We start from the raw sequence: 72,089 nt of genomic DNA on the forward strand, positions 1-72,089 counted from the left end.
TGTCTCACTTGAATGATCATCCCTTAGAGATTCGTCCGAATTAGGTATAGATAACTTTGGTCTAGGTATAGAAGAGAAACAATTCTCGTCAAATATGGCATCTCTTGATTCTATAATTGTGTTAATAGAAATCGAGTCATTAGGTTCTATAACATAAAACCTATAAGCCTTGGAGTGTTCAGCATATCCAACAAAGATGCAAGCTACACCCTTTTCGCCCAAAGTTTTCCTTTTTGGATCCGGGAGTCTAACCACGGCCCTACAACCCCAAACACGTAGAAATGTTAAGTTGGGTCGTTTCTTATACCAAAGTTCATATGGGGTAGTCTTGTTCCTTTTATTAGGAACCCTATTTAACAAATAGCAAGCCGTTAACATAGCTTCTCCCCAAAACCCTTCACTCAAACCAGAGTAAGATAACAAGGCATTTACCATTTCTTTAAGAATTCTATTTTTCCTTTCAGCCACACCATTTTGTTGAGGTGTATAAGGTGCCGTAGTCTCATGAATGATTCCTACGGATTGGAAAAATACAGGATCATAATATTCACCACCTCTATCGGTGCGTAATGTTTTAATCATTACATTCCGTTGCACTTCAACTTCAGTTTTATAAATTTTGAATTTATCTAAGGCTTCGTCCTTAGCGTGCAACAAATAAACATAGCAGAATCTCGATGCATCATCAATGAAAGTGACAAAATATTTTTTATTCCCTAATGATGGAGTAGAATGCAAATCACATAAATCACTATGTATTAACTCAAGAATGACAGATTTCCTTGTTATACTTTTAAAAGGTTGCCTAGTGATCTTTGTTAACAAGCAAGTTTTACACTTTTCTTTATTTTCATTAAAAACAGGAATTAAATCGTCTTTAGACATTTCATGCATTCTTTTATAATGTACATGTCCTAAACGAGCATGCCATAACGAAAAATTGATAACATTCGAAGAAGACATAAATATAGAATCAGAATCTTTAGGAACTCCATTCAAATTCATCATAAACATTCCATTATTATAATAACCAAATCCTACAAACACACCAGACTTCGATAAAATATATTTATCGGATTCACACACTTGCTTGTATCCAAGCTTATTCAATACAGGACCAGAAATTAAATTCTTACGTAACTTAGGAACATACAATACATTAAACAAAGTAATAGTCTTTCCAGAACTGAATTCTAGCACCACGTTTCCTTTGCCTTCAACGGGAGCGAAATGATCATCTCCCATGTATAGAACAGAACCATCTTCCACTGGAACAAGATTCTTGAACCAGAAACGATCCTTGCAAACATGTGTTGTGGCGCCAGAATCAATCCACCACGCGATAGCATCATCCTGCACATAAAATGCCTCAGAAGTTAGTGAAACCGAATGTTTAATCAAACTATTCAAATCACAAATTGATTTCTGACCTTGGTTTTCGGATTGGTCCTTGGACCCCTTTCCTGAACCACTTGCGTTCGCGTTGTTGTGTTTTTTATCGAAACGGCAATCCTTCTTGAAGTGGCCTGTTCTGCCACACTTCCAGCATTCTAGTTTCGGTTTCTTGTTAACACCGAAATTGCCTTTTTTGTTATTGAAAGCACGTTTCTTTCCTTTGTTTTTGTTGTAATCGTTCTTACCACCCTCTTCGATCATATTAACCGAGGGCCCAGCAATTTCTTTGCCTTTTCCTTTGTTATCCTCATGCGCTCGTAGAGATTCCTCTATGCGCAAGTGACTTCCAAGTTGGATCAAAGACAGTTCGTCTTTTCCATGTTTCAGATTGTGTTTGAAATACTTCCATGAAGGAGGCAACTTGTCTATGATGCTTGAGACAGATATTGTTTCATCCATCTTCAATCCATGCAATGTGAACTGTCCAAGGATTCGGAGGAGTTCATTGAATTGTTCCATGACAGACCTCGATTCAACCATTTTGTAATTGTTGAAATCGGTCACCAGGAACTTTTTACTGGATGAGTCCTCTGCCATGTACTTGGCTTCGAGACAATCCCACAATTCCTTTGCAGATTCCACGTTTTGGTAAATATCAAATAAGGGATCAGACATACCGTTAAGAATGTGCCATCTGCATATGTAGTCGTCGTTCTCCCACTTTGATCGGCGTCTCAGATTTTCAACCGTGTCATCTTCCTCAAGTTCTGGAATTGGTGTAGACAAGACGTGCACCACCTTCAACGTTGGTAACATGAAATGCATCTTCTTCTGCCAACGCCTAAAGTCTTGTCCTTGAAACTTGTCCAATTTTCCGAAACTTTTAGTCATCTCCTTCACGGTGCTTCCTCCTCCAGCCATGATTATCAGAAAGAATACTTTGTTCGTTTGTTAGATATTTGGTATGATAATCCTGGATATCTTCAAGAATCGTGTTTGTTCACTTTCCGAACAAAGTATTTCGACCCTATTCTTTGTCTGGGTTCACGAAATCTTTGCGGGGATAATTCTTGAAGAACGATCTGTTTCTGACAATGGAGAACAGATCAGAATGTAGAGAGGAAGTGTGTAATTTCGTAAACCAAATTGAGACCAAAAGACTCCTTATATAGGAGACCAATAATAGAGACGAAAGGACACACCTTTTCGGAAACAGTTATGTCTGTTGGAACGGGTGCAACTATTCAAACCGAATTGTTATGTCCGTTGGGAAATGGTGCAACTATTCAAACGAAATTTTTGCTCGGGGCGCTGCCCCGCACCCCGCCAGGGGCTACGCCCCTTGGAACCCCGTTTCTATTACTCATATTCAATTACACGTTTGGCTCGACGAGCGTGCACTCCGCACTACCCTAACTCGTTTCAAACTTAACGCATAATTGCATTGGCCTATAGTAAATCACATTACTACCAAAATGCATTGATGATACTAAAATCACCAACAGATTGCCACATTGGTTTTATATTTTATATTTTTCATTTTTAAAATACTAAATTAATTTTTAATTATAATTTCATTTGTAAATAATTCTGAATTAATAATATCCAAAAAGTCAAATGTCTTAAGTCTTTATCACTAATCCAATGTACATTCATGACGAATAATTCCTATGATTTTTAGTAATATTAAATAGTTCTGAATTTAAAACAAAAAGTTAAAAATTGTACCAATGAGGTCTAAAATCCAAGTCCGTTCAAGTTGACTGATAGTCACTTTACAACCAGACAAATTAATTTCTATTGTTAATATTCTTAATAATGAATACTTAAGTTAATAATTTAGAACAAACATTTATTTATTTCAAATAACAAACAAATATTTACTAATTTTAATTTAATTACTATTAATCTAATTGATCACTATTAAACTAATGAATTGAATTACTATTAAATTAATTAATTATTATTTATCTTGAATTAGTTTGAAATAAGTAAATATTTATTTGTGTGTTATTTAATTTCAATTACATATAATTTAATTTATTTCTAATCGATTAAATATATTGAGGATTTACATTTATAAATTTTATTTTTAAATTGATGTATTATTTGAAATTAGTAAATATTCATTTGTGTGTTATTTAAAATAAGTAAATATTTGTTCTAAATTATTAAGTTAAGAATATTAACAATAGAAATTGATTTGTCTAATTGTAAAGTGATTATCATTTATCGGACTAAGATTCGAGACCTCATTTGTACAAATTTTGTAATTTTTGTTTTAAATTTAGAATTATTTAATATTATTAAAAGTCTTGGGAATTATTTGACATGAATACATATTGGCTTAGTGGTAAAGACTTAAGATATTGTTTAAAAGTTTTGGATTAAATTCCTTATAAGAAACAATTTTGAATTTTTTGATATTATTAAATTAGAATTGTTTAAAATGAAATTATAATGAAAAATCATTTTAGTATTTAAAAAATAAAAAATAAAAAATATAAAACCAATGTGGCAGTCCTGTCACGGCATAAAAGTATGAAAAAATTGGTTTGAAAAAAATATTAACAAAAGGACTAATATGACCCGGTTAAATTTTGTAAGGGATTAAATCGGGTCCTTTTATTTATGAGGGACTAATTTGAGTTCTGTAATTTTTGTGAGGGACTAAAATGGGTCTTCACTCTAAAAAATATTTAAGAATCCCTTATGCAAGAATGCATATACTATTCAATCCATTCTAAAATAATAATTACAAAATGATAACAATTTTAGAATTTTAAATTTAATCATACCTCTAATTAATACTATCACTATCTCTAAATATAGATCCTTTGAATATATAATGAGAAAAAAAATTGGACGTAACTAGAATTGGAAATAAGTCAGATCGGTCTATAGGAGCTTATAGTCTAATTTATTTAAGGTCATGACAAGTTAGACTTATTTAATAAAAATGTCAGACTTAGACTTTTTAAAAGCCTATTTAATTAAATAGGTCAGGCTTACGCTTTTAAAAAAAGCCTATAAAGTCTTATAGGTCGATCTAATATATATTAAAAATAGGCTAAATAGGTTGGCCTATATATGTATATATTAAAAAAGGCTAAATAGACCGACCTATAAATGCATATATATTAGAACAAAGGTTAAATAGGTCGGTCTATATATGTATATATAGGTCGGCCTATAAGGCTTCTTAAATAATATGGATTAATTGAAAACCTTAATGAAGACAGACTTTTAAATAGGTTTTCAGGTCATACCAGACTTTTAAAAAGGTCACGTCAGACAAAAAAAAGCCTTAAAAGGTCATAGGCCAGACTCATGCATTTTAAATTTATCGTAGGTCACACTCAAGCCTAGTCTATTTTCACCCCTAGAATTTAAAATTAACGATATTTTTTTAGATAACAAATTTCTTGTGAATCATGGCAAAATAAGAGAATAAATGATATATACTGACACCAATCACAATTATGTTAAATGTCAAATCATACTATTATTTTTAAATAAATTATATGACATGACTAAATGATACGTTTTTATTGAATAACAGTGTAAAATTATTTTACATTATAAATGCACTACCTTTTAACTCATCGTATATAAATCTATCGTGAAACTTTATGATAAAAATATAAGTTAAATTACTTTTAGATTTAATTATAGTTTTGGTCTCATTTTCATGTTTTTGCATTCAAAATTAACTTCTCTTTTTTTTTTTTTAAATAACAACATTCTTATGAATCATGACAAAATAAGAGAATAAATAATACTCCCTCCGTCCCAAAATATAAGAGAAAAAAATGCATTTTTCTTGTCCCAAAATATAAGAGAAAAAATCATCTTTCATTTCTTTCAAGATAAAATTAAATGCAAATTGCATTTAACTTACATTCTCTCTCATCATTTCCATAACTTACAACCAATTAAAATTTTTTTATAATTTTCCAAAGCACTTTATTTCAAGAAAATTATAAGTCAAATAAATGTGTTTTTACTTTTCTTAATAAGCGTGATTTTGTTTTTTTCTCTTATAATTTGGGACGGAGGGAGTATATACTAACATTAATTACAGATTCACAGACATCTTAAATATCAAATCATACTATTATTTTTAAATAAATTATATGAAATAGCTAAATGGTAAGTTTTTATTGGATGACAGTGTAAAATTATTTCCATTATTAATACACTATCTTTTAAGTCATTGTATATAAATTTATTTTAAAACTTTATTGATAAAAATATAAGTTAAAAAATGAATATCTCATCGATTTTTTATGAAAACGTGTGAAGAATGAATGAAAACAATTTAAATCTAAAATAGAATAATTAATTTGATGAATCAAATAAAATTGAAGGAATAAAATTATAATTTAACTAAATATCTATTATAAATTACAGAAAATATATATTAATTATGAAAATATTGGTAAATAAATAGTTGAGGAATTTAAAATGGAAAAAATTATAATAAAAAGTCTAAGAGACTATATTTTAAGGCAAAATAGTGTTATATTATTTTGATCAGTACTACTTGCATCATTCAATGGTTTTATTTTATAATTATAATAAACAAAAAGATAAATACAATAATAATATATTATCATGATAGAAATACTTTGTTAAAAGTATTATTCCATCTTTTTTAAGCATAAATACTTTTAAAAATAAATATGACAAATGAGAATTGTTTATATTTACTTATTTTTTTTTATTAAAGAATTGTCAATATTTATTTGTTGTTTTTAAAATTAAAAAAAAAATAGAGAATTTCTCAACAGACCCCTTGAAACTCTTAGCTATCTGGCGAAATTCTAATTATACCCCCTACTTCCGTAGATGCACATTCGAAAACACCTTTTTTTTTTCAAAAAATTTGTTTCTTTCCGTAGGTGCATCTATGGAACGTGTTAAAACAAAGTGTTCCGTAGATGCATCTACGAATCAGTCTGCTATTTTTTAAAATCACATACATTTCACTCCAAAACTTAATTTTTATAACAACAATGGAAACCCAATTACAGTCAATTAAAGTAATGCAATTTAAAGGCAATAAGTAAATAGTACACAAAAAACATAGTATAAATCGTCGGCCAATAATGTCGAATACATATATCAAATCTTTGTACAAAAATAAAATCAAAATACATTTATGAAATAAATCCGTCGACATCACTATTGTGTGTGTCGTACATCATCCCGCGCCTCTCCCCTGCCTCTGGCCTTTCCTCCGCCTCTGCGTCCACCGCACCGTCTACTAGCTACTCTGCCTCTACCGTCGAGTGCCCCACCTGTCTTGGAACAATTTCTATGGTACAAAAATGCCTCCTCTGCTACGCTAATGATACCCTCCACAAGAAGCATGCCAGCAGGCCCCTCAGAGAAGAAACCGTCGAAAATGCATGTCTGCGTCATGTTAGCTATCTCACGACACCGAGGAAGAACATCCTGAGTATGGTCCATCAGAGCCTGATGAGCCCGCAGAATCTCCTCGTGGGCTGGTCTGGACGGTGATCCAGGTGCGGTGAGAAGCATGTATGGGTACGACACTATGTAGTACCAGGTGATGTACTCGTCGACGCAACTCTAGTCCCTCTCTGATGTGGTTGCCCGAGCCTCTGCAGGAACCAAGTGGTGCTCCCAGTCTACAAAGACCTCATCTAGCTGCCGATGGGTCATGGCGATATGAGCAGAGTCAGAAGGCAGGTGAGGTATGGTCTGCTGGTAGCCGAACTGACGCATGACGCGCTCTGGAAGATAACGAACAATGATGGTCAAACTAGCAGCCAACCATCCAGAATATAGCACGATCTCATCAAATGGAACTATCTCACGATGATCAGCATAGCAGTCAAAGTGGATGTCCTCAACAGCCATGCGATTAAGATATCACCTGTAAGGATCCAACACTTGGTTCCTTCTGAAGGGGGGCGAAGGCTTTGGCACACGGCATGTCCTCAGTGTAACCTGACACCTCTCCCTAGCCAATAATATCAGAGAAGTAATGTAGTATCCAACCCTGGAAAAAAAACACGGTGATCAAACATACTATCACAAATATATAATAAACTTTGAGAAAATGTAGAAGGATAAAAGTTTGTTACCACTAAGAGGGTGCAGCTGCCAACCACAGTCCTCGCCTTCTAGAGGAATCCCTCTCCCAGTCAGTGGTAAGTGTAGGCCAATGTAGCCGCTCAACAGTTGTACTCACGGACACGTGCAATGTCCAATGAGTACGTCAGGTAAACAACGTTTGTGTAGGTCGAGCTTGTGTCTTCAAAGAGCTGAGTGCCTATCAAATATAGTAAGTCCTCAGCATCCACTCTTTATGTATACTAACCTCTGCCTCGTCACTAGCAACCTGATGTGCCGCAAGAAGCTCCTCATCATATATTTATTGCAAGGTGTGAAACCTTACGTGCGCCCCGCGAGTCCTTTCCACTTCCTCAAGCGCATCAGCATGATTAGCCTCAGCTCATCTATCAGCTTCTCCATCGCTTCCTCCTTCGTTAGCATACCGTGACTAAGGAGGGTACCCCTGATAGGTAGATGCAGGAGGCATGCAATGTCGTCCAGAGCAATGGTGATCTTGCCGTGAGGAAGATGAAAGGACGAGGTCTCTGGATGCTTCCTCTCCGCAAATGCCATCAGCATCCCGTTATGAATCGTCTGGAAGCCGACCGTGCAGAGGTCCCTCAGACCAGAAGCTACGAGTGCATCCCGAAACCACGGCTCATCAGGCTGCGAGAGAGCAGCAATTTTCCGGCTGTGGTTGTATAACCTCTGGGGATCCCTCTCCTGAAATTTTCCAAAAAAAAAAACACTGTTATCTTCAAGCAAAGTCATAAACTGAATAAAAATAATAATAAGTAATAAACAAAGAAAATTTACCTTCCTCTCCTAAATATGCCTAGCTGAATGATATGCATATTCTATTAGTAGGGACACATATATAGGACCCCGGGTATCAGACAGGCTCCGACACCGGATCATCCTCGCGTAGCTAAGCAGATGGCACCGAAGATCATGCATCATCTGCCATTGGCATAGACACAGATGTAGAAGAACTGCCCCATCGACGTCTGTTGGCGGAGGGCATCTGTGAGGAATCCTCTACATCATCCTGAGGCCTCCGTGATGCAGTAGTAGATGGAGTAGACCTCTTAAGTGGAACAAACAGAGAAGGCCCGTCAACTAGATTGAATGGAGACGACCCGACTGGAACGGGTGTAGCAGGTACATCAGTTGAAACGACAGCTTCATCCGTCACCTGTGATACTAAGCGCAACTGTTCACGCCGCACGGATGCATGATGTGCAGTCCTCTAATGTATAATGCTAGCTGGATGGTCTGCCATAATATCTGCATTGTGATTTAATAAAATCGAGTAAGTTACTAGGTAGTTATAACAAGAAAAAGAAAGAAAAAAAATACCAGAACCTTCCGTATATGCATCTACGAAAGTGTCTTACATTTGAAAAAAATGGGTTTCTTCCGTATGTGCATCTACGGAATGACCCAACGTTTCACTCTTCCGTAGATGCATCTACGGAAGGTTCTGAAACCTCCAAAACGCAACAATGGCATCTGGTCAGTCTTACAGAGGGTTCAAAACCCCTTTTTAATGGATTGATCGTCCATTTTATACTTGAAACGGGACCTATATTATATCTAAACCTTATTTCTTACACTACTTAATCATTTCTACACCTAAAAATCGAATTCATTCTCTATTTTCAAAAACTCTAAAATAACTCGAAACGTCGAAAACTTACCGATTAAATGTAGTTTGGAACTTGTTGGAATGTGTTGGTAGTTAATCTTGATGTTCTCGGCCGATCTCGAGAAGAAGAAATGAACTTGTTTGGAAGTTTGATTTTTGAGTTTGAGAGAAAGTGAGGTGTTAGCAATGAGAAAGTGAAGAATGAGGGAGAAGAAGAGTCTGACGCGAATATAACATCAAATGTTTTCGTAGATGTATCTACGGAAGCTTCTGTATGTACATCTACGGAACAAAACAATGTTAAACAATAAAATACTTTCTGGAGATACATCTACGAAAATTGAGGGGCAATTTTGACAATCAATGGTGAGTGAGTGATCCAAATGGTGGAGTAAAAAATTCTCAAAATTTATTATACACTGAATATAGAGAAAAAATAAAATATTAAATGAGTAAATTTATATTAAGAAAAACAATATTAAAAACAATAAAATCTATTTAATAAGTATAAAAAATTAAAATAAGAACCCGTAACTAGAAATAGAATAGTAATTTAATAATCACACAGTTGCAATTGTCATTTTTTACGCTAAATTCATTGCATACAAAGAGAAATAAGTATTCTAGACAATTAAAGAAAAGTAGATTAATTTTTTTATTACCTAAAAAAACCAAAGCATCTTTTTTCCAAATTAGAATGACAAAGTGAAATAGTAAGCCAAAGCTTATGCATATTTTAGAATTCTCAGACATTCAATACTACTATCTCCAATTAAACCAATATTTAAATGCAAATATCCTTATTCTATGCATTTTAAGTTTTAACAGTTTTAAATTTCCATTTATTCTCAAACTCATGGAATTTTTTGTTTAAATTAGCAAAAATCTTAAATCTCGATCTCACCCACTTCCTTGACCTTGCACCCTCTAGCAGCCATTCACTTTTGGAAGTCATTCGAGGGTATTTCCGTCATTCCACTTAAACCCCCTTTCTCCTTTCCGTTTTTCACTTTAAATACCGAAAAACTCATCTCGGAGTTTCACTTAACAACACTTGAACCACTTCTAAATTCATCACCACCGTGCCGGAAACTGAGTTCCGGCGAGTTCTCAACTCGGAACTAACTCCATTTCTGTTAGTTCCCAAACAAATTCACTCATTTTCTTCTTCCTTGCTCAGATTGGAAGAAGAAAAACCGAAAATGAGTTCAGAATTGACTTTCAGAGGACACGAAGCACAGCAAGTGAACGACGAGTACTCACCGAAGCCAAACAAGCCATGGCTCTCCGAAATTCGTCCGATTCGTTACATGCTTCGTGAACAGCGACTCGTTTTCGTGCTGATTGGAATCGCCATAGCCACCATATTCTTCACACTCGCCCCATCCTCTTCCACCACCTCCTCCTCCGCCACCTCATTTCCAACCGTCCGGTACGAGCCGCATCCGATCTCGTACTTCGACCACGAATCCGAATCCAAAGCCACGCCGTACCATCAACGCGCTGCAGCGGTTCATTCGTTCGGGAAAGTTCCCTTAGGGCTTAAGAGAAAGGGGCTTCGAATCGTGGTGACCGGAGGAGCCGGTTTCGTTGGGTCCCACCTAGTGGATCGGTTGATTGAAAGAGGTGATAGCGTGATTGTTGTTGATAATTTCTTCACCGGAAGAAAAGAGAATGTTATGCATCATTTTCGTAACCCTCGATTTGAGCTTATACGACACGACGTCGTTGAGCCTCTTTTGCTTGAAGTTGATCAGATCTATCATCTTGCTTGTCCCGCTTCACCGGTTCATTACAAGTTCAACCCCGTTAAGACTATTATATCCTTTTTAATCATTTTCATTTTAATTATTTTTTTATTTATCTATGTTTTTTGCTTCTGCATTCGAATTCATTGTTTATAGTTTGGAGTCCTTAATTCATTGTTTACAAGACGAATGTGGTGGGAACATTGAACATGCTTGGATTGGCTAAAAGAATTGGAGCTAGATTCTTGCTAACAAGTACCAGTGAGGTTTATGGTGATCCTCTGCAGCATCCTCAGAAGGAGACTTACTGGGGAAACGTTAATCCCATCGGTGAGTAGAATTATTTTTTCAAATTAATTCAATTAAAAAGGGGATTAGGGTTTTTGTTTGGATGTGGATTTGAATTCGGAACATTGCATGTTGTGAGTGATTTCCTTTTCAAACGCCAAAAACTAGTTTTTTTTTTATGACTTTTTGGGTAACCAATAAGACACGTGGAAGGTGGCAAGAATACCGTGTTTATTTGTATGAATTTCAGGGTGTCATTGAGATAACCGTGATTTGCGGGTCCTCTAAATCAACGGCCCAGATTGTTGTTGGGGCACGTTGCTTATGGGGTAATAATGGGTTTTTTGGTTTAAGAAAGATCTGAGGAGAGTGAGGGCAATTTGGTCCGAAAGAGGGTTTTTTTTTGTCCTTTTTGTTTGTATGTTTTGTGGGGGATAGTGTTAGGTAATTTTGATCTGGTAATAAAGAAATTGTTGTGATGTGAGACAGGTGTCCGAAGTTGCTATGATGAGGGAAAGCGTACGGCTGAAACATTGACTATGGATTATCACAGAGGGGCTGAAGTGGAGGTCATTTTCACTTTCCTTTTATATTATTTCAAAGTGGTTGTTGGATTGAATTCAATTGTTGTTGCTTACTTATTGTAATGAAATATGTTTTTCAGGTTAGAATTGCTAGGATCTTTAACACATACGGACCCAGAATGTGCTTAGATGATGGACGTGTCGTTAGTAACTTTGTTGCTCAGGTAGCCCCTTCAATTTCAATTATAATGTTCTTTGTTGTTGTTGGGTTTATTCAATACTATAATGGTTATGATATTTTATTTGAAATTATTGTTTCTAATCGGTGTCCTTGCTTGGTGCAGGCATTGAGGAAGGAGCCTTTGACAGTTTATGGGGATGGGAAGCAAACAAGGAGTTTCCAGTATGTCTCTGACTTGGTAAGCATTTTCACTTTTCTAATCACTATGCTTATCTGGCTTAGTCTTTGTTTCTTATGAAATTCAATTAAAAAATGCTTTTTTCTTAGTTGAAAATGATTTTCTCTTTTTATAATTATGCTGCACTCTTTCCGCTCCACCATATAAACCTTTTTGACAAGTCATTAACAAATACTAGTATATGTTAAGGTGTCACAAGTCACAATTTATTAACCATTCACTAAACACAATTATTCTTTAAACACATTTTTTAAGTGTTTATTCCAACACAAATTATAGTAATTAATATTATGATTATTTTTTTATAGTAATATTATGATTATTTAAACATTTGAAAATGATATTTATGGATATTTATTTGTATATTTGAACACAACTTGAATGTTAATGGATATTTATTTGTATATTTGAACACTTGAAAATTATGGTAAATGGTAACATTCAAATCGTTCAGTAAATGGTTAATGAGTTATGATATTTTGTTATCTTCATTAACCAACAATTGAACATACACATTAACTAGTACATATTTAAAATCTGTCGATAATCCAATTTGATGTCAAATTTTTTTATCAAAGTGTCACTTTTCGTTTTTTATGTTTGCTTTAAAACAACTTCTCCCCATGTGCACACTGCACATTAACTGAAACAATTCCCGGGTTTTTATTAATGGTCTTTTTCTCTCATAATTAAATCTGATAGTAACTAAGAAGATCCTGCTGATATTTACTATGTTATGCTATGTGTCCATTGCACATTTCACTCAGAAGCATTTGCACGTGACTGGAACCTTGATTAAAGGCCCGGGTGGGCCAGCTCCTATTATGGCAGATTGTACAATTAAAAAGTTGTATAAGTTCATCTCTGACAACAATTGAAAATGTGGCATAGCAAAAATAATTCAAAGTGTCTGCATCGTGTATAAGATGGATGCATGAAGTTAATACATAACACGTGTCCTGTAAAAGTTAATTAGATTATAGGCTAATTATTGTGATATTTATGCTGGCACAGGTGGAGGGTTTAATGCGCCTCATGGAAGGAGAACATGTGGGACCTTTCAACCTTGGAAATCCTGGTGAATTTACCATGCTTGAACTTGCCAAGGTAAAGATTACTCATTTTCATCACACTAATAAACCCAAATGCCATGATCATCCAACTAAGCTAATTTAAGCTTTATTCATTTACTCATATTCATCATCATACTTGGCCTGGAATAATAGTTTCTTCATATCTATATCTATTCTCAATTTCCTTAAAACCAGAATTACTTAGTCCTATTCTTTGGTTGACTAGTTTTTTCCTACATTCATTATTCCTTCTACTCATTTTCTAAGAACGTGGATGAGAATGAAGAATGTTAGTTTTGGACTGGTTATTTTCTGTCGGTGAATGCAGTAACTTCAGTCTTACTTCTGATAAACCTCATTATTGAATGCATCAATATTTGTACTTATGGTGTAGGTGGTCCAAGAAACAATTGACCCAGAAGCCAAGATAGAATACAGGCCCAATACAGAGGATGACCCACACAAGAGAAAGCCTGATATAACTAAGGCCAAGGAGCAACTTGGCTGGGAACCCAAGGTGGACCTGCACACGGGCCTCCCACTCATGGTTTCTGACTTCCGGCAACGAATTTTTGGGGACCATAAGGAAGGTGGAACAGTGGCCTAATTCTTGATGGTGGTATGTTTATGTCATATGTACTTTAGAGAGTGAGAAAGGGAAAATCTGTAGTCTGAGGATAACAGCACTTGGGTGTTTCCTATTAGTTACAGCGGCATAAGCTCTTCTTGAGTGTCCCTTTTGCTGTGTTCCCTCTCCAGTATTTTCTCTCTTTCAAGAGTTTATTATAGCTATAGCCAGTCATGATTTCATTTATCAGTTTCCAGCCTTCTTTCTATATGGTTCTATTTCTATTTTTTTTTTTTGGATGTTATTGGTATGTACAAGTGACTACAGTTATAGTTATTACAACATTTTACCTTATTATATTTTGCTCCAACTTCACTAATCACTAATCGTTATCTCCTGTTTACAATTTGATTTCTGGTTTTTTAGTGTTTGTTGCCTTCCTTGAAACCATAGCCCAAGGATTAGGCTCTCATAATTTTTATGCATATGATTAAATTATGATTACTACTATACATGATTTTCTTCACGTACTAAACTAACATTATCATTTCCCTCCATTAGCTGTCAATCCTAAAGAAAATAAAAAAACAGATTTGGTTCAGGGGACTGGCCTGAGGTCTTATGTTCCTGTTTGAGCTTAGTATCCCATTGTTTTGCATGAAGCATTTGATTTTGAAACAATCTGGATCCCATTATATTATGTACCAAGAGAATAATGAAGTTGGCCACAATATAGCACAACAACCCTATCTATGTGTAACATGACCATAGTTCAAAATGCCCAATTAGGTGTGTTTATAATTTCTACAGTGATGCACGAGTGCGGCCTTCCTGAAACTCATTAATATTACTGCCCTTGTAAGTTGGAACAGGTAAATAAAACTCCAAACTTGCCTTGCTCTTAGCTCTTTTGTCCAGCCAACTGATGATGTCTTCCAAAACAAGTTCAATATTTTCATCAGTCTCACCAGATGTTAACCCATGCCACATTCCAGGGTACAGTTTCATGGTCTTGTCTACACTACTAGCTCTATCATATAATACCTTGCTTATTTCTGGATCTGTCACTTTATCTTCCTCTCCATGTAAAACTAAAAAAGGCAATGTTACCTGCTCAAAATCACTGAATTAGACTCAAAAGAGTAATTCTTTTAACTAAAGTCTAAAACTATGATTCAAAAACCAAGTTTTTGTGCAGTTCACCTCATGTAAGATGGTTTCAACACTTAAACTAGCTCTAAGCAACTCCAATGCTGTTCTTAACCTTGGCTTGTCCTGATATATTAACTTGTTTTTCCTTATCTGCGAAAGAGTACATAATTAACTCTGGTAGAACAAAAACATGAAGTCTCAACTTCAGAAAAAGAACGGCATTAAGTGTCACCATTTCACGTTTGGCCTGAACTTTGAATGCCGAATTGATGACATCCTTTGCGGGAACTATTTTCCACTTGGGAATTACTCCTACCAATCCTGTCAATATACTAACAACAACAGGATGTGGTTTCAACTTCTCTGATATCTTACACATTGGTGCCACAAAAACGGCACCGTCCCAAAACGAAGGATCCTTTTTATGTAATAGTAGGGACACTGCTCCCCCCATTGATTCTCCATATAAGAATTTGGCCTTTCCCTTGTACTCTTGGAGCTCTGAAAAACTCAAATGAATCAGCAACTCAGTATAAACAAGTTTCTAAATGTTAGAATTTTGAACAATGATATTATTACCACAAATTGATTTGAAAAAGCTGGAACAGTCGTTGACAATGTTGTCAAATTTGGTTATGTAACAACGAACACCTGCAGAGTATCCATGTCCTTCATAGTCCATACCGAACACACCATATCCTGCAGAGGCTAATTTCTCTCCGATTTCTAGAGGCATGATACAAACAAATAATTAACATAAATACAGTTTGATGCTACTAATATGCATATATCAAAATCGATTAGAATATGTAAAGTAAATTATCGTTCTATTATTACCCCTTCTAAAATAGCTATTGCAAAACTATAAAACGGTGTAAATATCTTGAGATGAAGTTCTTAATTGAAATCTATGAGGTCGAATACTCCAAAAATGGTGCGGTGTTCATCCATAGAGACATATTGGATCCTGATATTTTATGAATATTTATTCAAAAAGTGTCGGAATTATTTATTTTAACTTAAAAATAATATATTTCCATGAATACCTATGAGTTAAATGATTATGCTACAGACGGTGTAAAATAGTTTTATACTGTCAACAAATAGAAATATATCATTTAGCCAGTAATTTAAAAATTACAGTCTGACTTAACATGATACATGGTCGTAATTGGTTGACAGAGTAAAATTATTTTACACGGTCAGTGCGTCTCCTTTTTCTCCTCTGACTTGACATGATACATGGTCGTGATTGCTTGCAGTGTAAAATTATTTTACACGGTCAGTGCATCTCCTTTTTCTCCTCGATACCTATTCTAAAGTAGATGAACAGATTTATAAAGCTGAGACAAAGTTGTGAAAATTTAATGGTGATGTAGATGATTCAATTTATGTAGCATTGTCTATTGATGAAGTTAAACTTAAAAATCATGTTTTTTAAAGAATGTTAATAAGAAAGATAAGATTTAATCAATTAGACAAAATTGGTTTTGAGTTTTTTTATAATGATGGTTTTGTTGCTTCCTGCCATAGAAAAAATATTATTTTGAAAAATCTCTTTTATGAAAAAAGGTTTAGGTTCGTCTCTAGTTTATAAAAATTCTTTTTAGTATCCTAATAAAGAGGGTTATTATTAAATTCAGTCATCAGAATAAATAATGTATTTTCAGGTATTTTTGTTAATTTTATTTTTTTTAATTGATGTGGACATGTTTTATAATTTTCTTCAAATGCCACATCAATTTTTTAAATATTTTTTAGCTTTTGAATTTTAAAAGGTAAGTTTTTTTTAAATAACACATGCTTTTTCAAAAATGCAATGGTTCAAACCAATTCAATCAGTAGTTTGTTGTGATAAACTCTTCCATCATATTTACCATGTGCTCTAAAATAACCACCACTAATTTTTATGGATTTTTTCTTTCATTTTTTTACTTTTAAATACGTTACATTTTTTTTTTATAAATTCCATGAAAAATGTGTCAGTTTTCTTTTTTTATTGGTAATTAAAATGTGTCCGTTTTGATTTGATGGAAATAGCATAAAGTCGTGGACCATAATTTTGAATTGACATTCAATTATATAAATGTGTTTGAATTGACATTCTAACATGTTAAGAGCTAAATGTAGAAATTTTTACTTAGAAATTGTGCATTGTTTTCGTAAAAAGTTTATAATTAATGTGTTTATTACGTTTTCCAATATAAATTTACTATATTTAGTTTTCTTAACATGTGCCCTTGGGCACATGTTAGCTTTATCCTATAAATATATGGAATACACATCATTTTTTAATGATTTTTATCTCACTTTGAAATTTGTGAAGCACTAAATTAATTGTATACATACTAGCTCTTTTAAATTTGTCGGATTGATAGGGGTTATTTTTCCTCCATTTTTAATTTTCATTAAGCCAATACATTTTTCTATTTTGGCATAATTTTTAACTATACCTTATCATTTGAACATTTTAACTATACCTTATACTTATAATTAGAACATATTTCTTTCATCAAAATATATAATTATAACATTAGGAGGGATATTCTTACTTTATGAGTAAGTTATCAAGACTTATTCTTCATCATTACCATTGATTTTTTTCAATCTAATAGTTAAAATTAATAAATTTTTAACTATACCTTATCATTTGAACATTTTAACTATACCTTATACTTATAATTAGAACATATTTCTTTCATCAAAATATATAATTATAACATTAGGAGGGATATTCTTACTTTATGAGTAAGTTATCAAGACTTATTCTTCATCATTACCATTGATTTTTTTCAATCTAATAGTTAAAATTAATAAATAATTAAATATGGAGAGAGAAAAATCATACTCATTAATTTTAATCATTAGATTGAGAAGAATTAATAGTCATGATGAAGAGTAAGTCTTGATAACTTACTCTTGGAGTAAGAATATCCCTCCTCTTATAACATATATATGAATTTGGGTTCTCTTTTATATCTCTCTTCTAATATTATTTTTTATTTTTACAAGCACCTACTTTTCTAAAGACAGTCAGTCGGACAATAAGACGTTTTCCTTCCAGTGGCACCAAAGGGGAGAGAAACTTAAGCTCGACGTATTTGATACGACATTTCTATAAGTTCTTTTAATGAATACTCTTAGTTTTGCTTAAAAAAAAGTCTATTTTAAATAAATAAAAAAAAGAAAGATTAAAATTCTCTAGCTGTTAGGAGGATTAGGGCAAGCTAGAAGTAACGACGACCATGCACTCGGGGTAGAGGTTAAACAGTCTTTGGAACCAAATCCTCTTAAATACGGCACGGTCGTCGCAGGTCTTTTGTCATTCTGCTTTTTAGCATAAGAAGCATAAGGGAAAGCCCACTAGAGGAATCATCACATGTTGCGCACGACAACGAGTGTGAGGCACCTCTCGTCGCAATTTTAAGAACTCGGTACCTCCGTCTTAGCCGGGGTAGAAAGATTTAAAGAGGTGGGATCAACAATGGGCCCCACATTTGGATTTTTTTTCGCCTAGCCGACACAAACGATTTTTAAAAGAAAACTAGTGACCATAAACGTCCTTTTCATTTGAAGCATCGTCTTGTGACACTTCATATTATCTACAAGCAAGAAATCATGGGAGTCAGGGAAACCATCACCATGAAATTATTAAAGAAAGTCATAAAGTTTATACACTACTTACCAAAGATGACACACCTCTCCTCTTTAGTGGCGTCCTCCACTACCAAGTATGTCTTTATGTACCACTTCTTCTTCTTTTTTGACCTCGCCCTAGGAAGGCGCGACGTCGTCAAGAAAGCTTAAATTTTCCTAGAAGGCTACAAATTTCCTCTTTAGATAGGCCTTCTCCTAAGATAAGTCATCCTGAAGATAAGTTATCCTCACATTTGGAGAGCACCCAGGTTGCATATCGCACACACTTGCATGGGCATTCTCAGTAAGGGGAGTAGCCAGGTAGCACCAGTCTTTGAAATTCTCCATGCTATCAGAGTAGACCTTGAACATCTTCTGACTCTGCCTGTGGGAGAGCAAGCTTTTATCTCATACGGAGATAGTCGAACGACGTTGGACACTGAAAAGATGGGAAATGAGCATTAAGGTTGACATGTTTTTCTTATACTCGAACCATTATTGGAAGACTTTGTCATAAGCCCAACTTGCCAAATGCATATGCGAGGGGCAAAATCACTAGATCATTCAGAATGCCCACCTCAAAGTTATTCAAAGAAAGGCAAAAATCTATCAAGGAAACAAACATTCACGTAGAGGAATGATGCACCCTCCTATTCTCTACACACCCTTTTATCTCCTTCAGTGGAAAGCACCCTCCAATCCGGAGAAGGATCCACCTCAATTAAAGTGTGGTCCAGACCACCCTTACAAACAAAGACGAATGCAACATCCAACGTTTCTTGGTCCATCTACACAACTGAATTGTCTCATTTCATATTATGTGTTCGTATAACAGAGTTGTCGATTTCAAAATTATTACCAACTTACCAAAAAAGAACGACCATGAGTATAAGCACAAGATTGAGATTCCAACTACCATTTCACCTTGTAGTATGTGGGGTTGAAACCAAAAGCACAACGATGCGTCTTGATATAGGTCTGAGCCTTACACTCCTGCTTTAAATCATCTACAACGATAGGGTTCATCAAGGGCATGGCAAGAAAAGCAAAACCTCCAACAACCTCCCTAGGAGTGAGGCTACCAATTAATCTTGCACCATCGTTCGCAGCCACTTCCCTCAAAGGCAAGATAAGTACATAAGAGATAGAGACTTTGAATTTTTACCTCGAAAGAGATGAATTTGATGAGTGAGCAAGGTTAGCTTGAGAAGATGATGTGAAGACGTCAAACTAATGTCTAATGGGAGATTCTTGACGAATACATAGGGCAATTGTAGAGAATAGAGAAAGAACTCTTGGAGTTTTGCAAATGGTGAAAATAGGAAATACTACCTAGAAACCCATATATATATATATATATATATATATATATATATATATATATATATATATATATTTATATATATATATATATATATATATATATATATATATATATATATATATATATATATATATATATATATATATCGTTCAATCCTCGACAACATGCATTGGACAATGTGACCACACGACCAATGATTGTGAGCTCGCGTTGAATTCTCCTGAACACTTGAGTAACCTAAGATAAAAGAGCATCATTACAGACAATCGTAGAACCACGCGTGACAACCCTCTAGTTAGGTGTTACGAGTTGAAAGGAAGACATTCATTGTGCACGTTCCCAATGCTACCAGTCTCACAACTATCTCATATCCTTCGAACAAGGGCCAAACTAGAAACTCATGCGACAAAATCCTCATTCCAGCAAACATGAACGAGGGCTTGAGGACAATTGTTTTTGGCCTCCACAAGACCCACATGTCAAGGCCCAAAAAACAAGCGCTACGAAGGAAAACACAGAGGAATAGGTACAACATCACCCAAGCTCGGAGCAGATAACTCTAACTTTCTGGAAATTTCCTACTGTCATATCCAATCCAATAGTGATTCGCACGAAACATCGAATCAAGCAGGAGCGGTTCTAACTGCTCATCTATATGAAGCCCTTCATGCACCAAGACTCGGGTATTCTACCCATTTTCATACTCATACTATTTCTCTTTCAACCACTGACTTGGACGTTGAAATGCTAAATTTATAGATTCCTCCCACTATGTCGTACCGAATGTAGTGGAGAGCTCATTTTTCATCCATCATCAATTATTTCCGGTTTCGGCACGAAACAAACATAATTTGTAACTTTTATATAAGTTTTGAAAGATGTCAGATTTGCAAATTTTTGTTTTTAATATTTAGATGTTTATAATTTTAAATAAGATAAATATTTTTTTATAAATTTAATATTAAACAATTTTAATTATATCAAATAATATAATATTTTATTATTTATCAATTTGTTTTAACTAAAATGTAACTAATACAGATGCGTAAGCTACCTATTCCTACTCATTGACATCTCTTGCCATCCTTAATGATGAAGAAGAAGAGTATCTAACTATCCGGAGCTTCTACCCCTAGAGAACAAACAAAGACATCAATGGTTACTTACCCAAATATGTTATCAAATAGTAGGTTTTTTATATTGAGGTGTCTTTTGACTGAAAAAAAGTGGCAGTATAAGAGATAGGCAACGCATAGCATAACACACTCACCGACCAAGCCTAAACTTTATCTTTTCATGTTGTTGTCAATCCAAATCACAAAAAACAAACAAGTTTTGTCTTTGAATCTTCATAATTTGTTTCTGCACTTGACTGTGTAATCATTTTTTCAGGCATATCTAGTACTTATTTTAGAGTTGATTTTATCTATCATTCATCAAGTCAACTTATTATTGGAACCACGAACCAATTTGTGATAAGAAAAATTAATAACAGACCGAGAGAATGTTACCTTTCATAAATCTACTGCATTCCATTCCATACCCTACAATAAACAATCAACAGCATTAATTTAATTACATTACACAACACCAAATAATGAAGAGATTGAAAAGAGTGAAGAGATGGAATTGAACCATGACAAAGGAAAACAAGAGCCTTGGGAGAAGAAGAAATAGGCAACCATTTGCATGTGAATAGTTGCATTTCCCTTGAGTTCTTCCAGTAACCCTGATAAAGTTGATAACAACTACAACACGTTAATCTCCATATAACAAACTATATATTATATCACCCAAAATATATGAAAGAAAAAACTTACTTCTTTGTATTCAAATCTCAAATCCATCAAGTTAGTGGATGTTGATGAGAAGAGTAGTTTATGATGGTGATGATGGAGGTTTGATATGGTGAAAATCTTCGTAAATATGCAAAGGCTTTTGTAGTTTCTAGTTACGTGATGAATGAATGAATCAATAACAATAACATAAGGAGATGGTGGTGGGACAGAGGAAGAAGGGTGGGCCCTAGTTCTGTGCCACAGAGAAAGACGTGTCATGGTGTGTTTACTTATCTCACACTTTTTTTTGCATCACTTCCTGTTTTTTCTATTTCTTTATACTAAAAATAGAATATGAACTAAGTTAGCATTTTTCTTCTTTGAACAAAACAAACCCATTCCTTATCTCCATCTTTTTCGTCTTCTACCAGCCTATTATTGTAATTCCTTTTCTCTTTTCTAGGAAGGAAAAAACAAAGAAATAGGTAATATGTCATTTTTATTATTATTATTACTATTACTACTTACTTACATCTTCAAGCAAATGCAACATATTTAAATGGAATTAATATAATGTTGACTATGTTTGATCTAAATATCAAACTCAACATTCTGTAAAAAAAAATTCCAACTGTGAGAAACATGTATTACTTCGAGTACAAGGAAGAACATTTTGTGATGTACGAGATTGTTTTTGAGTGTAGGCTACAAAGAGAAAAAAAGGTTGAAATTACTCTAGTCTAAACACATAGATATGTACATATACATGTTGTAAACAACAAAATATACTGTAACTGCAAACAGTTATGTTTGTTGAGTATACTGAGATACTTATGACCCTGAGATATTCTTCTGTCATATTCATAACAAATGCACTTTATGTTCTAGAATAGTCAGCTGCAGCACAGAAAACAGAAACCAAACCGGCCATCCCAATCACTTGCGGCCAACTTCGTGTCCTAGCAGCAACAACTGCACCTGCTGCAGCTCCCCCAATCAAACCATTGACCTGTTGGGGACAAATTCTTCAGTGAAAAAGAAAACAGGAAATATAAAAAGTAAATTTTAGCAGCTCAATGAGCCATAATCATGTTGTATTTTTTGGCCAGGTTCTCAAAATCCTACTTTTGAAACCATGTAAATACATTAATTTAACCTGCACAATTTCTACGATAAACATGCTAGATTCCATTAAAAAAAAAATTGTGCTTTCTGAATCAGAGCCAAAATCGGTCCCCCAAACTATGATAGTGTTCCAGCATAATCACACAAATGTGCAATATTATCTTCCAGTAAGCAAATCATTTGACCCAAACCACTTATCACATGCAGTGCATTGCCGGCAAAATGAATCTAGTCAGGAAACAGGAATCTAAATTTCCTCGGAGAAATATACAACTAAGTCCCATGATTGTTTCCCAGGGGAAAGAACAATGATGCTGCATAGTGTTCATTGAGCAGTAGTGGCCATTGCCCATTATCACTATACTGATGGTGCTTTCAAAACAATACGATTGGAAGCATTTATATTCTACCTACAGAAGACTTACAAGATTACAAGCTTTAATGGTAAGTTGAACAGACAAATGAAAATTGAAATTTTCACACAAAATGGGTAAGTACTAAGTAATGAGTTAGTGTTTCCAACGTTAGTGCCGAAGATAATGCCCCAGAGAGCCCGCATGTTTATTCAAGCAGGCATTTACAGCATTTGAAAATGTGTCTTCTTTTTTGTAGGATAAATTTACTGCACTATACTTATCCCATTAAGCTTATGTAACCAAAGGTTCCAAATGCCCAATGCTAGCATATAACAATGACATCCTATCCTATGTTGAAATAATAGGTATGTATGCTTACACCAAGAAGTGTCATAAGTAAGTTAATCTTTGCCGATACTTCCCCGTTTTCAGATCCGCGACTGACTCAAGGGTTGAACCATATTTAACAATTCTTAACTAGTGAGGCGATACTTTAACAATTTTGGACTAGTAAGTTTACTTCATCCTGTCCATGAATATGGCTCATTTGTTGACAAATAAGAAGCTATATAGCATGACCAAAATTTCCAAAATCCAATTAAATGTTTTTGTTATACATGACATTGTGGTGCCTATAATCTATAGGGCTTTGTCAATCCAAGCCAGAGAGTAGCATAAAATCTTTAAAAGCTAATTCCATTTTAGAATTAAGGAAGAAAGTCTAAGCTTCATTACTAATCCAAAATAGTTAGAAGAACAACTACTCATTATCGTTCCGACTTGAAGGATAGATTCAACTGCAGTGCTATCAAATATCGACCATGGCGGCGCCATGGTAGAGATACCAGTGGCTGTTTTTGGACTTGACACAATGGTAAATATCAGCCGATATTGCAGGTTTTTCTGCCATAATCCACTATGACGGCGCCACAAAGCCGGAATGGTGGGATTCTGGCTCTCCACCATGGCACCATGGACCTCCATCTCCCATCGACAACACTACTCGACGGTGAGGAAGTTATATGCATATACTTTCCCCTTTTCAAATCCGGGACTGACTATCGTGTTAAATCATCTGTAACATTTCTGGACAAGTAAGGTAATGGAGTTTAGACTTTGTTCTTTAACATACCTGGACTAGTAAGTATAGTAATTTACTGCATCCTGTCTGTTGACATACCTCATCAGTTGACAAATAAGAAGCTATGTAATATGACCAAGATGTCTAAATTTCAATTAACAGCTTGCTATAAATGACTGCCTAGTGCCTGTACCCTATAGAGCTTTGTCAATCCAAGCAAGAGTAACACAAAATCTTTAAAACAAAATTCCATATTAGGGTTAAAGAACAAAGTCTAAGCTTCATCACTAATCCATAATTGTTAAAAGAACAACTACTCGCACTTGCATACAGCACATCATTGTTCTGAAACTTATAAACCTAACAATTCTCCAATCTAATGGACAAATAAATTAGAAGCAACTAACAAACTAACCCAATCGTTGCGCCTCCTGTATTTCTTAACGCCACAGTGAGTAATGCTGAAAACTCCAGCTACAAGTCCTACAATACAAAATCAAAACACATTAATTCTACAAAACATGATGAATGCATGCTTCATCAGATATCATCTCATCAAACATCCACAGTTGAATTACCACATTGAGTCCCAAATACGCGAACCGAGTTTGCCTGTACTTGACAACCCAAATCAAAATCAAACCATCAGATACCAGAACAGTAAACCCCAGCATCAAATTTTGAAGTAAAAAACTACCAAAAAAAAAAAATCATATCTTTACCACAAAATAAGCTCGAGCTATGCCTTTAAGACCTGTAAACAGAAATCAATGATTACGAGCTAGAAATTCATAAGAACGAGTCTCATTGTATTTGAGAAGTTTAATTTAGTTTACCCTGTGTACGAGCATCGTAGGGACCAGTACACAAACCCCAAATTGCACCGGCCTGAGGAAGAATTTAGGGTTTAAAATGGTGTTTGATTTGGTGAATGAGGAAGTTAAGAAGGATAAACGATGTTACCGTTCCGACTCGAAGGATAGACTCAACGGCGAGGGATGTACATGGAACGACATCGTCCAAGTCTTCTTCCATATTCTCCTTCTCCCGGCACGGTAGCTCAAAGTGCTAGGACCAGCCGTAGAGGCATTTACAATAACATATTGAGATTTTCTTATTCCACTTCGTGCGAAATTTTAAAAATATTTTTGAAAATTAAAAATATATTTTTGGTAATTCATAAATTTTTGAGATTTGCTCAATTTTACAATAAAATTTATTTGAAAATGGACTTCTGATATAAAACCGAAAAATATATTTTTAGTTTCTAATTAAAATTTATTTTAAGATATTGCTTTACTTTATCCAAGTTTAAAATATTGATATTGGTTTACCAACCCTTTTAACTGCTTAAGTGAAGGATGTTACCTTTGATTTTTAATTAATAAAATAACTTTGAAAAGCACGATATAGATCTTTGGTTGCGTCCTCAATTAGAATCTGGATTTTAAAAGGATTTTTTTCAAGAACTTCTAAAAATAATCAATGAAGATAATTTGTCATTCTAAAATGCATTAAAAATTGTCACTAGAAGATACACATTTTAGAGTTGTTAGCATGGACATTGGACATCCAATTGAATTCGGAAGCAACACGAAATAGACACAACAATATTTTATATATTAGACAGAACAAATTTAAATTGAAGAATATAGTCCAATAAATATAACGACTACATCTAACCCCAACAATATAAATGTTAGCTACGCTTACTTATGACTAACGTAACACCTGCTTTTTCTAGAGGAGTTGGCTTCACAAACATTATTTGCCCTGTCACCTAAGCAATGCTTATGTCTTCAAGCTTCCTTTTTTATTCTCCTGTTGTAGATATGAGTGAACCCACTCTAATTATGTATTTCTCCAATCCACCAAAACTCCATTTGCACTGAATGGAAAACTTATATTTATAGGAAAAATTATGAGGCTATCGTTGGGCGTATCGTCCTTGCGCCCAGCGCACCTGCTCTGCCACTCTGACCAGACAACTTTTAGCAAGCAACGCTTGCATGCCTTCCACATGACATTGGCCTCTTTTGCTCGTCTGACGCACCACTCATTCAACTAGCGCGCTAAGTCTTGCTTCACCATGAAGTACTTGCATATGGTGATGCCACCTATCCCTAATTTATACTTAGCGCACCTGTAGCTTGGGCTTGAAAGTCTTCCTTCCTTTGGGTTTTGCTTTTTCCTATTTTCTTCATGTTGAATCGTAGTTTTCCAGTTCTTTTTACATGCTCTTGATAAATGCATGCAAGAAAAGCCCAAACAGGTGCTTCTTTACTTTTCATAGATAAATTCGGGGGGAGGTGTAACAATTTCTTGTGAAATAAGCCAATAAGTGTTGACGTATTAAACGTAAATTTGGAACTTATCAATGGCCTGTCAAATTTTTAATGGTTCGCCATTGAAGACTGGACATGATGCAAGCGCGAATGACGAACTTAAACAGTATAAATAATGGTGTATAATTTTCTCTATCCATCTCTTTTAAATTTCAGTATAGTTTGCTTGTTCATAGGTTTTTATAGTTTTCTACTATTGTATGATTTTGGAGATTTATTGCTTTTTAGAATTGTATGTTGTTAGGTTTATCCTTTATAACATTTTAATGTATAAGCTTAGATTTATGCTAGATCTTGTTTGTTAAACATTCTTCATTTTGATTATATCTGTATAAACATGTAAATCAAGGTAAACACAAAAATTCCTTAAACTTTGTACCTCTCATATCTAAAGGTCACTCACATTAGTGTTAGAGTGTTTGCATGTATCACCCTTTCATTCTAGTCAACAAAACCATATGTGAAAGATCTTCAAGCCCGAGACCGTTCATATCTAACATATCCATATTCAAGACAAGCTTCATCCCCGAAAGTAACTTTTATGTCATTTGCTGAAATGAAAGATAACGTTCCAACCACTTTCTCAATAATCATTATGGAAAATGGGGATAGAAGAGCAACTCACAACTCCAACCGTCCATGATATGTGGCTAGAAAAGTCGTGAGGAGGATTACCTACCAGGAATAGGGACTCACTGCTTCGCCATATGACTCAGGAAATCAAATACATTCTCATGTGGGGGTTGTTATGCTTGTCTCCCATATATTGGATGAATAACTTCAAACTCTGCTGGAGGAAAATGTAGATTCTCTTCAAGAAATGGGCAACAGATTGATAACAAATGATGAAACAAACACTTTGTTGAGAAACTTACTCGTGGTTGTCAATAGACAATTTGCATCCTTTGAGTTTTAGAATGAATATACTTGAGAAGACAACATTATATATCTTAAATGTTTTCAACCTCCTAGAGGAGAATATTTTTGGGAGTGTGGTCACTGAATGCACATAACTTGATCACCACTACTTGGAAGGTATTATCGGCTTCGAAAAATAAGGAGATCGGTCAAGAATTTGGGGTCACTGAAGAACTTCCCATTCTTCATCCTTTGATGATTTTGAAGAAGATAAAGAAATATCTTTATGAAAATCCTTCACCATAAGAATCAATGAGTACCCTCATCACGATGGAACTCCAAAAACAACTAGGAATCAAAACTTACAATAGAAGAGCTGATCCCGACAGACACGTGGAATAGATAAAAGTTCTTATAAATTTCTGAGAAGCGAGAGACCATGAAAAATGCAAGTTGTTCATCCTCACTATGAAGGCGGGGAACACATATTGGTTTAGAGGGCCGAGGAATGAGTCAATTAGTTCACGGGGACCGTTGTTCCATTACAAGACATTAGTCACTCAGACAGACATGATCAGACGAGTTTTCACATTTCATCTATTTCACAACTCTGAAGCTTCGAGTCTTTGCATCATTATTTTTTACTTAATCATACAAGAACCTTAAGTCTTTTGGATTGATTAGGATTTGTATATCTTAAAGTTGATTAACATCGTCAGAGAATTGAAAAGATAAACCAACGATGAACATTGAAATAAAAGTTTTCACTTGAATTTTGTTTGACCACAATGTTGACTTCAAAGAGATGGCTTAATATTCAAGAATATTGTTCGATCTCTTAAGCTATCTTCAACAAATAAGGATTTCACTAGATATATTTTGATATGAAGTGTCGTCATTATCAAAACTAAACAGCTAATTAGTTGATTGCAACTTTGCTATCTATAAACTTCATCACCTTGGATCACCTTGAAAATACTTGCAAGCACATAGATCCATAGAGGTCTCCCAAAACCCTAACATAGAAGAAACAAGTGTAAGATAAACAAATAAACTCAGGTCAATAAAGTCCAATATAAGTCAAAACACAGAGGTTCGTAAGGTACATGCAAAGATGAACCATGTTCACATTCCACACCCTGGAAATATTAGAGTAGGCTTGATGAACAACTATTCCCGCATTGGATAGGATAGAATGCAAGGCCCAATAACATATGCAACCTTATAACATATGACACAGTAGCAAACCCATAAATCCGCAAGGTTATTCGGATAGACACATTAATATGATGCCCAATTAGTTACAATGACATACCCTTAACTACAAACCCAAATAAGTTTCTAAAACCTCAAGAACAAGCCTAGACATGCCCTGGGAAAACACATGATTTAGGAAAATGATTAAAGGAAGACCATCAAATGATAGAACAAATTTTACTCAGAATCTTCTATTTGGGCAATGATCCTACGCTGGAAAATTCTTGGACCTTAAAAATCCTAGAAACTTCCTATAAAAGTATACATAATTTTCACATATATGGCCTCTTGCATCCGATAAAAGTTTACTTTGGCGTCAAATAAGTTGTGAGTATCACCCCACACCAAGACAATGAACCATAAGCAACATCATTTCCCAAAACTGTTTATGATTCCTTACCAAAAAAAAATCAAATTTATTGCAAGTAAATAAGTTGGTGAACAAATAAAAAATAAAAAATATTGAAATAACATATATACTATAAAATATTGAGGTGTTACAAAATTATATTTGATAGATAACTTAGATCCCACCTTATACTCAATCACACTAATGCACCATATTATAAACAAAATCCACTTTTTAGATTCATTGAATAATTAATGTATTAGCTCTATATAGATTCATTGAATAATTAATATATATGGTCTATATATATTCATTAAATAATTAATGTATCTGGTCTACATATAGACCAAATACATTAATTATTCCATAAACCTAAACAATAGAATTTGATTATAATAGGAAAAGAACGGAATAATTAAGTTATTTACAAAAGTATACTCAATTACAACTAATGCATAAATGTATTGTATAGAAATATAATACATCTTTCTTGATTTTACATTTTCTATCATAAAAGGTTATAGAATCATGAAAATTTAGTATTTAAAAGAAAGCTGATGTTATGATTGTTAAGTATTTTACACGACCTCTTTATTAAGTGCGATAAATGTATAAAACAACACATTGGTATTACTTAAAAGACATCCGATAATAATAATAATAATAATTATTATTATTGTTATTATTATTGGTATTATTATTATTTTAGAAATAAAACTTTACAACTTCCTAAGGATTAAAACCTACTACAACTCAACAAGCACTAAGAGTTGTTTAATTGATGTTAATAGAAGATTATTATAAATTCTAAAGTGATAAAACTATTTGTTACATGAAAATAGGGGAAATATGACTAAACTTGTTAAGTTTTTGTACGTTATGGCTATCTTTCTCTCCGTTATTTTTATTGCAATGAATGATAATCGTAAGTCAACTTCTTATCCTTTTCAAATTTTCTTCTTTACTTCGTACTCAATAATTTATTTAATTCTAATTACAATTTTTTTTTATTTCAGCTGTTATTAGATGTATCACTGATTTAAATTGTCCACCAGACATGTGCCCGTCTAATAAGATTGCAAAGTGCAAGGACGCTCATTGTAAATGTATGCAACTACAATCTCATGGACGTGGTATTTTTTTCCCACATGACTATGTATTTACTGCCAGTTCCAAGAGAATATACAAACAACATACTAAAATGTTATATGAGTTGTCATTTAGTAATTATGCTGGCACCTAGTAATTTGAATTTGATTTTTTTTTTCTAATTTCAATAAATTTGTGATTATGGCATTGTAATCTAAAATGATGATAATGAAATAAAAAAATACCATAAATAATAATATTATTTGAGTAAACTATTAAATTGGTCATTATTTACGTAAGGTGCTGTTGATTTATAGCTTTGTAAATTTCTCCTAAATATGTCCCTAATTTTGTCAATTGTTTCATAGTTAGGCCTCTTTGTTAGGCTATGTAATTTGTGAGAGTTAATAGTATTGAGTCGACAATTTAAATGCCACATGACTCACAATTAACTATTTAACAAAGTAATAATCCCTTATTCTTATAACCATCACCTTTCCATCAATCTTATTCATTATTGTCTAATATTTTTCTTCATTCTTCTTCTCCATTATTCTTAATTTTAATATCTAATTCTTTATGTTTGTTAAGTGAATCCTAAATGCATTTACCTTTAAAAAAATAATTTTAAATCCATAAATCTATGTTTTTATGTTGTTCATACAAGTAAAGACTTATTTGATATACATAGAGTAGAACAAGGACCTATTTGACAATTAGCAGTCAAATTCATAAATTACATTGCCAAATGTATTTCTAATGTTAATGATTTATGTAAGGATTGTTAGGGGATAATATGGATGAGAAGAGTATAGAAGGGAGATTGAATAGACCTTATCCTTCAATTAATTTCAAAAATATTTTTATTAAAATCAAAGTTTTCACAAAATTGGGTAATTTGATAGAATGTGCATTGGATTGATATCACGACGAGTTACACTATATTTAAACAAAACAATCAAATATGAAATGATGAAAATCTTAGAAAATTAATGAGTTAATAAATACAAATTAAATTTGAACGAGTTGTCTAAATCGAATTTCATTAATCAATGAATCAATCTAATATCACATATTACAAACAAATTTAATCGTTTAAAAGGTGAATCAAATGACTTAATCTATTTGATACCTACACTTATACGATACATTTCTATAAACAAATAAAGTTAAACAACATGAGACCACAAAATGCAAACGATACAAAAAATTAAAAGGAAATAGTGAAAGAGAATAATGCACAAACGTTTATAGCGGTTCATCACGTTAGTCCTCATTTTGCGCCTAATATATATCTCAAATGGCGAACCATTGAAAATTTATAGCCTTCCACTATTTTGACAATTTTTACAACATGCGTTTAATACAATATGAATAAGATAATGCTAAAATCAAAACACAATTAAAATAACTTCAATCTGAATCTTTACTTCTTTTATTGTATGCAGCCCACAATACTTTTTTCCCGTCTTGAATGCCCACCTACTCAATTCCAAGATCCACTTCAAGCATCTGTTCTGCAGTAGTTTTCACTTAACCCTATCAATCCATTGTATGAGCTCTTAGTCCATCTAAAGGGATAAAAACTCCAAAATTGGGCATAAATTTTGAGATTCAACTAAAATGAATCTTTTTATTAAATTGTGTTTTGTCAAAATTTTCTTTTGCCACAATCTTCATTTCAACGCAAAATCTTTTAATAGAATTACATTAATTCAGGAAGCTGCAAAAGCTTTAGTCGTCGCATTGAACATTGATAATTATCACCCCATTAGTAATCGATAAAAAACCTTTTTTTTAACTAAGTATAGATTTTCACCCCAATCCATATGTCCTTCACATTATCCTTTAACACTGCCCTTTGAACCATTTCTCTAATATCCGCCATTGCCTTTCTCTATACATCATTGAGATTTCCTCTCCAACTAAATTTCCATTCAGGACCTTCTCCCACCATGCACACTAACTCTCTAACATAAGCATCATTGACTTCAACAATAAGTAGAAATCTCGATATATATATTCTTTAACGATTTCCCATCATACTAAGGATCTTCCAGGAACAATGTTTCCACATTGTAACTTAATTCTCTAAATAACTTATCGGCGAGCCATTGCTATTTAAAATTCCATTTTCCCTCTCCAAATTTTGAATATCTCTCCACCATCTCGAATACCATTTGTTGTCTCTAATCAATCATCTATTTAAGTCCTTGTGCTTTCTCTCCAAAACTTTAACCCACAAACTATCATTTTTGTTAAGTTTTCTTCATTTCCACTTACCTAGTAATGCTAAATTAAAGGAATTTTTATTTTTTAACTCATACCACCCTCTTTCTTCTCTCGACAAACCTTTTTGCAATAAATTCAACCGACTTTCCTTTTTTACGCTCCCCTACTCCCATAATTTTTAAAAAAATAAATATTCAATTATAGTAATAATACTTGACGAGACCTTGAAGAAATAGAGAAAATATACAAGTAAGGCATACTGCATACAAGACATGCTTTAAGACGATAATCCGACCACCAATAGGTAAGTGATTATTATGCTGATTTTCCAATCTGCTCCTAATTGTATCAACCATAGATTTCTATAACCACTACTAGAAAATTCGCTTTTAGTGACCGAATTAGAGACCGAAAAAGCTTTAAAATCGGTCACTAAAACGTTTAGAGACCGATTTAGCGACCATTACTTTTCGGTTGAAAAAGTGCTAGTCGCTAAGCTTTTGCGACGAATTTAGTGACCGAAATTTAGAGACCGAATTCAGTGACCGATTTTAGAGACCGATTTTAGTGTTTTTTTCATAAAATAAAATTAAAAATTGTTATACCTAGGAATCGAACTTGTGACCTTCGTGTATTTTAATAACAACTTGCCACTACACCACTTAACAACTATTGTTATATTTTATATTTAAACATACATATATACATATAGTTTTTTATAAATAAATTATATGTTAAAACAATAAAAATATGAAAATTTTAGTAAAAATTTAAATTTGAAAGAGAATTAAAATCTTTAAAAAAATGGAAAGGAAATAGTAAAATAATAAAGAGGATTAAAAATAGACCGAAATTTCGGTCTCTAATTTATATATAAAAATTAAATTGTATATAAAAAAAAATTGTGACCGATTTAGTGACCACTTAAAATTGGCTCATGAATATTAAATTTTGGTGGCTAATTCAGTCACTATAGTTACCAAAATTTCGGTCACAAAATATTGGTCTCTAAATCGGTGGCTAATTTATTTTAGTGACCGATTTAGTGACCTCTTAAAATTTTCTCATGAATATAAAATTTTGGTGGCTAATTCGGTCACTACAGTGACCAAAATATTTCGGTCACTAAAAGCAAATTTTTTAGTAGTGAACCCCACCCCACCCTACGATGATTACCTCCAACAGGGAGCCCTAAATATTTAAAATTGTACTTTTCCAACTTTGTATTTTATACCTAATGTTGCCTCATCCAACCAGGACTGATGAATGTTAACACCAACCATGATTTTTTATGAAAGTTCACTTTTAGTCCTCAGAAACTAACTCAAAAAGATCTAAAGTTACCTTAATAGCCCACAGATTCTTCCTAATTTTTCCTCCACAATTAATTTGTCATCCTCATATTGAAGATGAGATGCAATTACACCTTCACTCCCAAATTAAAATTCGTTAAAGCGATTATAATTAACACCTTTGGTCATCATTAAAATGAGTCATTTTGCCGTTAACAAAACACATGAAAGGACACATAGGATCCTTGTCCCTTAACCCTCTACCCAAACCAAATTTCTTCTTAGGAGTATTGTTCACTAAGATTGATATGAATACGGTCCTCAAACATTCAAATATCCATCTTCTCCATTTTTAGTTGAACCCCATTTCCTCCATCACAAAATCAAGATAGTTTCACTAGTAGAAGACCCGTGCGTCCGCATTAAGAATACTATCAACTCGTTGGCGATTAGAATACTATCCTCCACTAGTAGAAGACTCGTGCGCCCGCATGGGTAAGTCAAATCTTAAGACGAATAATGTATTACAAACGCAAAAAAGAAGTTTAAAAATTTGAATGAGGAAAGTTAATTTAAGATTCACAAACATAATATAGATGAAACGAATATATATATATATATATATATATATATATATATATATATATATATATATATATATATATATAGTATCTATGTAAAAAAAATTACATAGAAATGCAATAGTCATTCATATCTTAGGTCATTCGATATGGTTGGGTTGTTGGTGATATACAATTGTTATTATAAAATCGCTAATGATTAAAAATATTTAAAAGTAAATATTTATCAAAGCAGCAATTGAAAAATTTAATATGTCTAATAACTATAAATATTTACAAAAGGTAATGTGGTAATAGTGACCCGTGCGTCTGCACGGTTAAATTCATTCATATCTTATAAAGTATGGTTGATTGTTGTTGATATATAATTGTTATTATAAAATCACTAATAACTACATATATTTAAAAGTAAATATGTAGCAAATCACCGAGATGATAAATCTAATATGTCTAATAATTATAAATATTTACAAATATCATTAATAACTATAAATATTTATAAATACTTTGTTGATTAAAATTAAAAAATAAAATGCATTGTGGTGATAGCAACCCATAAAAATAGTGAGTTAAGTTTACTTCACTAAATTTTTTGCGACAAAAATACAAACATTATCATATACAACATAAAATATTAAATATAAATTATTTTGTAATCATAAAAACTCAAAAGATTGATATCATTCTTTCAAACATATAATTATATTATATTTACTCATTTATTCATGCTTATTTTATTTATATTTATTTTCATTTAATTTAATATTTTTAACTATATTTACATAAATGAATTACTGCATTTAAAATCATAACATTTATTTTAAAATCATAACACTTATTATTTTTATAAACTTGTTAATATATATATAAAAAAAAAGTTAACAAATTATTTATTTTATCTGGGAAATGCTAACGAGTACCCAGGGGTACTTGTTAAGAGTTTAAAAAGGTAAACAACGCTTGTATTTAATATGTTAGAAATGGAAATAACATTTTTTTTAAGGAATAACAAAGTTTGTTTTATTGAAGTTACTTGTATTCAATGTATTGAGAATTAAAATAAATATTTTATTTAAGAATTATTTTCTTTATATGGAATACTTAAAGAGTGTCCGTGGGGCACTCGTTAGCATGACCCATCTATTTATTATCCATTATTTTTTTACTTAATTAATTTAAATTCTTTATAATGTTATATTTGTCCTATGTAATTAAAACTTAAATTTGATCAACAAAAATATTTTACAAATTAGATTATATTTTTTCAAGTGTTTAATATATTTTATTTGCAGCCTCTCTATACACGTTCACTTATGTAGCTTTTATCGATGAAGACAATATATTGATCAAACATATTTAAAAGAAAATGTTTGAAAAAAATTAGAATGATTGAAACTGAAAAATGATATATTTAAGATAAAAAAAGTCATAAGTGAAATATTATTTCCGTCATAAAAATCACTAAATGACATGAATCAGTCTATAACATTAAATCAGTCTATAACATTAAGGGTGTGTTTGGATTAGCGGTGGATAGAATTGATTCTAGCAGAATTGAGTTTAGTAGAATTGATTCTAGCAGAATTGAGTTTAACCGAATTGATTTATGTTTGGATACTTTTATGTAAAAGTGAGTTGAACAATAAATTACAATATAAAAACCATCCAGAATCAATTCTGGAGGCAGAAGCTACAAATTCTAGCTTCGGGTAGAATCAATTCTGGAGACAGAATCAATTCTACATTTGGCTAACCAAACATCTTAAAATAACCCAGAATCAATTCTACTCTTCTAGAATTGCTTTTGCCCTTTCCAAAAGCCAAACCAAACATGGTCACTAAATGCTACGTCTCAATTTCTATAGTTAAATAAAATTTTCATTTGAAAAGGACGACATGACATTGGAACCAACATGTATTATTATTATAGTGGAAAGAGATATTAGAATTCTTAAAAGTACCAGAAACATTTGTAAACAAGTTATATATCTATCGGTGACTGAATTTCATTCTCTATGCTGATAACTCCATTGGAGGTAGTCCAGTCTATTCCATAGATATTTAATTTGTTTTAATTAATTTAATGAATATAATGGAAAAACATTAATGGTCCATATTCCACTTTATAAGAAAACTCATGGGAGAGAATCTCTTTCTATCATTGACCTTCACAAACCTCCAAGTGAAAAAAACATATTGTTATTATTGATAGAGTGTTTCCTACCTGGAAAACGAAACAATTCCATTTAAAAAAAATAAATTTTTAATGACCCTAATATTCTTTAGAACATAATTTTGCAGTAGTTTCAACAAAATTAAAGTGAGTCTTCACATGACAGCATTGAACATAAACCTATATAACCTTTAACCAAAACTAATATAGTTTTAAAAAAGATGTATAATGCAAGTGTGTATTTTTCTGATAAATAATTTCGCAAGAATTTTAGTGTTTTTACTTCAGTGATTTATTTTTGTTTCTTTTTCTCAGACTGCATATTTGATCACTTGAAGTTTTCAATTTGCCAACTTTACCATTATGAGTGATGATGATGCCCTAATATAAAAAAGCTAGTATGTAGTTGTATCACCTTATAAAAACCAATGAGGAAAGAAACTGGGACAATATAAAACACAAATTTCTAAATGTTTTCTTTCTGTATACCTGCTCCACAAAAATGGATAGTTCTTCTTAGCTTCTAAATCAAATAGAATAGTTGCAGCTCATAGTTTTAGAGCCAAGCCACAACCCCATTATATTTCAATCTCATGGAAGTCAAGAAGATAGCCAATAAATCAGCTTGCCATTTTCTTAGAAAAAAATGAGTAAGGTCAATGCTAAAATATCTATTCTTCATACATATGTAAAACATCTATATGAATATACATATGTAAACCCATACCTAGGTGTATAATATACATATAGAAAACTTTCATATGATAGACATACATACTGGAAGAAAGGAAAACCAAAAATTAGTTGTTGATTATAAACATTATATATAATAGAAAATCTATAAAACTTATAATAACAAGAGAAATAAGAACACTTACTCTTGGCTAACCATAAAAAAACTCACATATGGCTTAATTTACTTGCATAAATATAAACAATTATCAACTGTGAAACAAATAAATGAGTAAACACATAATACAACTTGTCGAGTAGTACATATTGAGAAGGATGGAAATGCAACAACCATGGAAAATGCCTATATAACAGTGTCATTTTAATCTTTTAACTTGCTAATAATGAGAATCAATCTCTTATAAGGCAAGGATAATATAAATGTGAAAATGATATTATAGAACTTCCACTTAAATTTTATACAGCAATCATGAAAGAGATAGTGAACTTGATTATTTTTAGATCCATACTTGGTTCAAGGAAATAAATAGTAGTTTAGCATCAGAGGCACTAAATTACTGAAAATTTACAGTTCACTATACAGTTAAACTAAGTTACACAAATGAGAATGCATTATACTTAAATAAAATTACAATTCACTATACTCCATAAATGACAAAGTTAATAAGGCTTTTACTTCGGCATTCAAAATATATACAACTATACATGCACTTGATTATAAAGGCTTACCCTTTCTTTTCGAATATTCGTCTAGTATTAACTGGATCATGCTTACCTTGCAAAGCAGCTCTGGCTCTTCTGCCAATGTTTGTTGCTGCTGATGAGACCTTTATAATCAAGTGGAATGTTAAGAGTGCTCCACATATTTCTTAAACGTTTTAGAAATACCAGTTCTAAATCTTCAGTTTTTAAGATTGTTGATTGGAATAAAACTCTACTAGGGAAGAAATCTAGTAAGAGGACATGCCAAACATGAAATATGAAAAAAATTACAATTAAACAAGCACATAGCAAAATAATATACTAACATTTTATGCTTTATACTTCTAATGGTTGACTCAACAAACAAAACGGAATGCAGATGAATACTATAAAGCCTTCTTATTATAAATAAATCTAAAAGCCCTGAACTAAATGTTTCCGGAGCACATAAACAAAAGATAAACAAAAGATAAAAGACAAACCAAAGCCTTCCCATAATCATTTACCAACGGACCACTATCGACAACACGTTTTTGACGGACATATTCCATCAGGGGTGTTACAATAGGTGGTTCCTTGCTAGCCCCTAGAAAGGAGTAAAATGTGAGACAAGAATTGTATTGTCTTTGTCAACAATATTATGAAGAAGTAAAAATTAGTTCCACACTTCCACAGTACAAGTATCACAAAAAGCTTTTCTCACAAATGTAATCTTAAACGAAATACACCAACATGTAACAAAACTGAAACGAAACACACCAACATGTAACAAAAGGGAAAAGAAAATGGACAACGTGAAACGAACGCAAACGAACGGAAATAGAAGATGATGAACAAACAATGATGTTGTCATACCGGTGAGGAAGAGACCAGAACTTACTGAGCTAATAATGTGTGCGAGAGAGAACTACATATGAATGAAGAAGGGATAATTAGAGGGAAATGTGTTGAAATGGTGTATTTTGTTTGTCTACCGGGTAATGCAAATGTTCACAAACTATAGCAAATAAAGGGTAAAAGAAAAGTTGTATAACATTGTCTATTGGATAAACGAAAATAAACGAAAATTTCAGTCAAAAACACTCCACAATTTGAAAAATGTGTGCCACTTGAATGAATGAGATAATATTATTTGTTGATTAATTCCATTGAATTAGCAAGTTACCAAAATGGTCTTTGTTTAGTGCAAATTTAATTTTAATGAAGGGACAAATAAGAGTGTTATTAGACTTCTTTTATTATTAGTTAAATAGTTGATTTCACGAAGAAAAAAAATTATAAATATAATATTATTTTGTGAGCCACCTTCTTTAGCTTGTTTGCAAAAAGCTTAGCTAACATTCTTGTGACAAAAATTTGACTAATTATGTTTGAATAATAAATAATAATTAAAGAAGTAAATAAACCAAACCGTATTCAAATACGGTGTAGTTGTCAAATATGGTGTAAAAATATCATTCTTGATTATGTTTTACTAACCTAGCCACTAATGCGAGCTTTAACGAAAGCCATATCATGCACACACCCAAGTCTTCATCTTTTCCACCCAAACGTAGAATCCTTTGTATGGAACAACCTCATTCGATTTCGAGTCACACTCAAATCCAAACTTCAACATTCCCCACTCTCTCTCTACCTTCGCATGCGCTCCCATTCCGTAACTCCAGATCTTCATACCTTCCCTTTCCTTCTTCAATCTTTCAATGTCCATTCTCATCTCTCCCATGGACTCCAACTTCATGCACAAATCTTTCTCTTTGGCCTCTCCGATGACCCTTTTGTTCAAACATCTCTCATCAACATGTACTCTTTATGTGGTAGTTTAAATTTTGCACGCCAAGTGTTTGATGAAATTCCGCAACCGGATTTGCCATCTTGGAATACTATTATCCATGCAAATGCGAAGGTTGGGATGATTCATGTTGCGAGGGAAATGTTTGATCGTATGCCGCAACGAAATGTGAGATCTTGGAGCTGCATGATTCATGGTTATGTGAGTTGTGGAGAGTATAAAGCTGCACTTTCGTTGTTTCGTGATTTGCAGGTGATGGAGGGTGACACAATTAGACCCAATGAATTCACATTGACCTCTGTACTATCAGCTTGCGCTCGGTTAGGTGCGCTTGAACATGGTAAATGGGTTCATGCTTATATTGATAAATCAAGGATGAAAATTGATGTTGTTTTGGGGACTGCTTTGATTGACATGTATGCGAAATGTGGGAACATTGAAAGGGCTAAATTGATATTTGATAATATGGGTCATGAAGGAAGAGATGTAATGGCTTGGAGTGCTGTGATTGCTGCCATGGCTATGCATGGACTTTCAAAGGAATGCCTTGAACTTTTTGAGAAGATGATAATTGATGGAGTGTGGCCAAATGCTGTGACGTTTGTGGGTGTTCTTTGTGCTTGTGTACATGGTGGATTAGTTAGTGAAGGGAATCAATATTTCAAGAGGATGACTGAAGAGTATGGTGTTAATCCTTTGATACAACATTATGGTTGCATGGTTGATCTATACAGCAGAGCGGGTCGAATTGGAGATGCGTGGAATATTGTGAAATCAATGCCTATGGAACCTGATGTGATGATTTGGGGAGCTTTGCTTAGTGGTGCTAGGATGCATGGTGACATTGAAACTTGTGAAATTTCGATAAAGAAACTCATTGAGTTGGACCCTAAAAACAGTGGTGCCTATGTGCTTCTTTCAAATGTGTATGCAAAGCTGGGTAAGTGGAAGGAAGTGAGGAATTTGAGAGATATTATGGAAACGAGGGGAGTCAAGAAAGTTCCAGGGTGCAGTTTGGTTGAGATAGACGGTGTTCTTCATGAGTTTTATGCAGGGGATAATTCTCATCCAGAAACAGAAAATATATATAGGATGGTTGATGAGATTATTAAGAGGTTGGAAAAGCATGGTTATGTAAGTAACACGAATGAGGTGTTGCTTGATTTGGATGAGGAAGGAAAGGAGTTTGCATTATCTTTTCATAGTGAAAAACTAGCACTTGCATATTGTTTTTTGAGGACAAGCCCGGGTACCACAATAAGGATTGTAAAGAACTTGAGGATTTGTATGGATTGTCATGTTGTGATGAAAATGGCATCTAGGGAATTTAATAGGGAGATTGTCGTAAGAGATTGCAACCGTTTTCACTATTTTAAAAATGGGATGTGCTCCTGTAAAGATTACTGGTAGTGGTAATAGTGTTGACATTAATTCAATATCACAATTCACAAGGCATACTTTCTTGAATATTATTCTGCAGAAATTAAATAGTCAAATAAAAATGTCATAGACATTGAAGATCTTCGTAAATTTTTTATAACCTTAAGATCTACATATGTTGATTTATGAAGGATGTTCAAAATATCAGGACTCGTTGATAAAAGACTGTCTGCAGTGATCCTCAAACGTAATGAAAGATAGACATAATATGAACCATGTCTTGTGGTTAGTTTTTAATCAGTACTCCTTATCCCTCAGTCAACTTCTGATGAAGGAAGATAATTTGTTTTTTTTTGCATTATCTCTTCATAGTGAAAAACTAGCACTTTCATCAAATAAGACAATTAACTTGTGAGAGACTGTGGTATCACTGCAACTTTAATAGAAAAATAGAATGTATATGTTTACTTTTTGTGTGTATCGACACTTTTTTCTCTGATTGATAATACTATTTCACTAATGTCGCCGTTAATAAATAGTATGTTGACATCAATCTAATCTAATGACAAAAGTGTCACCATTATCCTAACAAAGTCTTTTAATTATTTTGAAAAGATTAGTTTTTAGACTATCTTTTTTAACACATGATTCTATGGTCTTTTTTTTATAACAAAGCATTCATATTTGTTGATGTATAAAGTTGAAGATGAAGATTGAAGAAGAGAGAAAAACGTAAGAAATTCTCAAATGATGAAAAATTCAGTTATGATTTCACTCTAACAAATTTGTTTAAATACACAAAAGTTAAAATGCCACGTAAGTAAAATTAACTATGCTAATAAAACTCAGAACTAAGTTCTGAACATGGAACTTCTCAGGTACGCTGAGCAAGGCTCTGTAGTATGTAGCTTATGACTAAACAGTCTCTACAGCTTCTGACTAATGCAGAGCTTCTGACTAACAGCCTTAGAAGTTTCTGTTTCTGTCTAACAACAACTTATGAATATGAATTACTTCTAACACCATCCCTTAATTCATATTCAGCTAACTAAAATCTACAACACCAATTCCATCTCTCAACTGGATAAAGTGTCCAGTCTTGACAACTTTAGTCACCACATCTGCAAGTTGTTTCTGAATGCTACAATGCACAACTTCTAGCACTCCATTATGAACTTGATTCCTCATAAAATGATACTTCGTGTCAATGTGCTTGCTTCTTCCATACACCACTGAATTTTTGGCAAAGCTTATAGTTGATTTGTTATCAATCATCAATCTCACATGCTTGCTCACCTTAGTCTTCAAATTCTGCAATAAGTTCATAAGCCAAACAACTTGGTACGCAGACAAAGCACCTGCAATGTATTCAACTTCAAAAGCTGAAAAGGAAACCACATGTTGCTTCTTGGAGCACCGAGAAATAGGACTTCTTAGATACTTAAAGAAATATTCAGAAGTACTTCTTTTGTCAACTCTGTCTCCACACCAATCAAAGTCTGAATAGTATATCAGCTCTGAGTTAGATTTAACACCAGAAGGGAACGACACTCCCTACCTTAGAGTCCCTTTAATATACCTCAGTATCCTAACAGCAGCTTAATAATGTGACCACTTTGGTTCATAAACCTACTCACCATTCCAACTACATAACAAATGTCGGGTTTGATGTTACAGAGATATCTTAATGAGCTAACCAACTATTTAAAAACTGTAGCATATACATCATCACCCTCAACATCATAATCCAGCTTGTGATTCATCTCAGCAGGTGAGATTGTAATCTTGTAATTTGTTAGCTCAAATCTCTTCAGAAGTTCAAGTTCATACTTCAACTGATGCAAAATTATACCCTTCTTAGAGTACAAAATCTCCATCCTTAGAAAATATACCATATTTCCCAAATCACTCATCTCAAACTCATTCATCAACACCTTTGTGAACTTGACTATCCCATCAAAACAACTCCCTGTTAGCAATATATCATCAACACAGAGACACACCAGAATCATATTGCCTTAAGAAGTATACTGAACATAAACCCCATACTCCTTCTCACACTTTCTGAATCCTTGAAGCTTTAAAATGAATCAATTTTCAGATTCCAAGCTCTAAGAGCTTATTTCAGTCTATATCACGCTTTGTGTAACCTGTACACCATCACTTCCTGATTCTTTTTCACAAATCTAGAAGGTTGTGACACATATACCTCTTCTTGTAATGGACTGTTCAGAAATTCAGATTTCACATTCAGATGCATCATAGGCCAATTTCTATTAGTAGCTATAACCATCACCAATCTAATTGTTTCATGCCTAGCTATAGGCGCAAACACCTCAAAGTAGTCTAAACTAAATTTATGTAGAAATCTTCTAGCAACTAACCTTGCTTTATTTTTGCTAATTGATCTATCTGGCTTTAGCTTTACCTTAAAAAACCATCTGACATTGATATCTTTCTTCTTCTTTGAAATCTCAGTCAACTCCCACGTCTTGTTTCTTTCTATAGCCTCAAGTTCTTCTTTCATGGCCTTCTGCCATACTTTCTTCTCGAGAGCTTCTTTAGTACTCACTAGTTCAGAATCTACTAGCATGACATACTGGTGACTTCTCCTTCAGAGTCTATCTCAGTATCTTGCAACATCTCAAACTCTGTGAATCTTCTTAGTATTTGTCTGATTGGAATTCTACCTCATAAAGATGACCATAGGTTATTATCATTCATATTTTTCAGTGAAGTGTGAAAAGAGTTATTGTCGACCCCGGTTTCTCAGCCAATATCCTTTATTGGGATGCTTTCAAAAGGTTGCAATTAGATCTCGAAGACTATAACCCTTTAAAGGATCGTCGGTATATTTTAGGCGATCAAGTATAGGTTTGCCGTTTGCACGTACATTTCAAAAGAAAAAACCTCCGGAGAAGCCAAGAGAGCCAAAACTATAATAGTCAGGTTTATAATGGTAGATTCCCCCTACCTACAATATTATCATTGGTAGACCCAAATTCAACGTCCTAGAAGTAGTTCTATCTAGACTTTATTTAACCATGAAATACCTCTTAGTGAATGGGTGAGTAGGAGGTGTAAAAGGAGATAAGTAAATATTCATAAGATGTTATCAGGCTAGCCTGAAAGTAAATATAGCAATAATGATGGCAATGCACCGAAATCCATCTCTTGTATTGTCAACTTTATAGATCTAGATCTAAATGAAGAATATGTGGAGGAAGGACGGCTTCCTACAATAGATATGAAGTACATGAAAGTCAGCCTACAAAGTTTGTAGACCCCAAAGACAAGCACATCTCTAGTGAGAGACGGGGAAAATGATATTGTACGACTATTCTAAGTAATTGTAGATTCATTCACTTGGTTTATTTCAGAAATTTTGGGTATAAATGCCTACATTATCTGCCATTTCCTCACCCTTAACACAAGTTTCAAACTTGTTGTTCAGGGGAAGCGCGACAGACAAGTTAAGTCTGCCAACAAGGTTATCCTGCACAAAATCAAGGCAAAGCTTGATGAATCAAAAAGGACATGTCTCGAGCAGTTGTATGAAGTATTATGGCCATATCATACAACATCACACTCTTCCACTAAAGATACACCTCTCAAGATAATGTGTGGCTTTGATGCAATGCTACCTATGGAGATCAACACATCCACTGGTAACGTGAATATTTCAACGAAAAAAAGGTAATACCGCGCTTGAATTACTTTTCTCATATTTAAATTAATGTTAACCTAAATTTTCTAAGTTCCACCTTTCCACTTGCTAACTTATATAAACATCATTACTCGCTATGTTTCTTCCTCAAAGAAAATGTGACAGGTATTATACTTGACACCATCTATATTGATGAAACATGTGAGATAACAAGAAGGTACAACTGTTTATTAGTACCAAGAGAAATGCGAAAAAGAGACCTGGTACCTAAATAGGTAGTGGAACCTACTAGGATGGGTAAGTTATGTCACAATTGGGGGGAGGGGAGGGCTTACAGGGTACCGAAAAAGTTATCATGCATCACATATAAATTGGAAGAACTAAACGGTGATGTTGTCTCTAGGTCTTAGAACTTAGTAAACTTGAGGCACTACCACAGTTGATTTGAAAGTTATGAAAGTCAATAAAGGCAAGTGGTAAACCACCAACATTTTATGTTTTAAAGTTGTATTTTTATTTACCGAGTTTTGTGTACTCAGAGTTAACTTCAAGGGATATCGTCATTTTTTGGTGAGGGTTATTCGCATAACATATTGGAAGAGGGTCCTCATTAGCCTCCTCTTCATCTTCCTCCACTAACTTCATATCTTGAATAACTTTGAGCAGTCCAATCTCCTCAAGGTTGAGGTCAGGGTACATGAATAAGACATGATTTTTTTTCCTTTTGAAAGGATTGGTTGGAAGAAATACGAGACTTCATCCATAATACCTCTAAACCGACTTCCAACGACTTCACAATAAAGGCATGACCTAAGGCTGCTTCCTTCAAACTTTGTAATTCAGCTTATTCCCAAGACATTGCACATCCTTGTTTCTAGTAGGACCTTGAACCTTGAATCTTTCTCTTCTTTAGAGTGTATATTTCTAGAACCTTGAATCTTTCTCTTTTTCTCTAGAAACAACTTCTTGAGGGTTAATCCATGTCAAATTCACTTCTTTTTGTTGAGCTTTGTTCTTGTGCAATTTGTTGTTGTTTGAATGATTTAGGGAGAGTGATGTGATTAATCTTGAATTATTTTAATGATTGATCAAACTCATGATATCAATCAAGAACCAAGACCCATTCATCCACAAATTAGATAGAATCTTTTGTGTGTGATCTTCTTTCACCTACATCTAACCTTTTGACTAACACCTTGTGTATTAGAGTGTTTGGAGATTCCTTGGCACTGTTCATCATCTTCATTCTTAGTCATTCTTCATTGTTGTGGACCTTCATCTCTAAAAATTGAGTGTTGAGGGAACCCAGTGGTACATTAGGGTATCTAATATTTTTGTGTGAAATTTACTATTTGTAACAGGTTCTGGTATCATTTCATGAATGCAGTTTGGTATTTATTGATATCTATCTAGAAGAGAGTTTCAATATACTCCATAGAAGACTTTGGTGAGATTGTGGAAAGGCTGGTCGCAGACAAAGTTTGTCCAATCAACACTTAGCTAATGGCAATTACTTAGACAAGAAATCAGTGGGATTATGTGGATTGCCACACACGAATACTTGGAGTAGGTTATTGTGGATAAAAAGTTTATTGGATCAAGATCTTTGGGGATCTTGTTTTTGTCATCAGTTTGAGTATCTACATCAACAAAGGAAATTATGATGTGATAGTTCGTTGTAATCAAAATGCTTGTATCAAACTTATCAAAATAGTGGAAGATCGTGATTATTTCCTAATAGTTCTTTAACACCATTGAAGAGTGGAGTAGGCAAAGCGAGGACGAATGTCGAACCACTATATATCTCTCTGTATCTTTTCTTTCCTTCTTCCCCTAGCTCCTATAATTTTCTAGCATTCATTAATATTTCTATTGGTTAGTGCATTATTGCATCGTTTGTAAGTCATTTAGGTTAGACCATGCTTATAGTGATTTAATGTGTAAGCTTAAGTCTGCGATGCATCAATCTTGTATATTATCATAAAGCAAATTATGTTTTGTGGGAACATCTATATAAAAAAAATTAAATCGCTTTGTTTAAAGTGGCTTTGGTTGTCTTGTAATTGACTAGCATTAGAAGCAATCAAGCCCTTAGTAATATATTGCAATTAGGGGTCCTCTTTCCGTCTCACAATAGGTGTCATCTTTCCTATTTTTATTTGTCTTAAATTATTTGTCCTTTTAAAATACCAAGGAATTATTTATTATTTTTTTCCACTAATTTACCCCTATTTATTATATTTTAAATCATATAAATATTCTACTACCTATTATTAATAATGTTATTTTAGTAAATGAATTCATTTTATCATTAAAATCAACACAATTAATCAATATCTTAAAAAGAGAGATAATCAATTAAGTGATGGTTTGTAAATCTATAATATAAGAAAGTTCTATCTTTTTGAACTTTCTATATGGTTCTGCCAAGTGGCTTCATGTGAGAAGAGAATTTTATCCTTCAACTTTGTTTCTGGAGCCTCCACATCGGTGCTGATTTCTCAACTTCTCTCCCTCCACCTTCCACCAATTACTGATATTTACTTCCCTCAACCTTCCACTTTCCAGCAATTACACATGCAACAGTTACACAAATGAAAAGTTAACTATTATGTACCCATTAATCTTTCAGCCATCCAATTCATCATGACTCTAATATTTATAACCCTTCATACGACTCTAATATTTATAACCCTTCATACGTGTTTCTCTATATCATTTTCTTTCGCACAAAATACTCAAACATGGCCAAACCTGTGGCCTGTTTAAAAAATAGGTATAATTTTTATAATCAGATGAAAGTGCAATTTTTGTAATCTGTTATTGTTTTGATTTTGATGAGTTTTTTTTATTATATTCTATTATTTTGGTCTTATGTTGTTTAGAATGAGATCAAACGACATCAGAACAAACCAACTGACATCTTAGTTTGATTTTCTACATTTATGCACTTTGCTAGGGTTTTCAACAAAACTCATCAGGTATGTTTGTTTGTTATTGTTTTGATTTTGATGAGTTTTTTTTCTTATATTCTATTATTTTGGTCTTATGTTGTTTAGATACGATGGTGGAATGAGATCAAGGCATCAAGCATCATCCGTACAATCCAACTAACGTCTTGGTTTAATTTTCTACATTTATGTACTTTGTTAGGGTTTTCATCAAAACTCATCTAAACAATGGAAAAACTGCCATCAACGTTGTCAAATCATTACTTTTATTTGATTTCTGTCATTTTTGTAAGTACAATGGTAGAGTACGTAAGAAATAGAGGTTAATACAGATGTAAGTACAATTTTTGTAATCAGAGTGCAATTAATTTTTATAATGGGATGAAAAGAGAATAGATAAATTATACCGTGATTGTGGTTCATTGACGTGCTTTGTTTGTTACTGTTTTGGTTTTAATGAGTTTTCATTTTCATTTTTTTATGTTGTTTTGATCTTATTGTTGAACGGTTCCGTTGGTTTTCTACCTTAGAAATGATTCCACTTTTATAAATCTAGTCTTGACCAACTTTACTTTTGAACGGTTCTTCCGGTTACTCTGTAATTAAAAGTCTCATCTTTCCAACTTTACTGTTCAAAGGTTCTTCCGCTTATTCTATAATTATAAGTCCCATCTTTCCAACTTTACTGTTGAACGGTTCTTCCGGTTCCAATCTTCCGGTTCTTCTGGAATTATAAGTCCGTCTTTTCAACTCACTCTATTGTTGATTGGTTCTTCCCGTTCTTCTGAAATTGCGGTGTGTTGATCGGTTCTTCCCGTTCTTCTGGAATTGCAGTGATTTTGGGTCTCAGTTGTTGTTGATATATTTTTTTAATAGAATTTAAAGAAGAAAAAAAAAAGAATAAGAGTAAAACAAAGAATAAATAAAATTTAATCCATTATATCTAATGAATTTTGATTTGTTTTATTATTTCTATATATGTTACGGATCAAAAAGAGAGCATAATCACGATTTGATCATTAATAAACTATATATTTAGTTAATTTTAAAATATTTATTTATAAATTTTTTAACCTAAATAAATTATTTTGTACTTTAAATAAATAAAATAAAAAATATTCTCCACAAAATCCAAATCAAAAATAAAAAAAGTGAAAATAAGAAAAATAAACGGAAAAAAAAGTATTGCTTTTATGTTATTATTCAAGTAATTTAAATTATAAATAAGATAGACATAAAATATAATTTTTTGTTTCAATTGTTGAGTTGAGAATTCTATTTGTAAAATTATTATTATTGCTACATTAAACTCTAAAATGGATAAATATTTATAAATTTGATTTTTCAAAAATATTTAGGGAGACACAACATGATTTTATGAGTGGATGGAGATAAGATTGCAAATAACTTGCTATTATGTGCTATATTTTGATAAACAACGACGAAACAATAATATAATATGCATTTGATTTGTTTCCTTTTTTATTTTTTTATTTTTAAATGATAATAAATTTTTTATTTTTAATATTTTCTAATATCTACGATATATTTCATTTTTCTGTTTTAAAAATATTAAATGTTACATTCAATTAAAAATAAATTATTAAACATTATATAAAAAATTATTTTATATAAAAAATAAAATATAGACAATGTTATTTTTATAAACGGGGAACAAATGTTTTTTTAAAAATAGTGATCCAGATATTATTTAAATACAAAAAAAAAATTATAGGCGCGTGTTTTGTTATTCAGCTAACCTTTCAACTTCTATATAATGTTTATTTATATATACTCTAATTTTTTTTAAAATAAACATATTAGTTATAAAATAAAAAATTACCATATTAGTTATAAAAAAATTACTTACAATCATTTAAATTAATTATCATAAATATTACTCTAATTTTTAATTTATATTTTTTAATATTTATTTATATTATATTATTTAAATGTTATGTTAAGAGTCATAAATACTTATTTATTTAATTTTCCTTGCCCTTTTTTAGACATAGCACCGACTTTTTACTCCCACTTAATTTTTTTGCAATGAAAATCAAGTTTAAAAGTCATCAAGTTGTACCTCATATTTTTTAATAAATATTTCATTTTGAGGAAAGAAAAAGTCAGTCATATTAATTTTAATCAATCGTTGTTTTACATAATTAATTCTAATCAATCATATTAAATAATTTTTTAAGGAAAAATTTATCAATTAATAACATTAAATTATAGAATTGAATATATTTGTAATCTTTTAAATATACAAATTGAATTAATATTATCTTCATTTTTCAAAAATATTAAATTACTCAATTAATTTTAAACAATTATAGTTAATAGTTATTTTTAGTAAATAATTATTTCTCGACAATACTACTCAACTCATACACAACTTATCTTATTATTTTTTAATTTCTCTTAAAAAGAAGGTTAAGTTTTTTATTAGTGTTGTTTAGTGACGAGGATAAAGTATATAATTGTTTTGTTTTGTTTAGTTTTGATATGATTATAAAGTATAGTATTGTGATCTATAATAAATACATAAATAATTTATGAATTAAATAATATCAAAATTATATGATAATATGAAATATTATTAATTATTTTATTATCACTAATCATTGAATATTTTTTTTTTGGAAATCTTGGTATCCGGCCTTGGGACCGACTAATCTAAGAGGGACCAATCCCACCGTCCACTAGCGGGGGTCCCGTTTAAAGGCAGAACAAAGTTCTGTATGGACTGGTCCACGCAAGGATTGATAGCACCTAACAGGATTCGAACTTAGACCTTGAGAGGAGCACACTCTCAAGACCCAAGCCTCCATAACGTTACTTATAAAAATACTGGATAACATTTTGACATTGACACATAACATTATATTTTTAATTGTTTAACCTATATTGACGGAAAAATATATATTTATTTAAAAAATAATAAACTTTTTTGTTTATATAATTTTGTTTTTATTTTTATGTAAATACTAATAGAATGAGGGATAAAATAAGATGGGTGAAATGCATTAAAAATTTAAGATTACGAAAGATAATGTATTATATTATAAGAAAATATAATACTTACCACATGTATTTTTAAATTATTAGATTTGAGAAAATATTGTACTTTTATATCTTACAAAATTATACTGTTTTTACAATGTTGTATGATTTACCTAAAACAAATATAATTTTGAGAAAATATTGTACTTTTGTATGATTTACCTAACATTATCTAATTTTGTAAGATATAAAAGTCTTTTTAACGATTCAAACGTTAAAATCATTACATTGGGATAATTTAATTGATACAGAATCAATACATTAAAATCATATCAATTACTTACCCATATCATAATTGGTATAAAATAAATACTTTACAAATATATTTAGTACTCCAATTATATTGATGTTGTATCACCAAAAAAAAAATGAGTGAATCAAATTATCATTAAAAATTAATAAAAATAATTTATCTCGATTTCCTTCAAAATTATTTAATAGAAACTTTCCAAAATAATGAATTTATCAACCTAATTTTGAAACCAAATTTCATATGGTTAGAAGATGTCTAACCTCTCATTTAACAAAAGGATTAATATTATTAGATACATATTTTAATAAAGTGTTCTAGGCATATCATTGCTTTTATATATTATATGGATTTTTTTTTGGTAAAAAATGCATAATTAAACTAACTACTATTTTCTATTTTCACTTTAATAAGATTTCTTACTAATACTACTAAATTATTTAAAATATAAAATCTGAATGTTATATATATATATATATATATATATATATATATATATATATATATATATATATATATATATATATTAATGAAATTTGTTAGAGATTATCAAATAAAATAAATATATTAGATCTATTGACTATTAAATATACACACGAGTAATTATATGGTACGCGCATATGGTACTGATATTAACACATTTAATTAAATGTTGAATAATAACGAGAATAAGTTTACAATTGATTTAAATAGTTTTATAAATAATTCCAAAACAAAAATATTGATGAAAACATGAAGTTACTGATCGAAATATTAAATATTAACAGAAAAATAATATTTATTGATCAAAATATTTAATATTAAAACAAATGAGCGTACCACACTGGTCCCAGTGCACGGAATTATTGATTAAAATATTGAATATTAACGGGAGCACGAAGTTACTGATCAAAATTTTGAATATTAACGGGAACACGAAGTTACTAATCAAAATAATAAATATTAACGGAAATACGAGGTTATTGACAAAATAGAACACGGAGTTATTTTTTGGAATATCAACAGAAACATTAACTTACTGATAAATTTTTTCAATATTAACGGGAACACGAAGTTACTGATCAAAATAATGAATATTAACGGGAACATGCGTTACTGATAAAAATATTGAATATTAACGGGAACAAATTTGAAATACGTTGAAAGTAAATGTGACTAAGTTTATTGCATTGGACAATCGACATTGTGTATTCTTTATTGGAAACATTAAGTTACTGATCCAATTTTTGAATATTAACGGGAACACAAAGTTATTGATCAAAATGAATATTAACGGAAAAACGGAGTTACTGATCAAAATAAAGAATATTAACGGGGACATGAAGTTAGTGATAAAAATATTGAATATTAACGGGAACAAGTTTGGAATATTAACGGGAATACGAAGTTAGTGATCAAAATAATGAATATTAGCGGGAACATGAAGATACTAATCAAAATATTGAATATTAACGGGAACATGAAATTACTGAATAAAATATTCAATATTAGCGAGAACGTGAATTACTGATAAACATATTAAATATTTACGGAAACATGAAATTACTGATCGAAATATTGAATATTAACGGGAAAATAATTTTTATTCATGAAAATATCCTAAATTTTGCCTCAACCTATTAAAAAGAAATTTCTATATTTTACACATCTGGTTTTATGACATTTACCTCTAGAATAATATATATATTGAACAAAATAACACGGCCACAACGGGTACCCGTGCGGACGCACGGGTATCACGCTAGTTTGACAAAAAGACCTTGTGTAATATTGTGATTAATCTCACAATTAATCACTTATTCATCCTTTTCACTTATTCAAATATCATTAATATTAAAGTTTTTTTTAACACAGGAAATCTAACAAACATTATACTTTTTCAAGTACACCCACAAAGTAATATTTAAATATAATAATTTAATATAGTATTACGTTCAACTAAAAAGTTAGTATAAATTTAAACGTGAAAAGGTTCGTAAATTCAATATAATGGATGATTTATTGAAGTGAATCTTGGATTATACATTTAGTTCTTTCACCATCACAATTCACAACCAATAATCAAGCTTTAATATTTTGTTTTTATTTACATTTTCTTTTTTGTGAGGTTCCTCTCTTCAATTGATGACGAATAGAGGTTGGCCAGAAGTACAATGCTTGAAACTTCCTTTTTGTGTCTTTTGACGCAAAATAAAAGAGGAGTGCAACAAAAAAAAAATAATGACATCGGAAAATCACCAAACGTATCAATAAAAGATTACGCTATCTCATTTTGATTATTTCTTGTTGATAGTTTAGTTTTTTTTTTTTTTAAACAGCAAAATATTATTAATACATGCCAAGGTTACAAAAGGAGTTGATTGGCATATGTATTACAAATTAAACATTAAATAAATAAATATAAAAAAATATAAAGATAGTTAATTTGACAAAGATGTAACATTATTTATTAATTAAATAAATATAACAAAAAATAATAATGATATAGCACTAAACACATTAGATGTATCTCTCCAATCATAAAAGTCTCTTTCCTTTCTCTCTTAATTCAACCATTTTTTTTTCTTCTCCTCTAAGTTGAATCTTAAAATAAAATTTAATGTAAAACATATAAAGTTTTTAATCTATTTTTTATTTGATTTCATGGTAAGATCCATTTATAGTCTTAATTTTAAATAAATTATCAATTTTATATTAATTACTATTATTATTATTATTATTATTATTAAAATAAAGTCTTCATATTTTTATAATAAAAAATATATTTATATTATATCATACGGTACTAGTAGAGCTGTCAAAATGAGCTATCCAACCATAAATCGGTCCTGTTTTTTAGGGTTTGACCAAAAAGGCCTTTGTGTAATATTGGCTTGAGACTTACTATCCGAGTCCGGTCCTAGATGGGCTTCGGGCTGCCCAGCTCTAAATAAACTTTTTTATTTAAAAAATTAAAATAAAAACTCCATAATATTTATTATAAATAAAATTAAAAATTATATTATTTTAAACATAATACATTTTTAAATACTATATTATCTACTATAAATATTATAATGTATTTCTAAATATAATATATTTCTAAATTGTATAAAATAGTACTTGAATATTTATTATAAGAGAAAAACTAATATAATACGATGAAAAGATGAAAAAATATTGATTATATTAATGTATAACTAGTCAGAGACCCGTGCTTCCGCACGGGTGATTTTTTTCTGGTGTAGTATTTTTGTAATAATATGAATAATATAAATAAAAGGAATTATAAGCAATATGCATAATTAAAAGGAATTGTTTTATTTGAATAGAGTTTTATTGATTGCTCTGCTATACTCCCAATTCTTTGAAAACGTAATATCCATAGGAATTGTTTTGAAATTTGAAAATAAATACTTTAGTTTTCAAATAAAAGTCATTATTGTTTAAAATAAAATAGGCATTGTATTGAAATTGGCCCTTAAGATTAAACATTATTATCTTATTCATGTGCTAATTTTGTGTGTAATAAAGAACCATATAAAAAAGGACATGTGAGTTGGAGAATAAAATAAAATTTTAACAAATGCAAATGTAAAATTTTAAATATAAATGAAAAATATGAAATAATTTAATTAATTGTAAATTTAACAATAATTATATAGAAAACAATGATCCACCAAAAAATGTTTAAGATAGGTTAAGAACACAATAACAAAATTGGGTCAGGTAACTTAATAATTGACGGTCCAACAACAAAACTAATGATCATATAACTATCGCTCCCTCATGCTTTCTCACAACTTTTTCACAATCTATTTATAGTAACTTTTAATACTTATGTATATTTTAATATTTTATTTTTTGATTTTTTATTTGTATAACATAATATTTTTTGAGAATCTGAAAGAACCGTTCTTTACTCTTCATAGCCTTTGCCGTATTTCTCATTCATTTTTCTGCCCATTCAAATCTCATTCATATCCAATCTTCTCTCATAGCAATTAATTTTTTTGATTTCCAATTAATTATTCATGGAATCAGCCATCTTCTACATCGATATTGCTTCAAAATCAAATTCTTCTCATGATTTGTGTCTGTTTCCCATGTATAGAATCCTTTCAATTGTCGTTTTTGAATTTGTTCAAATTTCAACCTTGAATTTGTTCAAATTTCAACCTAATTCCAGTGTATAAATACGTAACAGTTGATCCTGATTTATCATAGTTTTGTTTTTGTTCTGGCGATCTTCATTCTTCTTGCATTTCTTCTTTCTATTATACATTTTGCCCCCTTTCATTTTGCCCCCTTTTATTGCCGCACAGATCAATAGTTATTAAGCGTGGATTTTTTATGGTTTGAGTTCCTTGCTCTAATTTGATAAATCTAAAACTTATGTTTTGTTACTTTGATTATTTGATATAGTGAGAGTGATAAAAGGGTTATAGCTATGGAAGATCAACCACAAGGAATGTTACAAAACGTTCTAGAACAAGAATCTTTCTCTCAAGTGGGTTTTCGTTGGTGGCAGAGGTGGTGTTGGAAAAACCACATGTTGGAAAAACCGCATGCAGTTCTATCCTCTTTATCCTTCTCGCTTCTGTTCGCTCTTCCGTTCTCATCTCAACCGACCCTGCTCACAATCTTAGCGATGTTTGCTTTTTAACTACGCTTCACGAAAACCCCTAGTTTGGTTAATGGTTTATCCAATGTATATGCAATGGTTCGTTAGTTCACTCTCACACAAACAAACAATTCCTTTTCTTTTTTTATGAATCTCAATATAAACCTTTTGTCAAATTTTGAGTTTTTGTGTTTTAAAAGTGATAAATTTTGTTTCTTGTGGAGAATTATTGAACACCTTTTGATTTTATTTTATGAATCTCAATATGCCCCTTTTGTCAAATTTTAAGTTTTTGTTTTAAAAGTGGTAAATTTAGTTTTTTGTGGAGAATTATAGAACCTTTTGATTTTATTTTATGAATCTCAATATGCCCCTTTTGTCAAATTTTAAGTTTTTGTTTTAAAAGTGGTAAATTTAGTTTCTTGTGGAGAATTATTGAACAGGTTCTAAAGGGATCAATAGTTTGTTCTCTTAGTTTGTTCTCTGAGCTTGCTGGTGCAATTCCTGGAATTGATGAGCTATGAACTTTGCTGAGAGGTTGAGATGTTGAAGGAGATTATTGTTTATTGACCAATGCTTCCTAACTTCTATTACTAACGACGAGTGTAGGAAACAAACATGTTGTCTTCCTGGAAGTATAATTGACCAATGCTTCCTAACTTCTATTACTAACGACGAGTTGTGGGTAGGAAACAAACACGTTGTCTTCTTGGAAGTATAACAGATGCAGTATATATAATCACATTCATATACGATAATCTAAATTGATAAAATACAAAAAACATGTTGGTAGGTGAAGCAATTTATTTTCCTTCTCAAAAGAACTTTTGTTATATCACTATACCTGAGTCGAATGAGGTAAAGTATCTTTTTAGAAGTTTTGTTATATCACTATACCTGAGTCCAATGAGGTAAAATATTTTTTTTATAATATCAATTTTAAGGGTGTGTTAATATCTCTGGAGTATTCTATGGTTCTGAACCTAATGAATTTTTACTGATTTGGTGTTTGATATTAATTGATAAAGTAACAAATTACTGATTTGGTGTTTGATATTAATTGATAAAGTAACAAAGAAAGATAGTGTGCTAAAGCTACAAAAACAGAGGAGGAACAGAAGATATTTGCTTCAGAAGATATTTGCTTCAGAAGATATTTGCTTCAGAAGATATTTGCTTCACTTGCTGTTTCCAAAAGAAAAGTTTTTATTTTACGTTTGTAATTTTATGGGGTTTATAGAAGTAGAAAATTTATATACACTTTTATAATGTACCTTTGTGTTCCATATTGTGTTGATTTTATTTATGTTTAAGGATATTATTTGACAGCTTGATGCAAACTATATATACATATTTAAAACTATTTTGGAATAAATTTCTTATTATTTGTAAGATTTGTTTTCTTAAAGCTATTTATATTTATTATATTTTAAATCAATTAAATAGACTGATTTCGTAATATCTTAAAGTACTTAATTATCTCATTTATAATCAATACAAAATTTAAAGATTAAACAAAAAAGGAATAATCAACTAATATTTGTCATTGATGTATAAAATATAAAAAAATATTTATAAATCTAAATCAATAAATTTATATTTTTGTTAACCACTATTTTAAATTATATATCTACAAAAATTACAATTTATGGATAAATATTCATTTTCACTAATTATTGGGACAAATATGGTTTTCAAGTATAAATAATGTGTCATTAATTCAAATATAAAAAACGTGTTTGTTTTTGATACATAAAAATAATTTAAAGAAAAATGTGATTAAGATATAAGTTTATTTAAGCAAAGAAATATGTGTCTTTGAAATAATAAACTACTAATTGATATTGATGTATACAAATAAATTTGCATGGTCAAAACTTTCTTTTTATCAATGTTTTAATATTTGTTTCGTAACTGACTTTCAATGAATAATTTTTTTTTATTAATTTTATTGTTCACAATGCTAAATGGAACAAAATAAAAAATAATTTATTGGTATTAATACATATTAGTTCTGATAATTAACATTGCAATGACTATATATTCAATCTCACCAAAATTAAATTAAATTTAATCAAATAGGGAATAAAAAATGTCGCTTTTGATCTTCATTTTAAATGAATATATAATTTTTCACATAAAGTTTTTATTTTTATTTTATTTTAAAATAATATTAAATGCGATATTATTACAAATTAAATACATATTTTTATAGCATTTAAATTAAATATGCTTTCATATTATTTTACTATAAATTGGTATATTTTCTTGCTAAATAAAATTGTAACAACAATATTTTGTAATTAAATTGATATAAATAGTATCAAAACTTTCTTTTATATTTTCTTTGAAACTCCCATTAATACATAACTCTGCATCTGTTGAATTTTAAAAATAAATACACTTATATAACACGGAAAAAAATAAATTATTTTTTAATTATTTATATTACTAATAAAGAAATACATAAATAAAATATTTATAAGTAAAAAATATTTAAAAAAACATAGTTAATATATGAATTAAATGGCATTAAAATTATATGCTAATAAGAAATTCATAATTATTATGTGATCACCAAAACATAATTATTATCTCTTTTTTTTAATAAATATTCAAACTACAAATGTTATGTTAAATAAAAAAAAACTTTTTGAAATCATATGATTTATTTGATAAATATGAACAATATTTTTATATTGAATTATTTGAAATGAGAGAAAATATTTTTATTATGTATAAAATTTTGTTGAATCCTTTTATACCGTGCCTCGCACGGAGACAATCAAAGACCGTGGGTATATCTTTAATCATTATGTATAGTTATTATGAATTTCGTTATAGTCATATTAATCAAAATCAATCATACTAAATTTAAACCCGTGCCTTGCACGGGTATACACACTAGTTTTATATAATTTATAAGTAATGAATAATAATAATTATATATTTTGATATAATTTATGAGTTATGAATAATAGTTATTATATATTTCTATCCTGATTCATATTTTAAAATTTAAATTTATAATAATTTTAATTAAAAAAATTAAAATAATTTCACGTTATAATTTTTTATTTATATATTTATAATAATTGTTATATATTTATAAAAAAATTAAAAAAATGAGTGTTTTAATTTATATTTATATAATAATTATAATAATTATTATAAATTTATAAACATTCTTATATATTTATATATTTATATAATAATTATAAAAATTAAAAAAATGAGTGTTTTAATTTATAATAATTATTATATATTTATATAATAATTATTATATATTTATATATTTCACTTACAAAATTAATAATTATGATTATATATTTATATATTTCTATTCTGATTCATAATTAAAAATGAGTTATAATTTTTTATTTAGTTTAAAAAAATTAAAAAAAGATTTTGTCTTAATTTATTTAATGAATAAATTTTATATTTAATTTTATATAATTCAAAATTTACTTATGAAATTAAGATGGTTTTGATTTATATAAGTTAGTAAAATAATTTTTAACTTTAAAATTGTTTAGGAAATTTTGATTCACCTTGATTTTATTGATTCACATTCATTTTATTGATTCACTTTCATTTTATACCTATTAATTGTATTGATTCACCTTGATTTTAATTTTTTAATAATTATTGAATTCTTTCAGAAGTGTATATCCGAAACATTCCAAGACCAATTTGGTCTGGGAATATTTCAGATATGCATCTCCGAAAACACCCCCTCTCCCAAAAAGGGTGTTTTCGGAAATGCATCTCCGAAAACTCAAAAAAGGGGTGTTTTCGGAAATGCATCTCCGAAAACACATTTTTTTCGTTTTTCGGAAGTACATTTCCGAAAACACCTTTTTTACAATAAAAATATATTTTCGGAAATTTATTTCCGAAACAAGGGGTATTTTAGTATATTCGCCAGAGGTGACTAAGAAGGTTAGGAGGCGGGTAAAGAAATTCTCAAAATAAAAGATATCTAAGAATAATTTTAAAAAACTTCAAATAAAGATGAGATTATTATATTTTCATGTCATATTCTCAAAAATATATTTTTTATCCATGAAACAAAGACACCCATAAACTTAAAAGATATTCAAAAATTTTAAAAATAAATTGAAAAGTGAGATAATTAAACAATAATTATACAACTTTAAAATTTGAGAAATTATTTTTGACCATATAATGGTTGTTATACGTCATTCCCAAAATTTCATGTCGCTGCCGATTAACTTATTTTTTTCATCACGTGATCCATGTTTCAGCTGTAGGGACACTCAAATGACATCATATAATATGGTGAAAATGACTTAATAAGATTAGAGAACAAATTATACCCCAAAAAAAAGGGAAAAAGAACTTGCACACGTTAGTTATATGATTATATATTTCTTTTATTAAAGACTAAATTTTCTTTTTATCTACATGATTTAACATTATTTTAAGGAAGATTAAATCTATTTTTTATTCTTACAAAATATTATTCTTTTAGCTATTGTTTTTATTTTTTTAAAACTTTAATATTCAATCTTTTTTGGATTCAGTTATAATATCGAAATATGATTTTTTTTCTTTTCAATTTAATGTGATTTTTATTAGGGATTTAAGCGGATAATGTAAAACCAAAAAAATTAAGATCTAAATTAAATTAAACTAGGAAAAAATTAATGTGTCTGGATTCTTGTTTCGTTATGGTGAATTGATGAGGTAGATATTTGATGCGGTAGTTCAGATCTCCTGTGCTAGAATGTGGGGAGTAGACTTGTATGGTTGACACTTTAACGCTTAAATCAGTGAGTGAATGAAAACAAATAGAGTGAATTATGTTCATAATCGTACCTTAGACTGCACTTGTGGTGACTTATGTATGGTGGATTGGCTATGTGGCAGGCTAGAACACTTGTTCTCAAGTTTTGTCGTGACATGTCATATAAGAAGTCTTTCAAGAAACTAGGCCGAGCTCTCTATGTCACGATCAAGTGGAAGAGATCTAGGGAACATATGCATTAAATGCTAGTATCATCATTGAGATGTTTTGTAGGATTTACTTACACGTGGCCCTTGGTTCGTAGGGTAGGGCATGACACGTTCTCTTAAGATGCTCTAGTGCACTCAAGTGATGTTGTATTTTCGAGGAGAGATCTAACCGTTGTTTTTCATTTTCACATTATCTTCCATTTTAGATTGTTGATTTATCCATCTTGCTCTACTACAAAAATATTATTTTGGCATTTCAAACTATTTTTGCTCGCTCCTTACAATTGAGACTTACTTTCTTCTGACAAACTTTTTCCTAATTCCCCAAACTTCAGTGACCTCTGATTTATCCACCTTTTGTTTATATTTGAGTTTTGGGTTTCTTGATTCACCATCATCTTCGAGTTCACTATCCCTTAATTATTTCTTCGCTTCACATCTTTATTCAGGTATCATTTCAAGTTCTTTTTCCTTACATTTTGCTACTTTGGTTTTTTGTCTTTGTTGTGACCAATTGTAACACGGTGAACTGACTTTTTATATCGATCGAAATGTCGCGGTTAAGCAAGAGTCGCCACCGACTTTTATTTTATCCAAATTAATTAGAAAGGCTAAAAGAACAGGAAAAACCTTTTAAATAAAATAGGGTTCGGGGGTAATTATGCAAAGGGAAGGTGTAAGGCACCCTTTGCATCCATGGTTATCCATGGGCTCTTAACTTGCTTTGCTCTTTTTGTTTCAGAAAGGTAGAAGAAGAAGATATGGACTTTAGCTCGTAAATGAGCGTAGCCATATTGAAGAATTTTGAGGAAGAATATTTGAAAATATTTAGAGCAAGGCAAAGCAATTTAAGAGCAATTTACCTTATATTTGAGAAATCCGTTCTTTCAGCCTTTCAGTGCGGAAGGGTCTATCCTTGCCATAAGAGGGCAGGAAGCCTTTCATTTGGAGGTTTAAGGGTCATCGAAATATCCTTTGCCATAAGACTGTCCCATGCCATAGAAGGGCAGGTAGTCTAAGGCAAGGATCAGAGTAAGCCTTTTCGTAGGCAGCCAGAAGATACCTCAGCCTTTTCCGTAGGCAACATCCGAGGGTCGAGGTCATTTGTGTATCGAAGGCAGCATCATTAGGGTCGTGACCTTTTTATCGAGGCAACACGGCTGAGGTATCCTTGAATTCGAGGGACATGGCTTACTCTGCAGAAAAACGAAGGCAACAGGCAACAGGCAACAGGCAACAGGCAACAGAGAGGGTTACCCAAAAGCGTGCGTGTGTGCACCAATCATGTGATTCAATTCAGATTATATTATCTTGTGTTTAGTTATTCTAATTAATTTAGGGTTGCACTCCCTATTTTACTAACCACGCAGTAATATAAAGCAATAAAAGGGAAGGGGACAATGAAACCAGCGGATCCCCAATGGGGTTTGACACAAGTAATAATAAAATAAAAACGAGGGGCAAAATTTAGGGTTACCGACTATGCGAGGCTTTGACATTTGGCAAACCTGAAAAGGCGGAAAAATGGCAAACAGAAATAGGGTGAGTGCATTATCGGTTCGGAGGCAAACATTATAACCCTAAAAATAAAGAATAATGAAATTTAAAAATAAATAAAGTAAATAGACACTTAGCTTCGGATTTGATCTGATATGGTTGGCGGGAAGCTTCGGGGTTAACCCTGAAAGAAACAAGGCAGGAAAGGAATGAAAGCGAAGCAAACCCTAAAAGTAAAATAATCTAAATATAATTTAAATTGAATTAGAATTAAATTACTTAACTTCGAGATTTGTTGAAGGCGCACGCTCGGGACGAACCATGTTGCTAACCCTGATAATGCAAGGCACAAAAGAAAAGAGAATATTTTCAGTGTATTGGAATGTTCATCGTAAACCCTGATTAGGGCAAAAATTGAATTAACGTAACACAATCGATTTAATTAATTATTGGTCTCTCGACCTAATTAATTAAATCGGAATAAGAAAATCGAGGGTAAAAAATAATTTTTATGAATTTTTGGAATTAAAATACGATACATATGAATTTTTGAAATAAATAAAATAAATAAGTATAATTTAAATAAGAAAATAAAATAAATAAAAAATATATAATTATATATGAGACATATAAATGTGATTATGAAAATAAAATTATTTAGAAGTAATATAAACAAATGTGAAAAATAGATATGTAAGTGGTAAATATTAAATATATAAATAAAACTATTATAAATAAAATAGAGTAAATATGTATATTAATTAAATAAGTAATAAAATAAATAAATAAATATTATTATAAAAAGTCTTTTTTTTTAAAAAAACTTATCATTAGTTTAATAATAAAAAAAAATTAATTTAACATATATATATATATATATATATATTAAAAGGGCTATATAATTAAAAGTAAAAAAATTTGCAAAAAAGACTTATCTTGGTCAGGTGTTGCGCAGGCGTGTGGATCTTGGTGCACCTGCGTCTCCAAGGGCGTTGGATCAACTGGCTGTTCAGATGAATGGACGTGATGATGAGGGAGCACCGTAGCAGGTGTTTCATAACGCATGTGATCCACCTGGGTTTGAAAAAAACGCGCGCCAAAGCCATCCAGTGAGGAGACGCCACGTAGTTGTCTTCAACCTCTCCTCCGTCGTTTTAGCTCTGGTTCTAGCTTTTACCAACGGACGCTTCCGTTGCTATAACCCTGCAGCTTACGAATACAAGCAAACCGATACAAAAAAATTTCGCAAGGCCACCAATACATTCGTCTGGACCTCACAAACTTACCTATGGCCTTAATTTGGTTCAATTTGACCTGTGCAAGAAAACCCTAAACAAAACCCTAGATATTCGTTCATGGCTAAACACAATTATAGTACCCAGAATTCAAATTAAAGATTCAGAAACAATGAACACATCCCAATAATCACATATATGCGAACGAAATTCGTTTATGATGCGTATTATGAGGTAATCGAGTAAGTTTAGAAAGGTGCAAACCGTGATGAATTTGGTACGTTTCTGGACGTATCCCTTGCGTGTGAGGAGTGGAATAGATTCAGGGAGGCTCTGGGAGGGTCCTTGAACGATTGAATCCTTTTGAATTGCCTTGTATCTTGATTTTGAAGTTTGAGATTTTTGTGAATTCTTGAGCTCGGTTTCACTTTCTTTGGCTGCAGATTTCGTGTCCTGGTGATCTGAGGGTGTTGTGTTTATATATTGGAAGGAATTAGGTCAACAATTATAGAAGGAATCTTGCCATATCTTTGATTGAATTTTGAAAAAAATATGATTGAAATATGATTTTAAATCTTTCCAAATTTACTCAAACTCAATATTTTTCACTCATTCTTGGAGAAAACGAGATCACATGGAATATGGGGACAAATAATGATAGGATTTGATTCAAATTGGTATTTTTTGAATATTTTGATTTTCATGATTTATATGAATTATTTATCACATTTAAAAGATAAAAAATTCATATAAAATCAAATAAATGCCAAAATTTTCGTGGGAGTTGGGTTTGAGGCTTTAGATGACTTATGGATCAAGTTTGAATGAAAACATCTTGGGCCCATTTGCAAAAATTTTCAATTTTCTTCACATTTTTCTTCCCAAAATGACCCAACTTTGACAAGGCCTATCTCCCTCAATTTTTGAGGTATGGAAGTGTTCTAGGACATTTTGGAAACCTTAGAGAGTCCTCTAACCAATGTCTTTGGTCCTATATCAAAATCATTATTCATTCTCATTTTATGACCTTTTGAAAAAAATGTCTTTTTGTTGACTTTTGAAAAGGACCTATAATGTATGAAGCCATATCTCTTAAACCATTGACCTATGGGCTCTGATTCTTGAACCATTGGATAGAGGAATGAATTCTCTTCAAAATGAGCTTTGGTGGGAATTTTTCTGATGAAGTATGAATATTTGGTGAATTTTCAAAGTTTGGTTGACTTTTTTAGTTCATGCCCAAAATAGTAACTTTTGACTTTTGACTTCTCTGATCTTTCCTTGCATCATCATGATCAACCCTTGATCAAATGATGATTTTAGGGTTATGAGGATGTTGTTGACCAAATATCTTGAGTTTTGACTATATATTGACTTGAAATGACTGTTTTGCCCTTGAGAGTCGACTGTTGACCTAATCAGGATTTGAGGGACTAAATTTGCTCTGTTTGACTTGAAACTTTATATGGATATACTTTGGGATGTTGGTGAACCTATGGAACCACCTTGAGCCATTGATTCAATGATTTTCCATTGAATTAATCAAACCCTAGTTCAGAGCTTTTGTATAGGAGAGTGTGTTTTGGAGCTTTGTCTTTTGATTTGGTTTTATGTATGAAAAATAGCATGGGCAAATTTTGGGGTATGACAGCTGCCCCTGTTCAATTATCTTAAACCTGAAGATGTAGAGTGGTCTGTATGCCAGTCGGTATCTGAAGGTGGAAGATGATTGAACACTAGAATACCAAGAAATTTGCCCTAGCTGAAGTAAGGACTTTTGTCGGAGATGGGCTTGTAGATGCCATCTGATAGTTGTTGGAGTATGGATTGTTGCGAATTTTCTGCTTTTGCCGTCTTCTCTTTTTTTGTTTGAATGTTGAGGAACCGTCAAAGGTGTCGACTCAAGTCTGTGTTGGGTTATTTAAGGAACCGTCAAAGGTATCGACTTAAATTTGAAATACGTCGTTAAGGAACCGTCCAAGGTGTCGACTTAACTGAGGGGGTGTTGTTAAGGAACCGTCAAAGGTGTCGACTTAACTCTTGATGTGGGTTGTTAAGGAACCGTCAAAGGTATCGACTTAACTTTGAACCATATTATTGAGGCACCGTCAAAGGTATCGACTCAGATATGCAGATAGATTGTATAAGGAACCGTCAAAGGTGTCGACTTATATCTGAAGTGTGTTGTTAAGGAACCGTCAAAGGTGTCGACTTAACTCTTTGATGTATTAAGGAATCGTCAAAGGTGTCGACTTAATACTTGAGAATAGATTGTTAAGGAACCGTCAAAGGTGTCGACTTAACTTTTTTGTAAACAGATAGTAATATCCTGAAAAGTAGAGGTTAGTTTTTTTATGTCATGACATGATGCATGCAATGTGTTTGTGTGACGGGATTCTCAAAATAAATGAGGACCTCGTATGTTATGTATGCAATTGTCGCGCTGTTTTATGTATTATGTATGAACGTGTATGCAATTGTATGAATATGTTTATGACATGTGATATGTGAATATGATTCATGTTGTCTTGATTGAGAAAATAAATCTCTGTATCTTTCAGCTGGGGATTTACGGTTTCTGCTTGGGGATGATCAGTAATTTGATGTTCCCTGATTGGGATACAGAGAAAATAGGGATGTAAACCGTGTTGGGGAGCCATGCCTTTATTGTGGGAAGATATCTTCTTAGTGCTTGTTCTGTGGGGATATGTCAATTGATTTGCGGGAGGACTTTTGATTACCTCGGACATTGTCTCTTTGCCTTTCCTACTAATAGACTATTACTACCTATTTCTATTGGAAAAAGAGAGTGGATGATAATCATGTTCATATGCATATGTTCATTCAAAATTATCATTGGACGTTTGCGTATTCGAAAAGAAGAAGAAATTTGAAAGAGAGAAGTAAATTGTATTGCGAAAAGCCATAAATAGGCAAGATGAAACATATTGTGTGTTTTTGAAAAGATAGAAAAACAAAAGAAAAAGTAGCTATGTAAAAATAATCCTATTGAGTTTCCACTCTGCTATTGCTATTATGTCTTCGAGCATCTCATCCCATGCTTGTCGGAGAAAAGTGATTGAGTTGATCTGAACCCTTTGAACTTGTTGTTGTAGATGTATCTGATTGATGAATGATAGGAACGAGACATAGTCGTACGCTTAATCCTTAACTTTTGCCTAGACCGCCCTTTTAGGTTTTCAGTCTAGCAGGATACCCTTTTTTGCCCAAGTCGCCCTTTCGGGTTTTCAACTTGACGGGTGTACATATTTTTTATATATATATCCCTAATTTTTGCCCAAACCCTTTTGGTTTGCCGGGATGCCCTTACTTTTGCCTAGGCGCGTCGACCTAGCGGGTCATATTTATGCGTAGTATTTTTTGACTATGTCTGCGTTCACAGGTTGCGGGAAGTCCTCTCCATCCATAGTAGTGAGTATCATTGCTCCTCCAGAGAAGATTTTCTTGATAACGAATGGTCCTTCATAGGTGGGAGTCCACTTGCCCCTAGGATCACCTTGTGGTAGAATTATTCTCTTTATGACCAAGTCACCAACTCGATAAACTTGTTGTTTGACTCTCTTGTTAAATGCCTTGATCATACGTTTCTGATACAGTTGTCCATGACAAACAGCCGCGAGCCTCTTTTCGTCAATCAAGTTTACCTGATCTAGTCGAGTCTGGATCCATTCATCTTCATCTAGCTCTGCTTCTTTCATGATCCTTAATGACGGTATCTGAACTTCAATTGGTAATACAGCTTCCATACCATAGACTAATGAGAACGGGGTTGCCCCAGTTGATGTACGTGCGGAGGTACGGTAACCATGAAGAGCAAATGGTAACATTTCATGCCAATCCTTGTAAGTTACGGTCATTTTCTGCACAATCTTCTTAATATTTTTGTTGGCGGCCTCCACAGCGCCATTCATTTTTGGTCTATAAGGCGAAGAATTGTGATGTTTGATGTTGAATTGTGTGCAGAGCTCAGTAATCATCTTGTTGTTCAGATTGGTACCATTATCAGTGATGATTCTTTCGGGAATGCCATACCGACAGATGAGATTGTGTTTAATGAATCGAGCCACCACATTTTTGGTTACGGAGGCAAATGAAGCAGCTTCTACCCATTTAGTGAAATAGTCGATGGCTACCAGAATGAAACGATGTCCATTGGAAGCAGTAGGCTTAATTTCTCCAATCATATCAATGCCCCACATTGCAAAAGGCCAGGGAGCAGTTAGTACGTTCAGAGGAACCGGAGGCACATGTACTTTGTCGGCGTATATCTGGCACTTGTGACAAGTTCTTGAATGGTGGTGACAGTCAGTTTCCATAGTAGACCAGTAGTACCCTGCTCTTAGAATCTTCTTGGCCATAGTATGTCCACTAGAGTGGGTCCCAAAAGTACCATCATGCATGTCTTCCATGATCTTTTCAGCTTCTTTCTTGTTCACACAACGAAGCAGGGTTGAATCATGGTTGCGCTTGTATAAAGTCCCATTGCTCAGAAAAAATTTGGATGCGAATCTTCTTAAGAACTTCTTGTCATTAATGGATGCCCCTTCAGGGTATTCTTGAGTCTCGAGGTACCTTTTTACTTCGTAAAACCATGGTTTCTCTTCAGCCTTGTCGTCAGCTATCTCATAACAATATGCAGGTTCGTCCTGTCTTTCAATGATAACTATGGGAGCCTCATTATCCCATCTGACTTTGAACATGGATGACATAGTAGCTAACGCATCGGCCAGCTGATTCTCTTCTCGGGGAATATGTTCGAAAGTAATCTCTTCAAAATATGGAATTAGAGATAGTACAAACTCTTTATAGGGTATGAGATTAGGATGTTTTGTATCCCATTCCCCTCTGATTTGACTGATTACTAGGGCTGAATCCCCATACACTTCCAAGAATTTGATCCTTAAATCGATAGCAGCTCTGAGCCCCAAGATACACGCTTCATACTCAGCCATATTGTTGGTGCAGTCGAAACATAATCTTGCGGTGAATGGGGTGTGTCCACCAGAAGGAGAGACAATTATAGCGCCAATGCCATTACCAAGTGCATTCGAAGCTCCATCGAAAACCATAGTCCATCGGGATCCTGGTTCAGGTCCTTCATCCGGGCCAGGTTGCTTATAGTCAGTAACAAGCATCACATCTTCATCTGGAAATTCAAAATTCATCGATTGGTAGTCATCTACCGCTTGTTGTGCCAAATGATCTGCTACCACACTCCCTTTGATCGCTTTTTGTGTTGTGTATTGGATGTCATATTCTGTTAGTATCATTTGCCATCTTGCTATTCGTCCAGAGAGAGCAGGTTTCTCGAATACATACTTGATGGGATCCATTCTGGAAATCAACAAAGTGGTATGGTTCAACATATACTGTCTCAGTCGGCGAGCAGCCCAAGCCAAAGCACAGCAAGTTTTCTCGAGCAGTGAGTATCTTGTTTCACAGTCGGTAAACTTTTTGCTAAGGTAGTATATTGCATGCTCTTTTCGACCAGACTCGTCATGTTGCCCCAGTACGCACCCCATTGAGTTCTCTAACACTGTTAAGTACATAATTAGAGGTCTTCCTTCTGCAGGTGGTATCATGATCGGAGGTTCTTGCAGGTACTTCTTTATTTTGTCAAAGGCTTCTTGACATTGGTCGTTCCATTTCACTACTTGATCTTTCTTTAGTAATTTGAAGATTGGCTCACAAGTAGCGGTCAGACGGGAGATAAATCTAGCAATGTAATTTAGTCGACCCAGGAATCCTCTAACTTCTTTCTCGTTTCGTGGAGCGGGCATTTCTTGTATGGCTTTCACTTTTGCAGGATCAACTTCGATACCTTTACTACTAACAACAAAACCCAGCAGCTTACCAGACCTTACGCCAAAGGTGCACTTGTTTGGATTCAATCTCAACTTGTACTTCTTCAACCTATCAAACAACTTCTGTAAATGGACCAGATGTTCTTCTTCAGTATTGGACTTTGCAATCATATCATCAACATAGACCTCTATTTCTTTGTGGATCATGTCGTGGAATAAGGCTACCATTGCACGTTGGTAGGTTGCCCCAGCATTCTTCAACCCAAATGGCATGACTTTGTAACAGAAAGTGCCCCAAGGCGTAGTGAAAGTCGTCTTTTCCATGTCTTCGGGTGCCATCTTAATCTGATTGTAACCTGAGAAACCATCCATAAAAGAAAAAACCTTGCATTGTGCAGTACTATCAACCAGGATGTCAATATGTGGTAATGGGAAATCATCTTTAGGACTTGCTCGATTCAAATCTCTATAGTCTACACACATTCTGACTTTTCCATCTTTCTTCGGTACGGGCACTATATTGGCGATCCATGGCGGATAACTCACTACTTTCAGAAACCCAGCATTGAATTGTTTTTCGACCTCTTCTTTGATTTTCTGAGCCATGTCTGGTCTGCTTCTTCGTAACTTCTGTTTAACTGGAGGACTATTCTCTTTGATAGGTAAACGATGAACCACAATATCAGTATCGAGCCCAGGCATGTCTTCGTATGACCAAGCGAAGATCTCAACATTGTCTCGTAACATCTGAATCAACCTTTGCTTGACAGCATCCTCTAATTCAACCCCTATCTTGATTTCTTTCTTTTCTTCATTGGTACCTATGTTCACAACTTCAATTGGCTCTTCGTGCGGTTGTATAGTCTTTTCTTCTTGCTCTAATAAACGGGCAAGTTCTCTAGGTACTTCACAACCTTCCTCACCTTCATCCTCAGCTTGATAGATCGGATTTTCAAAGTCATATTTAGCAATAGCAGAATCGTTATCAACAGGATCCAGCGTGAATGTGGATCTGCAGTGCATTATGTGGGTGTGTGTGAGAACGCATAGCTATAAAAAATAAAAGAAATAATAAAAGAAAAAATAAAAGCAAACACACAATTTGAATACGAAACGTCCAATGCTTTATTGAATGAAAATATGCTTATGAAATGACAAGCCCTAACAAATGGACCATTGTGCCTCGGGCGGGACACATGGCTTTAGCGTTTTATTGTCTTTATTGAAATACAAGAATTAAACTGGAAATAAAAGAAAAGCAGGAAATAAACTAAGAACGGCAATTACTCCTGACTATAGGAGATAGAAACAATGTCCTCGGTCTTCCAGTTGTTCAGCCCTTTGTCTGATGTAGGGGAGATCCATTTGTCCAGGTTGTGATTATCTTCGTCTTCTTCAATGGCATTAACTCCCTTGCTGACGAAGTGATGTTTCAAGTCTTCTGTACGAGGAGGTGGTGTTCCCTTCTGATCCTTAGCAGTGCAGCCTAAACCCCATTTGTTGGATTTATATGGAATGTCAGGTAATTGCCCCCAGATGGTGCAGCCACCTTCTTCTACCACAGCCCTAGCGTCTTTCAGGGAAGCCATCGTAGGAACATCTCCAGGAATTTTAGGAGGAGTGTAGACATATTTAGTTTCTGGAACTGGTTCAAGCTTCCATTCATGTGCTATGCGGGGTGATTCAAATGCCTCTCCAGTGAACTCAAGATACTTGGTCTCATCTACGAAACTTACCAAATATTCATCTTCACCATGCACAGTGACAATCTTGCCTTCCATTGGGTATCTCAACTTCTGATGGAGAGTTGAAGTCACGGCATTTGCTTTATGTATCCAGGGACGCCCAAGTAGACAGGAATAGGCGGGGCGAATATCCATCACATAGAACACAGTACTAAAAGTTTGGGCGCCTACTCTGATGGGGAGCTCTACTTCGCCATACACAGTACTCATAGTGCCATCATAAGCCTTGACTATCACATTACTAGATTTCAGCTCAATTCCATCGACCTTGAGTCTGTCCAACACCACCTTGGGTAACACATTCAGAGACGAGCCATCATCAACTAGTACATGAGCCAGGGTAGTACCACCACATTCGATGGAGATATGCAGTGCCTTGTTATGATTCCTTCCACTAGGACTTAGATCAGCATCAGAAAACCCAAGGTAGTTATCAGTTGTCAAGTTCGCAATACAGTTCTCGAGTTGAGTGACAGAAATCTCTTGTGGCACATGGGCAGCCTCTAGAAATTTCATCATAGCCTTGGCATGGGTCTTTGAACAACTTAGGAGCGACAGCATAGAGATTTTGGAAGGAGTATGCCCCATTTGTTCAACAATATCATAATCACTCTTGCGGATGTATTTCAGGAACTCATTTGTTTCTTCGGAAGGCGCATTTCTAGTGACAGTTTCAGGTTCAGGCAGCAGTCCTTTACCATGAGCGTCAGCATTCGGGGTGATAGTAATGGTAGGTGAAGTAACATTTGGGGAGATCTCTGGAGAAAACACCCTTCCACTCCTCGTCACCTTACTAGTTCCAGCAATGTTTCCTACATCAGGATTGACATCTTCAAAAACCTTATCAAATTCAAGCTCTTGCTTGACTCCTTGAACAAAAACCTCAGCGCCATAACTCCAAGGGATAGCCTTGTCGGAAGAATATGGTATTGGACCAGGTTGGGTGATAACAATCGGAGCCACACGGGGTTCAGCAGAAATCTTGAGAGGAGCCTTGGTAGGGATCTTTAGTGGTACTTTAGAGATCACAGATACATCTTCGAACTTCAAACCACGGGAGAAGCCCTCACACAACTCTTCGACAGTGGGAGTCTTCTCAAATCTGATAGTGCCACGGTCCATCCAGCCTTGGATGCCTCTTTTCAGGTTCTCACAACCCTCGGGTATGAGTGCACAGTAATAACAGTCAGGGTCGCAACCTGGAAATAAACCAGCTCGCAACAACTTTCTCTTGATATCGGGGAGAGGAGTCGACAGATCTCTCACATCATAGACATGGATGGTATCCATGATGGCATTAACAGCGTGGTCGTGTTTTGGCATCGGAG

At 32.6% G+C, this 72,089-nt stretch overlaps 5 protein-coding genes across 5 annotated transcripts; 3 read left to right on the forward strand and 2 right to left on the reverse strand.

The window, feature by feature from the left end:
- The first annotated feature begins 10,162 nt into the window (after nucleotides 1–10,162).
- On the forward strand, nucleotides 10,163–14,109 carry LOC131643933 (UDP-glucuronic acid decarboxylase 2-like). The gene is made up of 7 exons (XM_058914303.1): nucleotides 10,163–10,950; nucleotides 11,061–11,208; nucleotides 11,656–11,735; nucleotides 11,831–11,914; nucleotides 12,035–12,109; nucleotides 13,124–13,216; nucleotides 13,577–14,109. The coding sequence occupies exons 1-7, from the start codon at nucleotides 10,333–10,335 to the stop codon at nucleotides 13,787–13,789; spliced, it is 1,311 nt and encodes a 436-aa protein (XP_058770286.1). The 5' UTR covers nucleotides 10,163–10,332; the 3' UTR covers nucleotides 13,790–14,109.
- Nucleotides 14,110–14,415: 306 nt separating this feature from the next.
- On the reverse strand, nucleotides 14,416–22,116 carry LOC131643931 (caffeoylshikimate esterase-like). Its single transcript, XM_058914301.1, has 7 exons — nucleotides 21,683–22,116; nucleotides 21,498–21,591; nucleotides 21,374–21,406; nucleotides 15,482–15,628; nucleotides 15,135–15,403; nucleotides 14,954–15,052; nucleotides 14,416–14,860 (listed from the first exon to the last, which is right to left on the reverse strand). Exons 1-7 carry the CDS (start codon nucleotides 21,917–21,919, stop codon nucleotides 14,555–14,557), a joined length of 1,185 nt encoding a protein of 394 aa, XP_058770284.1. The 5' UTR covers nucleotides 21,920–22,116; the 3' UTR covers nucleotides 14,416–14,554.
- A 134-nt stretch (nucleotides 22,117–22,250) lies between these two features.
- LOC131643932 (outer envelope pore protein 16-4, chloroplastic) lies at nucleotides 22,251–25,340 on the reverse strand. The gene is made up of 6 exons (XM_058914302.1): nucleotides 25,166–25,340; nucleotides 25,039–25,090; nucleotides 24,925–24,956; nucleotides 24,781–24,814; nucleotides 24,618–24,685; nucleotides 22,251–22,649 (listed from the first exon to the last, which is right to left on the reverse strand). The coding sequence occupies exons 1-6, from the start codon at nucleotides 25,235–25,237 to the stop codon at nucleotides 22,518–22,520; spliced, it is 390 nt and encodes a 129-aa protein (XP_058770285.1). The 5' UTR covers nucleotides 25,238–25,340; the 3' UTR covers nucleotides 22,251–22,517.
- A 4,442-nt stretch (nucleotides 25,341–29,782) lies between these two features.
- LOC131615005 (uncharacterized) lies at nucleotides 29,783–30,372 on the forward strand. Its single transcript, XM_058886529.1, has 2 exons — nucleotides 29,783–29,936; nucleotides 30,028–30,372. Exons 1-2 carry the CDS (start codon nucleotides 29,861–29,863, stop codon nucleotides 30,252–30,254), a joined length of 303 nt encoding a protein of 100 aa, XP_058742512.1. The 5' UTR covers nucleotides 29,783–29,860; the 3' UTR covers nucleotides 30,255–30,372.
- Nucleotides 30,373–39,209: 8,837 nt separating this feature from the next.
- LOC131643934 (pentatricopeptide repeat-containing protein At3g62890-like) lies at nucleotides 39,210–41,020 on the forward strand. Its single transcript, XM_058914304.1, has one exon. The coding sequence runs from the start codon at nucleotides 39,263–39,265 to the stop codon at nucleotides 40,973–40,975; it is 1,713 nt and encodes a 570-aa protein (XP_058770287.1). The 5' UTR covers nucleotides 39,210–39,262; the 3' UTR covers nucleotides 40,976–41,020.
- The last annotated feature ends 31,069 nt before the right edge of the window (nucleotides 41,021–72,089 follow it).

The sequence above is a fragment of the Vicia villosa genome, linkage group LG1 (assembly GCF_029867415.1).
Source record: "Vicia villosa cultivar HV-30 ecotype Madison, WI linkage group LG1, Vvil1.0, whole genome shotgun sequence".
Classification (NCBI taxonomy): domain Eukaryota; kingdom Viridiplantae; phylum Streptophyta; class Magnoliopsida; order Fabales; family Fabaceae; genus Vicia; species Vicia villosa.

Bases quoted from the DNA above. Each gene is read 5' to 3' on its own strand.
- LOC131643933 (XM_058914303.1), top strand. From the start codon at position 10,333: ATGAGTTCAGAATTGACTTTCAGAGGACACGAAGCACAGCAAGTGAAC. The intron at 10,951-11,060 runs ATATCCTTTTTA...TTCATTGTTTAC, and splicing joins TCAACCCCGTTAAGACTATT to AAGACGAATGTGGTGGGAAC. The intron at 11,915-12,034 runs GTAGCCCCTTCA...TGCTTGGTGCAG, and splicing joins TTAGTAACTTTGTTGCTCAG to GCATTGAGGAAGGAGCCTTT.
- LOC131643931 (XM_058914301.1), bottom strand. From the start codon at position 21,919: ATGACACGTCTTTCTCTGTGGCACAGAACTAGGGCCCACCCTTCTTCC. The intron at 21,407-21,497 runs GTTCAATTCCAT...TGTTTATTGTAG, and splicing joins TCTTGTTTTCCTTTGTCATG to GGTATGGAATGGAATGCAGT. The intron at 15,053-15,134 runs GTGACACTTAAT...ACTCTTTCGCAG, and splicing joins TTCAGGCCAAACGTGAAATG to ATAAGGAAAAACAAGTTAAT.
- LOC131643932 (XM_058914302.1), bottom strand. From the start codon at position 25,237: ATGGAAGAAGACTTGGACGATGTCGTTCCATGTACATCCCTCGCCGTT. The intron at 24,957-25,038 runs GTAAACTAAATT...TTCTGTTTACAG, and splicing joins CTACGATGCTCGTACACAGG to GTCTTAAAGGCATAGCTCGA. The intron at 22,650-24,617 runs GTTAGTTTGTTA...TGTCCCCAACAG, and splicing joins ACAGGAGGCGCAACGATTGG to GTCAATGGTTTGATTGGGGG.
- LOC131615005 (XM_058886529.1), top strand. From the start codon at position 29,861: ATGACTAAACTTGTTAAGTTTTTGTACGTTATGGCTATCTTTCTCTCC. The intron at 29,937-30,027 runs GTAAGTCAACTT...TTTTTATTTCAG, and splicing joins TATTGCAATGAATGATAATC to CTGTTATTAGATGTATCACT.
- LOC131643934 (XM_058914304.1), top strand. From the start codon at position 39,263: ATGCGAGCTTTAACGAAAGCCATATCATGCACACACCCAAGTCTTCAT.